At 38.2% G+C, this 72089-nt stretch overlaps 1 protein-coding gene across 1 annotated transcript; it reads right to left on the reverse strand.

Moving 5' to 3' along the window:
• Nucleotides 1–39708: 39708 nt before the first annotated feature.
• LOC149235166 (RING-H2 finger protein ATL78-like) lies at nt 39709–40596 on the reverse strand. Its single transcript, XM_089461303.1, has one exon. The coding sequence runs from the start codon at nt 40454–40456 to the stop codon at nt 39914–39916; it is 543 nt and encodes a 180-aa protein (XP_089317429.1). The 5' UTR covers nt 40457–40596; the 3' UTR covers nt 39709–39913.
• Nucleotides 40597–72089: the final 31493 nt, after the last annotated feature.

The following is a 72089-nucleotide window of genomic DNA, read 5'->3' on the forward strand; positions in this document are numbered from 1 at the left end:
CGTCGAGATGTAGGATTCAGAGTAACAAAGGAAAAAGGTCCCCAGGATGGGAGCCTAAAGGCCTTAGCGCCTGATTATAGCCCCCGGTCATATGATAATAGAAGTAGAAAGTAATTAAACCAAAGGGGGTTGAGGAGGATGATAGCCCGCATATTCGTAATATTTTAAATGAAAAAGAACCAATTACAGTGAGGCCCCGATAGTACAATACAGGGCATTGAAGGCATATGGGTCGAGAGTTGAAGTAGTGAATGAAGTATGTTGTGATAGTAGATTAGTATGGGGGGAACTTAGGAAGTGTTAATGGTTCAGAATGGAGACTCAATCCTCTACACAGAAAAGGACCGTTGAGACAGGCACTTGCAGCGACCCACCCCCTATTCCATAGAACTAGTCGTCCACATAGTAAAGGCAGAAATGATAGAAAACACCTCCGTAGTAGAGGAACACATCACAACATAGAAGTGGCTTGACTAGAGGCCATTCATAGGGAAAGAAGAAGGGACACCTACTCCTTCATCTTTCCATTTTATTTCCATATTCTTTAATTTTTGTTTATTTCCAAGAAGGGATCGAATCCCAATTGTAATCATTTTCAGAAACAATTCCTTACATGGGCTGAGACAGCTAGTCTAGCAGACAGCGGGAGCTCTAGCTCAAATATTTTGTAAACTTTAATTCTAGCTCTCCCTCTTCTTATAAAAAGGGGGAAGAAACACTTGAAATGGGATTGGCTGGTTCAAAAATTTCTCTCCTGCAGGGTCTGATTCTGAGAAGCAATTTTGGTTCAATTTGTTTTTAATGGGGGCTTCAATGATATCGCGCTAAATGTATGGACTAGTTTTTTGGACCCTTTTAGATAAATAGAATTTCCCTATGGATTCCAAGCATGATCTATGTGCGGAATGTTCCTCGCGGTAATATCATTTCAGTTATGTTTTTCCTCATTTGAAACAATATAATGAACATAGTTGATTCGTCTCTAATCAATGGATTTATCTTATCTCCTCAATAAAAGACAGTACTTGCGTATCACACATCTACATGTGTTATTTACTAGCATTGTAGTACCTATAAAATTACAGACTTACTTGTGTATTTTATTAATAGGTAGGACCTCACTTAGCCTATATCTATGTTAGCTTTTGGCAAAGAAAGAGGCGCATGCCATGTTTGGTCTGAAACCTTCATTTGCATCATGTTGTTTCTATCACCCCACCTCCTCCCTCTTCCATATTTCTATTGGAAAATATTTTCTTAGGATTTTTTGTTGTTTACAACCCTATACATCGAGTTCCATATTTTCACTGGAACATTGCGTCTTAGGATTCTATTTGTTACAACGCTATGCATCTATTTCCCTACTTGATTTCCTCCTCTCCACCATTTCTACAACTTCAATTTAAGTTGTCTCATTGTTGTGTGCCAGCCACCACAAGAAGAGGCCATTTCTCTTTGAGATTGCCCCAATATACCCCCAATATTTGGATCTATGTGTTGGCTTGAAACTACCTTAGTGAAGGATTATTGAACCAAGGCTATCATATTACATTTTTTATGTGACAATTGGAGTGCTAGAAACCCCTCAACAATTATCTCTTAAGAAATCCTCTCTTTAAGATCTGTCCTAGGCACTGGTCTACAATCAACTCAGAGGCTTTCTCTAGGAGACCTTTTATCTCCCTTGCAACCCTTCTGCTACTTGTGTGATTTGAGGTGACGAAATATTTTTGGCGACATTGTCAGGGAACAGATTAGAATATTTTTCCCTGGGTACGAATATTTTTTACATTTCCTCTGCTAGGTGAGCAAGGGAAGTGTGGGTTGAAGATCTCTCACATTATCAACTGAACTGTTTCATTCTATCATAAACTTCCTCGCGACTCCATTGTCCATTTTTATAGTTGATCATCTTCGCTTTTGAGTAATCCAATAATTATTCTGATGCTACAACAACCAAAAATTTCCCTACTTTTGAAAGTAAAATCACTCACATAGGGAGGTTTTCGAGATGGCCCTTCCTACATTCCTGGCCAACCAATTTTCCCGACCTGATTTCTCTTCTATTGTTGGTTATCCCAGTCATGCCCCTGTGTTTCATGAGTGGAATACCTATTTTCCTAGATTCAATGGCAACAAAAAGAGAAGGCCTTACAAGCACCTCAAAAATTTCATGAATTCCTTGAACAATAAGACATTTCTCTTGAGACATACAAATGAAGTTGCTCAAATTGTCTTTAGATGAGGATGCTAGAGTTGGTTTAAAATGATACCTCATGGCAACATATATTCCTTGAAATGTTTTCATATAACATTCTCTCAACATTTCAAAAGATTTTATCCATCGAATGCTATATTGGAAGATTGTTGCACACATTCCTAGGGTTAATGACCCTATTGAAGATGCGTGTAAGACACCATTCCTAGAAGATATCTACTCACATCAAGAACAATTCCCTAATGAGCGAGAAAGAGAAGAAGGAAACATCATCGGGCTGCAAATAAATTCTAAGGGAGGTTATTCAATTCAGTTTGATGTTTCTCCTTCCTATGATGTACATGAATCTAATGGAGAGTCAAGTGAGGTAGAGCCACCACAACCTTAGTCATAGGAAGTTGCACAAGGAAAGGAGGCTGACTAGGAGGTTAATAAAGAAGCTCCAGTTAACAATGCACATTCTTCACATGGAGAGAAAGATAAAAAACCTCCTCCCATTTATGATGCATGCTATCCAGAGGAAGATGAGATGGTTTTGGAGGCCTAGAAGGATCTGTTTAGCAGCAAGTGGGGAGAAGTCTCCCAACATCAGGTTTTTCAAGGAGAACCCAAAGCTAAAAGGCCACACTGATTCTAGTACTCTTTGTCACAAAAAGATTACTACTAGGAATTTTCACCAGACCCTGCAGTTTATGACTCTTATAGTTTAGTAGCTAAAGATTCCATTGTAGATTTCCAAGATGTTGGCCCTTTGAATAATGGGTAGTAAAATATACACAACAAGCTTTTCTTGAAAGACCTAAGGTTAAGGAGCTGGTACATATCTGTGACTGCCCTGACCAAGAGGATATTGGTCAGCAGAGTGCTCAAGAAAAAAAGGAAGCTGCAAAATTTCCTTGTTCATTACATGACCCTGTGGCTGAATACATGAGCATATTCTTAAGTGACCGACAGAGGTTATGACTAGAGCATGCATCAAGATTTTCATTTGTAGATTTGTCATGGTCCCTTTTTCTTTTAAATTTTCTTTTTCAGTAGTGTGAAGTCATAAGGTCTAGTACTCAAATGTTTTCCTGGCTCCATTGGAGGGTTGAAGTCAATTTGGTGAATTGAGCACTATGCATAAGTAGGAATGTACATAAATAATCTCACTAGCTAAGTATTTAATTTCTACTTGTTAGAATTTTTATTTCTGCATTTTAGTTTGAGGTGGAAGAAACTCCCAGCATTAAAAGTTTCATGGAGATTTTATGTAAGTTCATATATTTCTAACTACATGACTAAGAGTGAAGGATATTGGCTTGATCATTCTCAGTACCTTGCCAGCAAGGCACTGTCCCCAGTTGGAGCCAATGTTGTCACTCACTGCTTCATAAGGTTATCAGTTGCGTAAACTGCAGAAAATCAGTCAAGTTTTAAGCCATTTCCCAAGCCACTGAAGCTCTCAACATCGAATCAGACACACTCCACTGCACAGTTCTCATGATAAGATTTCCATCAATATATAGAAGTCCAAAAATAGACTTGTAGATCAAAAGTTAGAGTAGTATGAAAATGGGGGTTATGTTTCCTTGAAATGAAAGAGGAGCACATACGGGGGCTATTGGCACAACAAATCTAGCATGACCATGATATGAAAATCTTGCATCTCACAGTCCTGAAGGTCTGATAGTACTGCAATCCCGTAGACCCATAGTGCCATAGTCTCAGAGTCTCGTAGTCCTGTAGTCTCGTGATCCAGCAGTCCCGCAATCCTATAGCCCCACAATCCCATGATCCTGTAGTCCCGCGATCCTATAGTCCTACAGTCCCGCAGTCTCGTGATGGGCCATACTTAAGGAATTGCAGGGGGTGAAACATGCTGAAGTTCCGTGGTCTTGCAATGGGCCATTCTTAAGGAGTTGCGGGGGGTGACATGCGTCGATAGCGCAAATCGCTGATAATTCAAGCCCTTAGTGTTAAATCACTGTGGAGGGCCGAAATCATTTAAAAAAAGAAATTCATGCAAAAAAAGCAATAGGCGGCCCCCTTTCTTTCTATTCCAAGGGGCGACATGGCGCAATCCCATTGGACCATATATATGACATGAAAGATGACATCATTATGACGTGGCAGTACAGTAGGGACGTGGCAATATGGGTGACACATTGCAAGAAGATTCAACATTTTCAGGGGTGATATAGGGCATTTATAGGTGACACATGTCACCACACATGGGTTGACACATGGCAGTGATGATTTCACCCCCCCGCAGATTGCCAATCTGCGATTGCACACAACAAAATTCATTCTCTCGTTGAAGTTCTTTTCCGGTCCATGATTGTGTTATGCGGGAACTCCCCATATGTGATATTTTATACACTGGATTTATAGTGGTGTCGGGTCCATCCCTTTCAAAAGCCACACACTCATTCATCACTCTATCCTGCAAATTGACAATCGCAAGTGTCAAGGGGGAAAGGATAAGGGTAAAGTGCTATCAAGCGTTGGGATGTGAGGTTCCAAATAATAAAGGAAAAAGGCCCTTGGGATGGTTGCTTGAAGGCCTTAGCACCTAAGGGCTAAGCCCCTGGTCATAGCACCTAGTCATATGATATGAAAAGTGGAAAGGGGCTAAATCAAAGGAGGGCTGAGGGGGATCATAGCTCAAGATTCATAATATTTCAAAGGAGAAAGCCATGATTACAGTGACGCACCAATAGTACAATACAGGGCATTAAAGGAATATGGGTCAGAAGCTGAAGTAATGGATGCAGTATGGCCCGACAGTAGATTAGTATGGGGGGAACTTAGGAAGACTTAATGGCTCAGCATGTAGCCTCACTCCTCTACAACGGAAACGACCACCAAGACAGGCACTTGTAATGACCCACTCCCTATTCCACATAATTGGTTGTCCATGCATTAAAGGCATAAATGTTAGGAAACGGCTCTGCCGTAGAGGAATGCATCACAACATGGAAGTGGTTTGACTAGATGCCATTCAAAGGGACATCAGAAGAGATGCCTACTCCTTCCTCCTTCCATTTTCATTGTCTATTAATTAGTTTATGTTTATTTCCAAGAAGGGATCGAATCCCAATTGTAATCGTTTTGGGCAACAATGCCTTACATGGGCTGGGACAACTAGTCTAGTAGAGAGATGGAGTTCTCACTCAGAAATTTTGTAAATTGTAATTCCAGCTCCCCCTCTTCTTATAAAAAATGGGAAGCAACACTTTAAAGGGGGATGGTTTGTTCAATAATTTCTCACCCATAGGGTATGATTCTGAGAAGCCATTTTGGTTCAATTTGTTTTTAATGGGAGCTTCATTGATATCGTGTTGAATGTATGCACTGGTTATTTGCACCCTTTAAGATAAATGGAATTTCCCTATTGAGTCCAAGAATTATTAGTGTATAATTTTCCTCTCGATAATCTCATTCCATTTATGTTTTTCCTGATTTGAAACAGTATAATGAATGTAGTTGGTTCCTCTCTAATCTATGGATTTATCTTAGCTGCTCAATAAAAGATAGTAGCTCTGTTATCACAAACCTACATGTGTTATTCACTTCCATTTTAGTACCTGTAAAATTTCAGATTTAATTGTGTATTTGATTAACCGATAGGACCTCCATTAGCCTAGATCTACGTTAGATTTTTGAAAAGAACAATACCCATGTCATGTTTGGTCTGAAACCTTCTTTTACACCCCGCTGTCTGTATCACTCCATCTCCTCCCTCTTCCATATTTCTATTGGAAAATATTTTCTTAGGATTTTGTTTTTCTTACATATCTATCCATCAAATTCCATATTTCTGCTAGAACATTGCTTCTTAGGATTCTGCTTGTTACAACCCTATGCATCTATTTCCATCCTTCCTTTCCTCTTCTCCACCATTTCTACAACTTCATTTTAAGTTGTCTCGTTGTTGTGTGTCAGCCATCAAAATAAGAGGCCGTTTCTCTTTTAGATTTCCCCAATATACCCTCAAGACTTGGATCCATGCGTTGGCTTCAAACTACCTCAATGAGGGCTTATTGAAGCAAGCCTATCCTACTACCTTTTTTACGTGATAATCAGAGTGTTGAAGACCCCTCACATATTATCTCTTATGCACTCCTCTCTTTAAGATGTCATAGGCATTGGTCTACAATCAACCCAGAGGTCATCTCTAAGAGGCTTTTTATCTCCCTTGCAGCACTTGTGTTTCTAGTGCAATTTGATGTGACAACAAATCATCTAAGTCTTTTTGGAGATTTGGAGAAATAGATTATTTCATTATGGGATCTTCCAGTGAACATAATTCTACCATTATGCCCCATTCTTATTTATTTAGAAGCTTTGTCATGTTGTTAGAGTTTATTATCTTTCTTGGTTTCCCTACGATACCCCTTAATTCAACTTCCTTTCCTTCCAAACAAAAGTTGATAAAAATTTCTTGAAAATTAAAAGCTATCGTACCCAAAGATTGTAGCCATTGGAATCCTAGTACAACATTAGCACCACCCATTGGAATAGAAAGCATAGGACTATTCAATACATATTCCCCCATGGATAGTTTGATATTATAGCACATTCCAAAGCAATTTATGGTTCCTCCATTTGCAACCATCACTTGACACTCTGGTGCTGGATATAGGAAGAAATTCAATTCCTTGGCTATCTTACAATAAATAAAATTATGGGTACTACATGAATCAATTAACACTATTATCATTTTCTTCTTGATATATCGTTCTATCTTGAGAGTTTGAGGAGTAGTAATTCCTCCCAATGCATTAAAATATACAGCTGGATTCATTTCTTCTTTACCTAGGGTTGATTCCTAATGTATATCCTCTTCTTTTGATGTTTCTTGTTCCTTTTCTTCCTCCTATTCAGAATATATGTAAAATAATTTCTTCTCAGCACACTGATGACCTTTAGTGTATTTTCTATCACAACTGTAACAAAGCTCTTTTGCTCTTTTTTCTTCCAATTGCTGTGGTGTCAACCTTGTAGGTTTTGGAAGGCTAGGGGCAACAACGCTTCCATCTTTATAGTTGTGAGTGGTAGGCTTCCTTGTTCCCATAATTTTGCTTTCAATTTTTCTTTCCAACCTGAATGCCTTCTCTAATGAATCAAGTTCCCAAAGGAAAACCTCATGTTCGATGTTGTCCTTTAAAGTTCATATGAACACACCAATCCTATGCTTCTATGGAACATCATTTACCCTTATATTCAATTTTTGGAAGTCCTCAATGTCCTCCACCATTGAACCCTTTTGTTTGAGATTTATTAATTGGCCAAAGAAGGTGTTTCTCTTTGTATCCTCGTAATTGCTATCATTTCATCCATAAAAATTTACCAAGTGAAAAGTTTTTTACGAGAGAAAAGCCATCAATACCATACAAACTGATTGGGTTCCAAATATAAAGTTTCAATGTGTACCATTTTTGTGTTTTGCACATTAAGGAGATTGAAATATTGTTCCATTTGTAGTATCCCTATTGTGGGATCCTTACCATCAAAATTCCTCACATTGATCATTCAAATGTGGTGGGTCATTCGAAATCATGGTTAACATTTCTTTTGTTCTCATCATGAATTTCTTCTACTACCTTTTCACGATTAGGAAGCCTTTCTTGTAGAAGTTTTGTCAAACCTTCCTTCAAACCTTCCACATCTTTCTTCAAATTTTCAATGTTTCCATTTTTTCAATCATGATTAACAATTCTTTTGTTCTCATTATTGCTTTTCTTTGCTACCTTTTCGCCATTAGGAAGCCTTTCTTGTCGCAACTTTGTCAAACCATTCTTCAAATCTTTAATGTTGTCTTTCATACCATTGATGACATTCTTCAAACCATACATCTTAGTTCCTGTTACTTTTTGTTATAGAGAAGTTTGTTGCACTTCGTCTTGTAATTTTGACATATCATGTTGCATTTCTTCCTCTTCTTCATGTGTTATAGTAGAGCTTTTGGGTTGCTTACTCTGTGTTGATATTTTTTTTCTTCGAGGCATCAACTAATGATTATTCTCTTCACTATTCCCTTTTAATGACTTCAAACTAATGTTTCAAAGAAAACTTATGCAATTTTTTAAAAAGGATACACACCTTTTTTTTGTAGGAGCTTGATATCGAATATCAGGTATCTCTAAAATTGTGAATCTGCAAGGTCTGAAATTGTGAACTATCGTAGCCCTCTCAGTCCTCTCTCCAACACCACCAGTCTAATCGAAATTGGATTCTCCAAGAAAGTGTTATGCCCAATCTCCCAACATGACGTGATTATATACTTTTTCAGTAGAGCAAACTTTTACAAAGTGCCACATGTCACTGTTTCAACCTTTGGACCTCAAAACGATGCACATAAAACTACAGTTCATACACTTTATATAACTTCTGATGAAATTTCAATCTGATACACAGTGAGAAGTTTATGACGATCTTCCCAAGGTCACATGTTTGGGATGTAATTCGGGATCCTACAAAAACCCTAAATTCCTTAGATCATATCTCCAAAAATATAGCAGGAAAACCTCTGAAATTCAAACCCAACGGTCAGAAAGATTTTGGCTCAAATATGTTTTTTTATTTATCTTCTAAAATGTCTTATAAGAAAATTTATAGAGAAAATTCCATGATGACTTTTTTGGAGCAGAAAAACCATAGAATTCAAAGCTCTGATACCAAAATGTTATGAAACTAGATCACAAAATAGAAGAAAAGATAGATAAACAACTTCATAATAAGCCTCTTTGAGGGGGGAACCTATTTTGCATTACAAAATTGAGCAAGTTTTGGAGGATTCAAATGAAAAAACCTCGTTTCTATATATAGGAGTCTAAGGGGCACAATATAATCAAAGATGACATAAGGATAATTATATATGAGCACAACAATAACAATAATGTTATTTTATGGTGTACAATAATAACAACGTGGGACAACTAGGGTAACAATAAAAATAATAGGACACCATGACAATAGTAATGGGGGAATCAAAAGTATTATATGGACCTAACAAAATATTCAACCTCTATCAGGAAATCTTCATTTTATGTTAAGGACTTACTGTAGCGACTGCAACAACCTACAAAATTTTGGTCTGCATCCAATTTTGGAGCCTCCTTTCATATTTTTACGTGATATTTGCACGCACTCAGGTTAACTCTGTGGGTTCGTGTTGATTCTTTGTACCCACCTTTCTTGACGTCAAATGAACAACCTTTTCATGCTGGTAACAATGTCTCGCTTGCGACCATGTGTTGGTCATGCACAAAGTCTTCACTTCATGTGTACATGTCATGTTTGATATGTAAACATCCGCCATGCTCACACATGAAGTTTTATCCATTTTCACATAAGCATCATCGTTTTTGTTAAAAACTCTACCAGAAGTGTCGTGCTTGTCGTTCTCACTGCCAGTCAGTCATGTTGAGCATGTGTGCCTTAATGGGTTGAGGTGTTTTGTCATGTGAGTGTGTGTTTGCAAGGTCACATACGTACATATTCACTTGCTCACACTCTTAGTCATTTTTGTTGAAGTTCTGACGACTAGATCACCCTCTAACACCCGAACCTTCACCTCGGCATCTACTCCACTGACTCTCACTGAGAAAAATGCAGAAGCATCTAGCAAGCCATTGCAAGATGCATTGCCTGCTAATGGCAGAAGTGTCCTCAGACACGTAATTTTATTAATCAGAAAAAAAACAATTACATAATTGATTTTGCAAGAGTTTACACCCAAACAACACAAACACTCTTGCAGTGAGCTATTTATAAGCTCCATGTTCTAACTACCTCTAATTATGGATCACTTATTAAATAACAAGTGTCCATTTACAATAAATGCTATTCAAACCAACTAGCTAACTAATCTCCTAAAATAGAGCCTAAGATACGACACATTTGGAGAGTCATATCTTGTTACAACAATATACTAAGTCTAATTATCTCCATTAAATAATTAATCATTCTAGAATAATAATTATTAATTTAATTTCTTAAATTAATAATTATTTTATTTCAATTTTATAACCTATGATAATAAATGATTTTTGGGTCATCTAACATTCCCCCCTATGATCCAAAGATACATTACAACAGATACCAAGTTCATCCCTGAACTTAGTAAATTTTATTCTGCCAAGCGGTTTCGTGAAAATGTCGGAGATCTAATCTTCGGAAGGACAATAAACTGGCTTGAGGACATCTTTGGCAATGAGAGATCTGATATGATGATACTTGGTGTCCACATGCTTTGTCTTTGAATGAAAAACTGGGTTCTTGGCAAGTTTGACGGCTGACTGGCTGTCAATGAATAATGATGTAGCTTCTGCCTAAGAAATGCCCAAGTCCTGCAAAATTCGGCGCAACCAAACAATTTCACATGTTGCTTCCCATGCTGAAATGTACTTTGCTTCTGCTGAAGAAGTGGCCACTGTAGCTTGTTTCTTACAACTCCAAGATACTGCTGCTGACCCCATATTCATTAAATAACCTGATGTTGATGCTCGATCATCAATACTCCCAGCAAAGTCGGCATCGGAATATCCACCAAGTACAAAATTTTTAGTCTTTGTGTAAAGAAGACCAAAATCTTTTGTTCCTTGGATATATCGAAGAACTCTTTTGGCTGCATTCCAGTGGTTGTCTCGTGGTTCTTGCATAAAACGTGAAAGAATACTGACTACATAAGATAGATCAGGACGAGTATTTGTCAAATAAATCAAGCTGCCAATCAACTGTCTGTAAGTTGTACTGTCCACCTTTTACCCCCCTTCAAATTTTGAAAGTTTCAAGTTTTGCTCCATGGGGGTGAGAACGGGCTTGCAATCTTGCATGCCAAATCGCTGAAGAACCTCTGCGGCATACTTACTCTGAGAAATGAAAATATGATGTGGACGTTGGAAGACTTCAACTCCAAGATAGTATTGAAGTAATCCCAAATCTGTGATCTTAAAACCTGCATGTAACTCCTTTTTCACCTGTGCAATATGATCATCATGATTGCCAGTGATGATCAAATCATCTACATACATAACAAGAACGACCAGATATTTTCCCTGTTGTCGCACATACAAAGTATCATCAGATTCAGTTCGTTGAAAACCAACTTTCTTAAGGTATTCATCCATCTTTGCATACCAAGCTCGGGGAGCTTGTTTTAATCCATATAAAGCCTTGATCAATTTGCAGACTTTATGTTCTTGTCCTTCAACTTCAAAACCTGGTGGTTGGGTCATATACACTTCCTCCTGTAAATCCCCGTTGAGAAAAGCACTTTTCACATCCATTTGATGAACTTTCCATCCTTTTTGAGCGGCCAATGCAAGTGTTAATCGGATGGTGTTCCATTTAGCTGTTGGAGCAAAAGTTTCTTCATAATCAATGCCTTCCTGCTGCGCAAAACCCTTTGCGACAAGTCGTGCTTTATACTTTTCAAGTTCACCCTTCTGATTATACTTAATTCTGTAAACCCATTTACATCCTATGGGTTTAACATTTGCTGGACAATCAACAAGTTTCCAAGTGTTGTTATCAATTACTGCTTGATATTCTTCAACCATAGCCTGTTTCCATTCTTTATGTTTTACTGCTTCTTTGTATGTGGAAGGTTCAGTAACATCATTTGCTATCAAGGAAAAATTGCCTTCACTTCTATGTGCCCTTCTGGTGCCTGTTTTATTCTGTTCATCAGGCTTTACATCTTTCAAAAGTTGAATTGCCCATTTCGGAAGTTGGTGCTCACTTGTTTGCGCTTCTGTAAAGTCTCCATCATTGTAAAGAGGATTAATATAAACTGATGTTCGTCGTTCAGGTGAGGAATGTGGAGAATCACTGTCAGAAGAACTGCTGCTGCTTGGAGATGCGGATGAACTGCTAGAAGACCCAGATGATGTTGTTGATGTAGATGGACTGGATGACTCATCTTCAGAGGAAGGAAAATCAAGTTCATACCAATTTGGTGAAGTTGCTTGACTTTGCTTTTTACCATTTCTTTTACTTCCTTTAGTTTCTAACTTGTGAAGAAGATTTTCAATTTCTTCATCACTCTTACTCTTTGTTTCATCAAAAATGACATCCCTGCTCGCAATGAATTTTCCATTGGTCAAAAGACGATACCCTTTCTTCTCATCAGAATAGCCAATCATTATGAATTTTAAACTTCTTGAGTCAAGCTTAGTTCGTTTTTCTTTCGGAACTAAGGCATAACACACTGAACCAAAAACTCTAAGATGTTTAACTCGAGGTTTGAAACCAAACCAAGCTTCATAAGGTGTGATTCCATCTAAAGAAGCAGTTGGAGATCTGTTTCTTAAGTAGACAGCTGTATGTATTGCTTCTGCCCAATATGTTGGACTTAACCTCTTGAATGTTAACATGGATCTCGCCATTCCTAACAAAGTGCGATTCATTCTTTCGACTACTCCATTTTTCTGTGGAGTGTAAACATTAGTGAGATGTCGTCTTATGCCATTTTCACTGCAATAAGTTTTGAATTCATTTGAAGTGAATTCTCCCCCATTATCCGTCCTGAGAGTACCTATCTTTTCTTTGACTTCATTTTCAACAAGTTGGCGAAAAATTTTAAACTTATCAAATGCTTTTGACTTGTTCTTCAAGAAGTAAACCCAATTCATTCTGCTGAAATCATCAATGAATAGTAAGAAATATTTTCAACCACCAAATGAAGTTTGTAGTGGACCACAAACATCACTGTGAACTAGTTGTAGCCGCCTGTTTGCACGCCATGAACTTGTTGGAAAACTTTCTCGATTTTGTTTTCCATAAATGCAAGCTTCACATTTTGCGTTTTCCCTTTTGAATGTGGGAAGTCCTTTAACCATTCCTTGTTTCTGCAATTGAGAAAGACTCTTAAAATTCAAATGTCCATATCTTACGTGCCATAGTCTTATAGGTGAAATACCTATAGTCACTGCCCCTGCAAAATCAGAATGCCTTGGAATAACTGTCCCTTTCATTCGTAACAGTTTTCCATCTTCATAACCTGTCATGACTGTTTTCAAGTTCTGTTTCACTGAATTAATCTTCACTAAACCATCTTCCATAATCACCTGATGTCCTGCTTGTCGAATCGTGACTAAAGAGAGAAAATTTTTCTTAAAACTGGGTACATACCATACATTGGAAATCATTTTTTCTCCAATGCCAGGGAGAAAAACTTTTACTGCTCCTTTGCCATAAGGAGTATGTTTTGTATCATCAGCAAGAAAAATGGAATTAAGTTGCCAATCTTGAAAATTCCAAAAAAAATCATGTCGACAAGTCATGTGCTGAGTTGCCCTGGAATCCAAGATCCAGGCATCTTCATAGTCACTTCTAAGATAGGATGAAATTTGTGATGCTGGTGAGGAAGTAAAAACATATTCAGAGTTATCTTCATCTTGATCATTTGCAAATTGTGCTGAATGCTGTTGAAACTTGGGGATTTTATTAAGTGATGTTCGACAATCTTCAGCATAATGGCCAACTTTGTTACATCTTCGACACACAATTTGACTTAAGTCTCTTCCTCTTCTTGAAGATTGTCCTCTGCCTCTGCTTTGACTTCTATTTTGAGATTGTCCTCTACCTTGATTATTATATCCTTGTTCTTGAAAATTGCCTCTTCCTTTACTGTTTCCTCTACCTTGAAAATTATTTCTTCCTCCTCTATTAAAATTGTTTCCTCTGCTTTGGCTTCGACCTCGATTATGTGCTGCTTGATTCTGATTCCATCTGTCTCTTCCTCAAGAACTATCTGCTGATGACTTACTAGTGCTGGCCTCTGTGAGAAAAACATCTTCACCAACATTCTTCTTCTTCCCAAAAGTTTTATCATGTTGACTCAACATTTCACAAAGCTCATCAAAATTTAGTTTCTCTAATTTCCCAGTTACTTGTAGAGTCTCTAAAAAATGCGTATAGGAAGAAGGAAGCCCAGCAATTACAATTGTGACCATAAAGCTATCATCAATTGCGGGAAAACCAGCATTAATAATTTCTTGCCTGATATTCTTAAGTCTTGAGAGATATTCAAGAACATCACCGCCTTCAGTTAATTTTTGTTGCAACAATTTTAATTGTAGATCGACTTTCTTTGATTCAGGCTGAGTATCAAAGAGGTCTTTAAAGTTTTCAAAGCAGTCCATGCATCTATAGCATTTTCTATATGGACATACATTTCATCATTCACAGACGATTTAATAAGAGCTAAGGCTTTAGCATTCTTGATTTCCCATTTTGCTAGTGCACCTGCATCTGTGGGTTTATTTGGCTTAACATCTCGATCACATATTCCCTGCCATAATTCATTGTAAATGAGTGTGCTTTCGATGAGACGATGCCATGTTTTATAAGATTTGGTGCCTTCTAGTTTATCAGAATCAGAAAACAAATTAATCAACTTAGAAATTTTTGCGTTGAAGCGTCGCACCAAGAATCGGAACATAAATGACAAGATAGTCAACACAACACACCACACAAAAAACACGATCTATCGGGGCTTGGCCTTGACCCTCGAATAGTCGTCAAAACAAGAGACAATTGACTAAGCTTTGTACTTGGCTCTAGTCAATTTCTCAAATTTTTACAAGGCAACTTTCAAAATTTGAGATTTTACAATGGTGCTTTTGCACAATATGGTAAAAAAGAAATTACCCCCCCTCAAAGTAAAATTACATTGAGTTACAATCTCTCCGAAAACAAATTACAACTAAAGTCTCCTTATTACTCCAAAATTTACAATCCGTAACATTTACAAATATCCCTTATTACTCCACAAAACATAAACTCCAAAATTAAAAAATCATGAGATTTCTCCAAAATACAATATGCATTATATTACAAAAAAAAAACTTTATGATCCAAGCTGACAGGCTTCACTCTGGCTTCTTCTGGCTTTACATTGACAGGCTAACAGGCTTCACTCTGGCTTCTTGGTGGCTGGCTGGCTCACGCTAGCTTCTTGCTCTTTCCATAACCTCTGCACGCATTGCATAATTCGGTCTATTCTTCTTGACTGGAATTAATGTATGTTTGGCATGTTCTGCATCTCTTCTTCATTAGCTTGTGGAGGATTTATTGTTCCTTGCAGTAGATCCATTATATGGCATTGAAAGAGGCCCGCCCAGAGGAAATATGCCAAGCATTTTTGATTTTCAGGTCATTAACATGTGAGAAAATTCAAGCTTCATCATATATAGGAGAAACATCTAAGAATGTCGAACCTTGTATTCATATCGAAGGTGAAGACGAGAAGAAAGAGGCGGAGGTAGTAGAAGGACCTTTGATTTCCTGGTCGGGTGATAAAAATCATAATTTTGAGCTTGCATCTAGCAAAGTAGTGGTTCAGTCAGGATCAAATGGGGTTGCTATTTACGTGTCTTCCAATTCAAAATCCATTAGTAAGCTTTCCAGTATTATCAGGAACCAAAAGCATGAAGCAGACACTCAAGCAAGGGAACGGAAAAAAAGAAAAAAATGATACTCAGGCAGACAGTTCTTCAAAAACAGCAAAGAAATTTGAGCCATTCAGTTTTCCGGATAAGTTTGACTCAAAACAAACTACAAATAGATTTTCTGGCATGTCTGCAGGTGATTCCAGAGAATCAGTTCAACAAAGAAAGAAGACTAGCCGGTCATCTGATTCTCATAAAACTCTTGAGGAGCCGATGGCCCTCTGTATGAAATTTCCACAGGGATTTGCCTTGCCATCGGAAGCACAGTTGAAGGCACGTTTTGTACGTTTTGGGCAATTAGATGTTTCAGGAACCAGAATTTACTGTCATACAGGCTGTGCTCGAGTGGTTTTTAAGTGCACTTCGGATGCAGGAGCAGCTTATAAATATGCAACTCAAAATAGCTTGTTTGGTCAAGCTAATGTGAAGGTTAGGCTCAAGAAAGTCCCTCAACCGAAAGAAGAAGAACATAAAGTGCAAATTTTTACAATAATAAATATGATTTTTAGATTTAAAAATCTAAAATCAATAATAAAATTCCCTTTCCATTTAAACAAAAACCCAGACAATTTCCATACCAATAATCTGTTGATCAATTCAATGGAGTTTTCCAAGAACTTGTAGAGCTGGAATCTCCTCTTCACATCAGCTGCATTATTGGAGCTCTGATACCACAATAATGGCAGAAGTGTCCTTAGACACGTAATTTTATTAATCAGAAAAAAAACAATTATATAATTGATTTTGCAAGAGTTTACACCCGAACAACACAAACACTCTTGCAGTGAGCTATTTATAAGCTCCATGTCCTAACTACCTCTAATTATGGATCACTTATTAAATAACAAGTGTCCATTTACAATAAATGCTATTCAAACCAACTAGCTAGCTAATCTCCTAAAATAGAGCCTAAGATATGACACATTTGGAGAGTCATATCTTGCTACAACAATATACTAAGTCTAATTGTCTCCATTAAATAATTAATCATTCTAGAATAATAATTATTAATTTAATTTATTAAATTAATAATTATTTTATTTCAATTTTATAACCTATGATAATAAATTATTTTTGGATCATCTAACACCTGCAAGCTAATCAATTAACCCTCCTGCTGGTGAAATGGATTGAATCCCGTCAAAAATTGCATAGAGGCTACAGACCATGACTGCTTTGCTGACTGAGAAAATTGTGTAGAAATGATGGATTAACACCTAGTGCCCGTCCTTGTCTCCATCTAAAGATTGCACATTTTTCCTAGTGAGTCACCAGTTAGCCCACCGATGGCTCACCCAAAAAACTTCACAGGTTTCATGAGCAAGCCTTCTACAACCCAACAGTTTTCTTAGCTCAGAAACTACGTAGAGATGGTTAGCAGGTTAGCCTCCTAGCAACTATGAAGTTTTTTCTGCCATGTTCCCACAACCCACACACTCCAGAAATTATGCAGATCCTACTTGCTCAGTCCTCCTACAACCTGCACTTATTCTCCCAAAATAAAAGCAAATTTGTCTTCCATCCAAGCCAGATCCCACAAATAGTCACTGTTGATCCAGAATTCCCATCTCCATCTTCTAATGACTTCTACGCAGTTTTCATCAGTAGTTCCCATAGCCTGCATTCTAGCTCGAAACTTTCCTGACGCGGTTTCGTAACCTTGTAATCTCTCCCAGTCACCTCCATCTGAAAACAATCATGAATCATGGTAAACTAGGAGGTTTATGGATTTGATTTCATGTTGTCATGAGTGATTGCAGATACAAGTACACGAATAGACATGACACGACGACAGATGGGATGAACAAGGAGAGTACATGCAAAAGGACGTGTTCATGAATGGATGAACAAATGATCCATGCAAGTAGATTTGTTCGCAAACAGATGAACATGCGAACATGTGCTCACAGACGGAGGAACGAACGAATATGAAACTTTCACACACAGATGAACATGTCAAGCGTGCTAAAGTACAAGCAACCAACAACGTGCGAACGTAGCATCAACTGAACCGAATGACCATCGAAGACTCCACAGACCTTACCATGCGGTGGTCAAGCTTTAATACACCATGAGGACATCCATTACTCAATAGCACTATAGCTCGACATGCACACCGACAATAGCACGAACGTACCAACACTGTCATGTTGAGTCTTCTCATGAGTCATGTTGACCACATCACTACGATGGACCATAATATGTCAATAAATGTAATGTAACATGGAAGTCCAAGAGACCCACTTGTAATGTGAAGAGTCATGAAATTCAAATAGTCATGAGGGAAGTTGAATAGTCACAATAGTCAATTTTACCCTTGGCTATAAATAGCCCTCATTTATAGATGCAAAGGAATGTTTTTCACCTTGGCTCTTCCCATATAGACTTGAGAGTCTGAAATATTTTCTTTGAGGAGCAAAAAGTGGCTCCAACACCCCACCCACAGCGTTAGTCATGTAATGGTGTACCAATGTGTCCTAGAAATATTTCTTAAAATAGAAGCCTACTAATAGGCCAAAATGTTTTCACACACGTGTTATAATTGTTTGTAAGATTTATCTTGAACACTTGTAATACATGTTGCTTTAACCTCTGTTAAACAATTGAACTCATTCAGTTGTTCTAATACATATATTTATAAAAATGTGCTATATAAGTTGTTAATGATATCGTTCCCATTTTGGTTACCTCCATGGACATCAGACAAAATCTTTCACGTAAACCTGTTATAATGAACATCGCACTCGTGTAGATGATCCCGCACGGTGTTGTACGTGCTACTTTCCATTGTGTGTTGTGAGTGCCACATTCGTGTAGATTCATCCTCTAGAAGATGTGCATGCCTTGTTGTGTTGTGTGTCTCTGACAAAGTTGGGACTTCCTCCCTTCCGACTTGAGACTCACTCCCACCCTCTCTCTCTATGGTGAAAGAGCATGGACACAAGTAACAGTAGCACTCACCAAGCACGTGAATCTTGCCGTTCAAAGATAAAGAAGACCACTCTCACATGATGACAAGAAAGAGCTAAGGTATATATTGAAGATAATGCTAATCGAGCCATCGTACAAGATGGGAATCCTATGCCAAATGGTGTGAGGTCTAGTTAGGACTTCATACCAGGAGGATCCCCTGATGTTGGCAGGTCCAACACCATCAACATTTTGGCAGTAGGAGGGCCAGATGACAAGTTGAGCCCACATATCCAGGTTCAATCTCTTACCCAATGAATCATACACAATTCGTGCTCCCATGCTGTTTCTCCCATTCCTCCCTTAATTAGCTAAGAATCCTCAATGAGCTTCTCGATCACTTATCCCTATTAATGTTCGAAAATGAGCACAAAACATCAGTAACTGAGCACATTTATGATTTTCTTCATTTCTACGAATCTCATGAAATCGATAGTGATGAGCTTGTTTTCTTACTCTTCTTCCTCACCCTTGAAGGTTGTGCTAAGCAATGGTGTCATAAACTACCACCTGCTTCCATCCATTCCCTTTTCACTTTCCTTAAGGAGCTCCATCAAGCCTTTGATGAGTGTGACCACAAATATGTATATGAAATAATCCCTCATTTAAGAATGAAGCCTCACGAATTAGTTGTTGAATTTAATAGCCCCTTCCTTCACCTTTGTCACGAAATTCCTGAACAGCTTGTGGACCTTGACTTCATGAGCCAAGAGCTGAAATGCTTGGTTCATGTCTCCTGAAATGGTGAACGTCCTGATTTCCCTTCTTCCTCAACTCTTGTAGATCACAAGACACCTCATGTCCCAAAGAGGGTGCCCCCTCGCAACGACCGCAAACCTAATAAATCTCTGCAATAGGTGCCCCCTCGCAGTGGTTAGAAAGATGAGAAATCTACGTTGCATGTTCCCAAGGCATCAGCTCAGTTGTCTCCTGCCCCAACAAAGGATATTCCAGAATGGTTAAGAAATCCTATGGCAAAAAATCATCCCTACATTCTGTAAGAGGACATCGCCATTCATAACCCAAGTCTTGAGTCTAATCTACATCTATGCCATCCTCCATCATCTAGAAACATGACTCCTTGCACCATCACTCACTTGAGTGATCTACTTCACAAGCTAGCTGTGCGAACCCTCATGATTCTTGAGCTGCTGGCTCATGTTGCTGTCTTGTGCAAGGAAGTCTCATCATACAAGTGGAGGAGTAGGATAGTGAAGACACAATAAATTCCTCTCAAAGCATTGACCTTCCATTCTTGATCGATTCTCGATCTGTGAATCTTCGTGAAATGTCATGCACAATCAATTCTTTCGATCAACCTCTAGTCTTGGTATGTCATCACTCTAACACATCCGTATGTTGTGATCAATGCCCATGCATATCATATGATTTACTTTCATCTCATGTACACTCTAACTCAGATTTGGAATGCACACTAGTAAAAGAAAACATCCATATCGAAGCTTCCTCTGCACCTCACTTGCATGTCTGTCCTACCATTCACAGCACACCAACATGCGTCAGAGATACTCTGCGTTCTCTTGCTTCTTCACATTATGAGTTATCTCCTTGATTGACAAAATGAAATGAGGTTATCCATTATGAAAATTGTCTCAACACATAGGACTCTTCCCACTCATCATCATCTTCTGTGTTGCATGAAGACAACTCATCAAGTAAGCTTGCTGAAGGTTTTGATGAAGCTTGTGACAGAGATGGTTGTCATCCTCAGAGAATTTTTGAAATCAGTAACAACATCCATCGTCAAGACATTCATGATTTGGTTCACATATCAAAATGTAATTTTTCAATTCTGGAAAGTTTTGACACGTGTCAGGTATTCCAGGAACTTGAATGTTCGTTGATGGTTATGTCAGGACCTCATGACTCTTGTAAGCCTATCAAACCAAATCAGATCTCATTTCTCACACACAATCTATCTATCTTCATGGTTGCACTCGACATAGATCCCTGTGTAAAGAATATTTACTACTCTGGGTGTGATATTTCAACATTTCAGATTTTTGCTAATGATCGAATCCATGAGTCCGTTACAGCATGTCCCTCTTCATGCACCTCTCTTACATCTAATTCAGGTGGGGAATGTCTATCCCTCACGAAATCAAAGGACACCGAAGTTGATCATTTGAAATCCTATCTTTATCCATAATCATACTTAACATATGTTCTCTCTCGTAATCATCTCGTTGGTCTTTTTGCAAATTTTACACATCAAATATGCCCACTCATCACACTAGCAATCTTCTTCCGTGATGACAAGTTCACAATCTATCACGCAAATCAAGTTAGTCTCATTTCACCACACTCCAACTGGTTTCACACATTCACAGTGCTGGCATGCTTTCTACATTTTTCTGATGATCATGATGCCTACACAACTTTTAACCAGTTGCAGGTAGGTGTTCTATCATGTCTAACGCACATTGGAATTGGTTCCCTCATTCAGAAAGTTCGCGTTCAAAAATTTTCTTTGTTGATGTCAAACTGGGAATCTGACATCTCGACTGAATGGCATGGTTCTTGTTCTATCTTGGTTGGATGTCATGAAGTTTATCATTTTCCCAAAAATACATCCAATGATATTCTCTTTGCGCACTATGATCTTCACCGTGTAACACCTTTCTTCTTAGACTTTTGTCAAGCAATTGAGGCACTTCGGCCTACACTAATGGCTATGGCAGGCCCTCACTATCTTGACATGACCAACAAGAATGACCAGATCTATCTATGCGTATCAGATTCCCATCATGATCCCCTCTCTTGAATTAGGAATCCATATTGTCAAAGACCACGAATCTTTCAAAATACCCATCATGAATTTTATGATCCGATCGCTGAATGGACAGAAGAATCTCACTTGGTGAGTCGTGTTGTAGGTAACAAGCTCCTATCCTTCCTTGCATTTGCTAAGAAACCTGGTGCAGAACAACACACACCTGCAGAGGCCTCTGAGGTTTTTTGAAAAATGGTAGTCACAGAACAAGTAAGCATGTGTGGTGGGTGGCTGTGACACACTCTTCCACCCATGGGCGAGACAACTTCTGTCATGTGCATGTTTATAAAGTAATTTCATTTTCTGTTGTACACTATTTTTTATTTGTTTTAATAGCCCGTATCTTTATGAATATAGGTAGGGTACACCTACAGTGGATTCATTAGATATTTTATTTCACGTAACCCCGACCTTTTAACGTAGGAGTAGGAGTAGTGTTTTATTTTTTGCTTGTCTTTCCTTTGTGGTTTGCATGTTTGTTTACTTGTCTACTTTGCATTCTTGTTGTTGTGTTGGCTTTTCTTAATATTTTTGTTTCATTTTGTTTTGTTTGATTGATAACCTTGCTATCTTTTGTATTCTAGAAATAAGCGTTGCCATCCACTGAGTTCTAGCTTTTGAATGAGGACTTTAACAAACTCGTGACACTACAGCACTTGGCCAGTGTTGCATACGTCTTCTCTATGCTTGGTTGTAACCTTCAACTGATGAAGTCTTGATGGAAAATGTGAGCCATCTGCAAGGGAACTTTGGTCCAACCTAGAACTTGTGTCCACAATGAGAAACCCCACGCATGTTCTCATCCTTCTGCTCTATGTATTGAAGTTCATCCAACTAGTAGAAATAGAGAAAGGGAATTATCTGAATGAGAAAACCTATGTCAGAGGTCTTATATGCTTCTTTGAAGGAACAACCTCATCTAATCTCAATATGTTGGGATCCCACATTTTCCCAAAAACAAATAAGTTCCAATGCAAATCCTCTTGAAAAAATACAAAGGCGAAAGAAGAGAAAGGATTCCTATGCAGAGAGGTGAAGAATGCAACTCCACCGGTGTATTGACCAGGCTCACTAGTAGTGGAACAATGTGTGTGTTCCTGTGTGACTCCTCCAGGGTACTTTCCAAACCTGCTGGTAGTGGAGCAACACTGGAGATGAAAACTTATACTATGAAAATGTTCAACTCATGAGCCAAACTATCCTCCTCGATTTCGAAACACTATGATCAAGCTGAAATTTTTGTTGTGTTTGACTGAGTTGGAAAATGGTGAACCATGTCTGTCCATGGGGTAAGTGGGGAAACCAAAGCAACTTGCACAACAATTCAATACTCCCCGAAAGAAAAAGGCCCTGTGCTCTCAATGAACCTAAACAGAGAAGATGGAGTTCTACCACTGCGTCGCCAAGTTTTCTAGCGGCTGAAACACCCTCCAAAATTTTTGCCCGCATCCAATTTCAGAGCCTCCTTTGAGACTTTTACTCAATTCTTGCATGCACTTGGGTTCACCTTGTGGCCTTGTGTTGCATCTTTGTACTCACCTTACTTGGTCATCCAATTGAAAATGTCTGCATGTTGGTAACAATATCTCACTTGCGACCATGTTTTGGTCATGCACAAAGTCTTCACTTCATATTTACATGTTATGTTCGCTATGTAAACATCCATCGTTCTCACACATGAAGTTGTATGCACTATCGCACAAGCGTCATCACAACCATTCAATGATATATCATAAGTGTCATTCTTGTCGCTTGCACCATCCGTTAGTCATGTTGAGCATGTACGCATTGATGGTTTGAGGTGTCTTGTCATGTGAGTGTGTGTTTGTGAGGTCGCATACGTATAAATTTAGTCGCTCACACACTTAGTCATTTTCGATGAATTTCTGACAACGAGATCACCCTCTAACAATCGTACCTTCACCCCACCATCGAATCCACTGACTGTCACCCAAGACAGAGAAGAAACATCCAGCAAACCATTTGAATCCATGCTACTGTCAAGCTCATCAATCAACCCTTTTGCTAGTCAACTGAATGTTTGACCGGGCGGTCATCTCAGGACTGACTCCCCTAAAAAATTGCGTAGAGGCTGTAGACCATGCCTGCTCTGCTGACTGAGAAAATTTCCCAGACAGGCCAGATAGATAGTCAATGTTTGTCCCTATCTCCCTCAGAAAATTGCATAGTTTACCTAGCCATTCACTAGTCATCCGACCGGTTGCTCACCCGGAAAGCTACACAGATTTCATGAGAAGGCCCTCTGCAGCCTAGTAGTCCGCTTAGCTCATAAAATTCATAGAGTTGGTCAGTCGGTTAGCTTCCCAACAACTCCGCAGCTTTTCCTTCCAACATCTTCCAGCAGCCTCTTGCTAGCTCCCTCCAGGAACTCCGCAATTTTTGTTGTCAAGCTCCAACAACATGTTGCCAAGTCCCTCTAGGAACTGCACAATTTTTTGTTCCAAGCTCTTACTTCTCTTTCACTCCAGAGATTTTACAGATCCTTCCTACCCATTCCTCCTGCAGCCCACACTACTTCTCCCAAAAATTGCACAGATTTGTCCTCCAGCTGAGGCAAATTTCGCTGAAAGTCAGTGTCGATCCAAAATGCCCTTCTCCATCTGCAACTAACTTTTGTGTAGTTTCCATCAGCAGTGCCCAAAGCCTTCATCCCATCTCGAAACATCCCTCACACAATTTCATAATCTTGTCCTCTCTCCTGATCACCTATATGAGAAAACGATCATGCATCATGGTATACTAGTACGTTTATGGATTTGATTTTGTATCATCATGAGTGATTGTAGATACAGGTACATGAATCAAGCATAATGATCAATGCCATGACCAGTGGTCAATTAAGGAAATCAATGACGTTATTTGTGTTTCCCTTCTTATACATAATGTTCAGATGGAACTGTTGCAGATAAGTGGACCATTTATCATGCCGATCGTTTTGCAACTTCCCTTGAGTTTGTATGAACTCTAGAGGTCACTGGTCTATGTGGATGACCGTTTCCTTCCACATAATGTAATGCTTCCATTGATGACAGGCATACACAATGCAATACATTTCTTTGTCATAATTGGGGTATTTCTGCACTATGTATGAAAGTGTCTCAATGTGGTAAGCCATTGGATGCTCATGATGAGTAAGAACCACACCAATAGCATAGTTAGAGGCATCTCTCTCAATCTCAAATGGTTTTTGCAAGTCTAGTAATGTGAGCACTGGTGCAGCACAGAGGTGAGTCTTCAACTTGAAGAATGTTTTTTGTGGGGTTTCTGACCAAAAAATAATTTCTTTCACTCCTCACTTGGTGACTTGACATAAAGTGCAAGTGATATGAGAGAACCCCAACACGAACCTATGGTAGAAATTGGTAAGACCAAAAAAGTTGCGAAGCTCTGTTAGAGTGGTTGGGGCTAGCTATCCTTGAATGACTTGTATCTTGCATGGGTCTAGATGTAGACCCTTCCCATCAATGGTGTACCCTAGATATTGAACTTGGGTTAGGCCAAAGGTGCATTTCTCCAAGTTAGCACAAATCTTGTGTTGTCGTAGGGTTTGAAGGACCTACCAAATATGGTGGAGGTCCTCTTCCCAATTATGGTTGAATATCAAGATGTCATCAAAATACACCAGAACAAATGCATTGGTCAAGGATCACAAGATGTCATCCATTAGTCTCATGATGGTTGCAAGAGTGTTTGTCAATTCGAATGGCATGACCAACCATTTGAAAAGGCCCTACTTGGATTTCAAGGAAATCTTCCACATATCAGAGGGTTCGATAGAAAATTGGAGATAACTTGAACTCAAGTCAATCTTGATGAAATATTTGGCCACTTTGAGCTAGTCTAGAAGGTCATCAATCTGTGGGATTGGGTACCTATTCTAGACAATGATCTTGTTTACTGCTCGATAGTCAATAGAGAGCCTCCAGGTCGCATCCTTCTTCTATATGAATATAATTGGGCTACCATAAGGTGATGAGCTTAGCCTGATGTGCCCTTTCCGCAATAGTTTCTGCATCTGTCTTTTGATCTCATTGTTCTCTATAATAAGGTTGATGGAGTTCTTGACCTGATAGTGGAGAGGTACACTTCTGGGTGAGGAAAAAATATCCCTATACTCCTCCACGACCTTGTTCATCTATTGTTGTTGTGAAGAAGAGCCCTGCCTGGAAGCCATAGCTACAACCTTCTTCTTTTCATAAGGGCGAATCATTAGGGAAAAAAATTCCTGGTTTAGGAAATGATCTTACTACATTTCTTTGCAGTTATCAAAGAGATGGCAGTAGGCGAGGCTAGCTCCGGTATCCTGTACAACCTATTAGCCAAGGTAATAACCACATAGCGAGGTCTATAATCATATATAACATGTTGCTTCCATAAGTATGGTTGTCCTAACAATACATCACAAACTTCAAGAGGAACAACATAATACAGTATCTCATCCATGAACGGCTTGATGTTGTAGGGAATATGACACTATTGCATGATGCGAAGATCTCATCCTTGGTGAAACAACCCGATGGTGTATGACTGTGGATGTGATTTAGTCTTTAGGCCTAGCCGCTTTACGACCTTTGCTGAAATGAAGTTCTTTTGGCTCTTGCTGTCGATATTGAACTGCAGTGGAGAACCCTTCATGCACATCTATGGCTGGAAGAGGTGTTCCCCCTCCTGTGGATCTTTGGTATCAATCTTCTATATCTTGGTGGTGGTCACGGTGGCACTCATCTCTGCATCAATGATCTTCTTCCCTTTGTCAGTTCCCTTATCAGGTTGTAATTTAGAGTTAGAACTTGCGTCTGATTCAGAAGCATGCATCTTGGAGACCAGTGACTGCCTGGCCCGAAAATAACTTGTATTGCGAGTGGAGCTCTTATGGATCTCACACTATTTCCTTGTGTCCATCTTCGTCTTCGTGGGGTTGTTATTTTCTTGTGGCTTCGGTGGGAAATACTAAGTATCCCCACCTTGGCTTGGTCCTTTGTTCTATGGTTTGGGGGCGCCTTTTCCTTGCTTTGGATTTCCAGATCCAAAGTCCTACTTCTTCTCTTTAAACTTGTGCTCAATATTGATAGCGTACTAATACACCGTGTCGAGCGAGGAAATGTCCAAGAACTCCATCTCATCCTAGATGTATTTTTGTATACCACTACAGTACTTGAGGATGAAATTCTACTCAGTATCCTTGATACCCAACATTGTGCGAAGGGTATGGAAAATATTTGTGAAATTTGGCACATCTTTGTCCCTTCCCTATCGTAGCATGTTCCACTTTGTGTATTTTTCGTCATACCTTCCGACAAGGTAATATTTTTCCTTGATGGCGTCTCAGAAATAATTCCAAGTGGGTGTAACTAATAAAAATGAGGGTTCACCCACATCCTTTTATTCATGGTAGGTTTCCCACAAGTGCTTAACATGTGGGATGTCTTTGAGAAGTGCAAAAGTAATATTTTCCCTATTTGAAAAGTCATGAATTGAAAAATATCCTTCCAACAAATTTAACCATTTATCTACAATGTATGCATCTATCAAGCCTTCTAATATGGGAATATCAAAGTTAAATTGTACCTTATAAGGAGTGGTGCCTCTACAGTGGCTGCTGGATGAATATGCATTACCTGTGGATAGCCGTCGAAGGATCTGAGCAAAGTTATCTATCATCACATCCCTCTGTCACTCTAGGGATTCCTTGAGAAACATTTTGAAAGGATCTCCTACCCACTAATCTTTATTTTCTTCTACCATGGGTGGTCGTCCGGTTTTGCAAGGTTGATCTTGCAATGGTTCAACCAGATCAAACCCTCACTCCTTATACCCTGACCTCGTTGGGGATATGTAAAGGAAAATAGAGAAAAAGTAGACCACTATGACACCATTGATATGAACATAAACAAGAATACAACAACTTACAGATTTAATCATAAACAAAAAGATGCAACATAAAAACACTACATTTCATTAATAGAAAAATATTGAACTATGCTTACAAACAAAATGAAAATAATATATCTCAGGTGATGGTAGCTTATCTCTATGAAGAGATGTGATGGCTACATGCCTCTGAACTATGTTACAATGTGGCTCAAGGGACTATTTATTATTTCAAAACATCAGAAGACCCTAAACAACCAATATCGTAACCCCAAGAGATGTAACACCAAGAGTTCGTGGGCCCCGTTTGGGTTAGTTGGGCAACCAAATTCCTCGGATTATAACTTGGTCATATTATCTCCGTTTGGCGTGTACAATACCTTGCTGGAAAGGTCACTCTGAATACTACAGGTTTTGCTGTAGGTTGTGGAGCGGAATAAAATGTTGTTTAGGCAGCCAAAATTGCTTTGGAAGTTCAGGACCCGAAAAAATGATAAAAATAGTAAATGCTGAAATGAACAAGGAAACATATGAAACTGATTGGGGGGTCTAGGTGGAATAGGTAGGTGGCCACCAATAACCACCCTAACACCTTCAAGCTCAAGTGGAAGGATAAGCAACTAAAATCCAAGTCAATACCCAAGATGAAATAAAGCACAAGGTTAGAGGTATGATAAATCACAAGTTGAATGTAATTATTGTAAGAAGCATGGTCATTATTCAAATGAATGTAGAAAGAAGCAACATGACATTAGTAACAAACCAAGTGCAAATTTCACAAAAGAAAGTAAGAACCAAGATAGCATGTTTTTATCTTGTAATGTAGCATAAGAAAAACAAAGGGACATGTATGGTTTCTATATTCATGGTGCAACAACCACATGATAGGGAACATAGAAATGTTTTCCCATTTAGATGAAAGGGTGAAATCTGAAGCGACATTAGGGACTAATAGAAAAGTCTTTGTCATGGGAAAAGGAAAGGTCAATATTATAACAAAGAAGGGGGAGAAGAATTACATTTCGGATGTCTATTTGGTCCCTGGTTTGAAGCATAACCTCATAAGCATTGGGCAACTCATGCAAAAGGGCTATAACGTATTTTTCAAAAACGTTGAATGCACAATTTTGGATAAGTTTCCAAGCAGACAACTAATTGCAAAAGTTCATATGAGAAGCAATAGAATTTTTCCCCTAAAGATAAAATAATTTCAAGGAAGAAGGTGTACAACCACCACTGTCAATGAATTCACAAGAGGATGAAAGTAAAGTTGCAGCTGTCATGCAAGTAAACTTTCAACTAGAGGTCAAAGATGAAAGCTGGTTATGGAATTTGAGATTTGGTCACCATAATTTTGTTGGATTGAATTTGTTGCATAGGAAAGGCATGGTTAAGGGATTCCCACTCATAGAAAAACCAAAAAACCTATTGGAAGGATGCATCTTCGGTAGATAGCATAGAAAGACATTTCCAATAGGAAAGTCAATAAGGGAAAATGCACCTTTGGAGAATGTCTATTCAGACTTATGTGGACCAATGCAGACATCATCAATTGGTGGAAGCTACTATTTCTTGACCTTCATAGATGACTACACAAGGAATACATGGACCTACTTCCTAAAACATAAAAGTGAAGTGTTTGAATGCTTTCGTCAATACAAAGATCTTGTTGAGAAGTAAAGTGGACACTACGCCAATGTTTTGAGGACTGCCATATGTCGTGAGTACATCTTAAATGACTTCCTTCGATTTTTCAAGGAGCGTAGAATTCACAAGCAATTTACAACAAGGTATACACCTCAACAAAATGGTTTCGTGGAAATGAAAAATAGGAGGGCTATGTAAATGGCAAGGAGTATGTTGAAGGAAAAGTATTTTCCAAATGACTATTGGGTTGAAGCTATCACTTGCACAACATATATCATTAATAGGTTCCCAACCAAAAGTGTCAAGAATATGGTTTGTGAGGAGTCATAGAGTGGAAGAAATCATAGTGTCACTCACATGAGAGTGTTTAGATGTGTGTCATATACACGTCCCAGATGAGTTAAGGAAGAATTTGGATAAGAAGGGGGTGAAATGTATATTTGCTGGATATAGTGATGAATCCAATGCATACATGCTCTAAAATCAGATATTTAGGTGAAATTTATGAGCAAAATGAAGATGATACTAGTGCTGGTCTGAATTCCGCATTTGCATTGTTTCGTCATGTAGATGACCCAATGCGTTTTGAAGACGCAGTGGAAGAAGAAAAATGAGATGCGGCAATGGATGAAGAAATAGGAGTAATAGAAAGAATGACACATGGGAGTCAGGAGACCTTCCACAAGGAAAATAATTTATTATAGTGAAGTGGGTCTATAAGAGATAGAGAAATTCAGAAGGAAATATCGAAAGGCATAAAGCAAGGCTAGTTGTCAAAGGATACAAGTAACAAAATGGAAGAGATTATTCAAGGACATTTGCACCAATCACGAGGATGGAGACAATGCATACAATGTTGTTGATTTCTGTGAAACATTAATGGAAACCGTATCAAATGGACGTAAAATCAATGTTCTTGAATGAAGTTATGAAAGAGGAAGTATATGTCGCGCAACCCCCTGGTTATGAAATAGATGGCCAGGAAGACAAGGTGTATAGGTTGAGGAAAGCTCTTTATGGGTTGAAGAAAGCACTATGTGCATGGTATCAAAGGATAGATGCTTACTTGTTGGACAATGGCTTTGACAAATGTGATGGTGAACCTACTCTATACATCAAAGAGAGTGATGGTAAGCTACTTATTGTTGGATTATATGTAGATGAATTGATTTTTAGAGGTAGTGATGATTTCCTCATTGATGATTTCGAAGAAGTCATGAAAAATGAGTTTGAATTGACTCACTTGGGGTTTTAAGGTAATTTTTGGGCATAGAAGTTAATCAAACAAAAAATGATATTTTTATTTCACAAGAAAAGTATGTAGTAGACATCTTGGAGAGGTTTAATATGAAAAAGAACAACCCCACACCAAATCCAATTGTCATGGGGTTGAAGTTGAGCAAAGAAGATTGCATCAACAATGTCAATTCAACATTATACAAAAGTATGGTGGGGAACTTGATGTATTTGACAACAACTAGCTTTGTTATAATTTATGTAGTAAGCTTGTTGTCAAGGTTCATGGTGACAACCAAGGAGATGCATTCGCAAGTGGTCAAAAGGATTTTTAGGTATGTCAATGGGATAAAGGAGTATGGCATTTTGAACAGTGCTACAAATTATTTTAGGCTAGTTTGTTACACTAACAGTTATTGGGTAGGAAGTTTTGATGATAGAAAGAGCACGTCATCACATGTTTTTCATTTAGGTTCAGGAGCCATTTCATGGGCCTCAAAGAAGTAGCCAATAGTGTCATTGTCAACAATAAAAGGTGAATATGTGACCACAATATCAACAAGATGTCAAGAATTTTGGATGAGAAAAATGTTGAGGGATTTATGCGATGAACAAGAGGGAACAACAACTATTTTCTATGACAACAATTCCATAATTGCACTATCAAAGAACTCTGATTTCACAAGAGAACCAGGCACATTGACCCTAAATTTAATTTTATTAGAGAATTGATTAACAATGTTTAAATTGTGTTGTATCACTGCAAGTCACAGGAACAATTTAAAAACATCTTCACAAAGTCATTGGCACGTGAAAATTTTGTCTATGTAAGAAACTGTTTGAGAATAGTAAATGGTTGTAGTTGTGATTAAGGGGGAGTGATGGAAAATTAATCCCAAAGATGGTGTTAAATACAATGACAACAACCATACATGTTGTACACATGTAGATCAACCAAGTAGATTTTGTTTACAGGTCGCGGATTTTTGTTTGCACATTGAACGACATAGATTAAATGAAGTTCTGAGCAGGAGTACAAATTCCCCATTCTGCAACACATCAGACCATTCCGCTACACATCATATAATTAAGAATTGAATGTGAATTTAATGGACGTTTGGTAAATACATACGGTCAAACATAATTGAATGTGAATTTAATGGAGGTCTGGTAAATACATATGGTCAAACATTTATTCGCAACTGTACTATGCAACATATGCAAGTTTAGAAAATCTATATTTTGTACAAGCACCCGTACAATGTCTTAATACTTTAACTTTGTCATGAATTAATGTGTTGAAATGTATGTTTTTAATATACATGTATGTAGAAGTCATTTTTTATATAGGGGAGGTAAGTGAAGTTTTGGAGAGAAAATGCTGAAATTTGTGGTGGGTGCATAAAAACAGTTTGTACAATGTTTTACAAATAGTTACTCCGCAGCCCCTCATGAAGTAGCCATAGTCTCCGTATGAATGTATTTTATGTATTAAAATTATAAGCCAAATTTTTATCATGTTACTCCATTTTTACTCTATTCTGTTGTGCTTTAAATTTATGAAGTTTTACCTTCGTTTTTTTGTGGAAATCAATTGTGTGATTTAATGTCCACCGCTGAAGTCTTCATCCTCTGCTTTAATCTTTCACATTTCTAGGTCAAGATAACCATTAGACTTTAGTTCATTTTCTTCTGTGTAGATAGTTTATTTTGTATTATCTCTATGGTGAAAGAAATTTCAATGGACGGAGGCGAGGAGTCTCCCTCAACAAATGAGGAGATAAAATATTCAATTGTGGCGAACAAATCCCAACTTGACGGAGCCTTTGAAAACACAAAAGATCAACCCAAAGAAAAATAGAGTAAAATGGAGCAACACAATAAAATATTGGATTATATCTTAACGTGTGAAATACATTTATATGGAGGATGCGACTCCTTCAGCAAGTAAATAAAATATCTCATTGTGATTTATGCTTCACTACGGGTTGAGGAGTAACTTTTTGTAAAACTTCGTAAGAACTTGGGACTCCTTCAGTAAGTAAATAAAATATCTCGCTGTGATTTATACTTTACTAGGGGTTGAGGAGTAACTCTTTGTAAAACTCTGTAAGAACTTGTTTTCACTTGCCTACCAATATATGCTCCATGACTTCTCATACTTACACCTCTAGACTATGCTAAAGACCTTTCCACATGTATATTAAAACATATAATTGTAGGAATTTACAGGGTAAGTTCCTCAGAAAGAACACCAAAAGGACACCGCTCACAACCAGATCACAGATCAATACACCAGTATTTTTGACGTGGTTAAAACCCTCAAAGAGGGAAACAGTCCATGGCCTGCGCCAACGTGGCTACTACAGGCAATTTATTAATCAAAGAATGAAAATTTACATAAGCTTCTCTCATGCACAGATTACCTGAACAATCACCCTCCATGCGCTTTAAATAGAACTCATGGACCAATCGGGTGTCAAGCCACGGATCAAGTGTTGGTAATACCGAGGAGAGAATGAACCGTCGGATCACTACATATCATGACCGTCGGATTATAAGTTACAAAATGTACAACGGTAGAGAAACACACTTTACCTAACTCTATACCTAACTCTATACTAGACCAAGTTGAACTTAACTATTTCCTATGTGTCGGAATATCCTAACATCCCCCCTTAAGAACAACTTGGGATAGGATTGAAGGATTTACAAATATGACACAATAGGAGAAGGAAGGAGGCACTAGAGCCTATCCCCCCTTAGTGACAACTTCCTGAACTCCAAGCATATATCGAAGTTTAGTGAACTTCGCCTCTGTGAGAGCCTTTGTGAAGATGTCTGCAACCTGATCATCTGTTGAACAATATTGCACTTCAAGAACATGGTCATGAATGAGCTTTCTGATGAAGTGCATGTGTAGTTCAATGTGTTTGTTGCGCTGATGCTGGACTGGATCTTTGCATAGCTGAATGGCACTTTGATTATCACACCAAAGTGTGGTTGGATGCTGCTGCTCAAAGCCAAACTCTGATAGGATCTGACGAAGCCACAAGGCTTCCTTACTAGCTTCCACGGCACCACGATACTCTGCTTCTGCTGACGAAAGAGAAATGGCAGCCTGTTTCTTACAAGCCCATGTAATAGGTCCTGAACCAAGAGTGAAGACATAACCGGCAGTAGACTTCCGATCATCAGGGTCACCAGCCCAATCAGAATCAGTGAAACCAACTAATAGAGGAGCTGCTTTGGCACTGTAATGAATCCCAAACTGTACTGTACCTCGAACATAACGAAGTATTCTTTTAGCTGCTTTCCAATGACTTTCACGGGGGTTTTGCATAAAACAAGCAACAAGGCCAACAGCAAAGGAAGGTCAGGACGAGTATGGGTTAAATACAAGAGTTTTCCTACAAGTTGACGGTATAAGGTAGCATCAACTTCAGGAGAAGTACAAGAGACTGAAAGTTTGACTCCAGACTGAAAGGGAGAAGGGGCTGGCTTACAGTCTTCCATGTGAAAATGACGAAGAATATCACAAGCATACTTGGACTGGGAAAGGGAAATACCCTCCTTGGATTGCAAGACTTGAAGACCGAGAAAATAGTGTAAGTGTCCTAAGTCTGTCATTTCAAATTTCTTTTTAAGGCTGGACTTCACATGGTTTATAAGGTTGGGATCACTACCAGTAAGAATAAGATCATCAACATAAAGAACAAGGATGATAAGAGAGTTGCCCACTTTCTTGGTGTAGACAGTATTGTCAGAATAACACCTAGAAAAGCCAGATTCTAAAAGAAAGCTATCCATTTTGGCATACCAAGCCCGAGGAGCTTGCTTGAGACCATAAAGGGATTTCTTAAGTCGACATACAAGGCTGGAGTCTGTTTGATGAAGCCAATGGGTTGTTCCATATAGATTTCTTCATGCAAGTCCCCATGCAAGAAGGCAGATTTAACATCCATCTGATGGACTTCCCATTTTAAAGAGGCAGCAAGGGAAAGAACAAGGCGGATAGAGTTCATTTTGGCAACAGGGGAGAAGGTTTCAGTGTAGTCAATGCCTTCAACCTGTGAAAAGCCCTTAGCAACAAGACGAGCTTTATGTTTATCAACTTTCCCATCTGGTCCATACTTGGTTCTGTAAACCCATTTACATCTAACAAGTTTGCGTCCCTTTGGTAGAGGAACAAGATCCCATGTATCATTTGCCAACAATGAATGATATTCTTCATTCATAGCTGCTTCCCAATGTGGATGGCCTGAAGCTTCTGCAAAAGTGTCAGGATCATGATTTACTGGAGCTTGAGCCAGTAAAGAAGAGGCTCTTTCAAACTGAGAACGTGTACGTCGCTGATCTGTAGGATCACCGGCAAGATCACCTGCTGCATCCCGAGTAGCACGGACCCATCTTGGAAGTTGAGGATCCTGAGAAGGTGGGGGAGGATTATCATCCTCACTTTCATCATCTGAAGAAGAAATGTTTTCAAAAGTAGAAGAGATAGGAAGAGGTGGCACATCCGCCGGACTAGGCTCGCAGGCCGATTTATTTTCATCAAATTTTACATCTCTTCTAATGATAACATTTTTGGACTTAAATGGAATAAGTCTATAACCTTTTACATCTTCAGAATATCCAACAAAAGTACATTTCTCACTCTTAGGTTCTAAAGCTTTATGCTTTTCATCTGGAATATGGGCCCATGCTTCACTTCCAAAAACACGAAAGTGACTTACATCTGGTTTAATGGAACTCCAAGCTTCTTCTGGAGTGATATTCTTTAGAACCTTAGTAGGAGTGCGATTGATTATATAATTTGCACAATTAATTGCTTCGGCCCAAAAACTAAGACTGAGTCCTTTAGATTGCAGCATACAATTAGCCATTTCCTTTAAGGTGCGATTTTTCCTTTCAGCTACACCATTTTGTTGTGGAGTGTATGGAACAGTATGTTGCATTTGAATTCCATTTTCGGTGCAAAAGTTGATGAATGTGTTTTTAACATATTCTCCACCATTATCAGTTCTTAGCTTAAGAATTTGATGTCCAGATTGTTTTTCAACAAAGGCTTTGAAGGCCAAAAATGTGTTAAATACTTCGCTCTTGAGTTTTAAGAAGTATACCCAAGTGCGTCTGGAGAAATCATCAATGAAAGTTAAGAAATACTTGCAGCCAGAGAATGAAGCAACAGGAAGTGGACCACATAAATCACTGTGCACAAGCTGTAAAGGGGCTGAGGCGTGCCAAGAGGCACGTTTTTCAAAACTGTCCCGATGATGTTTTCCGAGTACACATCCGGAACAAACACCATCTCTGCAAGATACCATAGGAAGACCTGTCACCATATTTTCTTTACATAGATGCTGAAGGGAGCGATAGTTTAAGTGACCAAATCGCTCATGCCAAAGTTTGCTCACTTCATCATTATGAGCAACAAATACTGAGGGAAGATTTGATGACCCAAAGTTGTGAAACTTATACAACCTTGTGGAATCATCAGCAATACCAGTAGCTAGAATCTGTTTAGGATCTCTTAGATCCTTGATTACAACATCATGAGGTGAAAATTCAACAATTTTACCTTCACCTGAATGAGTTATCTGATATACAGATAGAAGGTTGCAGGATAAGGTTGGAACACATAATACATCATTAAACTGACCATTGTCTAGATGAACAGTTCCAGTCCCTACAACATTAAGAGATCTATCATCACCAACATATATATTTTTGGTGTTACAATCATTTAAAGAAGAAAACATGGCTTGGTTTTTGGCCATGTGATAAGAGGCTCCAGAATCAATGAGCCACTCATGAGAATGAGAAGAAGAAGATACATTTAATGCATAACCAGACTGAGATGATTGACAACGACATGCAGAAAGTGCCATTCCTGAAGTTGAAGTTGAAGTATGCTCCACATGGATGTTATGTTTCTTCATTGCGGCTTCCAAGGCTTCCATCTTCTTAAAGCATTTAGATTCTAAGTGGCCATCTCGATTACAAAAGTTACAATGTCTATCAGTCTTCTTCCATTTGTTTTTATTGGTCTTATCATTTTGCTGAAATGATCTTTCATTTTGAGGCTGAGTTTGCTTAGGACCCTTGTTTGGTTTAGGACCATTCTTTTTAGGATATGACTTCTTAGGATTCTTTGAATTTGGTTGCTGCTGGGCGGCTAACGCTTTCTTGGAAGAGTTTCCAAGATTAAGAAGACCAAGGTGTAAGAGTTTTTCTTGTTCTCTTATTAAAGAATCACAAAAAGAGTCAAAGGAAGGGGCCTTGTAGTCTTTTCCTTGACAAATGAAAGCTTCCCTTGTAGAATGGAAGGTGGAAACAAATACAGAGTAGGCTGGTCCCAACTTAGTAAGAATGGAATAAATAAGGTTACTATCTTCTTTCTTAACCTTAACACCTTCCAAGAGATATCTAAGGGTCTTGAATTTGGACAAAAATCTTCAATGCAAGAAAAATTATTAGGATCCAATGTAAGCAACTCATTTTCAAGTTGATGGGCTCTAATTTCATTTTTAATCCCAAAAACTTTAGTGATTTGTTCCAATGCTTCATGAGGAGTATCAAGTTCTGCAATATGGAATCTAAGATCAGGAGAAATAGACATCCCTATCAAACCACGTGCTTGATCTTGTCTATTTTCCCATTTTGCAGCCTTGTCTTCATCTTTTGGTTTCTTCTCTTGGTCTGTGGCTATTCTGTAGAGACCTTTACTTCTAAGTAAATCTTCCATGTAGGATATCCATTGGAAGTAGTTAGTGCTGTAAAAAATGACTTGGCATGGACTTTCCATTTTAAAAAAAACTGAAGCTGAAGATGCTGAAAGTAAGTGTTCCAATGGATAGATCTCGAAAAATTAGGCGGTTTTAAAAAAAACAGCTCTGAAAAAAGCTTCCGGATGAAGAAGTTATGGCTTTTTGAAAAAAATTTGTTGAAGTTGCCGGCAAAGTGCGCGAATGTGCGGGAATGAAAAATCCGCCCCCACAAAATGGAGACTTGAACCCAAGACCTCTACTCTCTTAAAATAGCTTTGAACCAATTGATCTATACAAAAAATTTGAGAGAGAGAGAGAGAGAGAGAGAGAGGGGGGGGGGGGCCTTGGTTTGCGTGCTTGCCTTGAGAAAGCTCTTTTTCCCTACAAAACACAAAACACAAAACCCAACACGGACATGCAAAGAAAACGAACCTTATGGCTCGAAGTTAGCTTTAGCCAAAAAACTAGATATTTTCAAAAATGAACCTTGTGGCTCAAAGTTAGCTTTGGCCGGAAACTAAATATTTTTCTCAATGTTTCTGATTTTCCGAGATCACCCTAAGGTCAGGGAAAAGAGCATACGCATGAGAAAAATCCTTCCTTTCTGTTTCTGATTTGCCCAGATCGCACAGAGTCGCAGGGCAAAGAGCATACGCAGAAATGAAAGGTATAGATCTGGTTAAAAAAAAAACTAAATAAACTGAAACCGAAATAAGCAGAGAGAAAATAACAGTAAACTGCAAATAAAGACTGTATACCTCCAGATCTTAAAAATGACGCAGCTAGGGCTACCGGAAACCTTTTCGCGTGAAACGAAAGGGGTTCCTCACTGGAACAGATGCTCCGAACACAACAGAGCAGTCCTCTCGGCCCGAAAGCAGTCAGAAACAGTAGATCTAGGAAACGGAAGTCGGATGCAGTTCTACCGGCTTCAGATTTTGATCACCAATGGACGCGGCCCTCAAATAGCTCCGATACCATGTAGGAATTTACAGGGTAAGTTCCTCAGAAAGAACACCAAAAGGACACTGCTCACAACCAGATCACAGATCAATACACCAGTATTTTTGACGTGGTTAAAACCCTCAAAGAGGGAAACAGTCCACGGCCTGCGCCAACGTGGCTACTACAGGCAATTTATTAATCAAAGAATGAAAATTTACATAAGCTTCTCTCATGCACGGATTACCCGAACAATGACCCTCCATGCGCTTTAAATAGAACTCATGGACCAATCGGGTGTCAAGCCACAGATCAAGTGTCGGTAATACCGAGGAGAGAATGAACCGTCAGATGACTACATATCGTGACCGTCAGATTATAAGTTACAAAATGTACAACGGTAAAGAAACACACTTTACCTAACTCTATACCTAACTCTATACTAGACCAAGTTGAACTTAACTATTTCCTATGTGTCGGAATATCCTAACAATAACTTTGACTTATTAATACATGAGGGGCTGAGGAGTAACTTTCTGTAAAACTCCGTAAGAACCTGTTGTCACCCACCCACCAATATATGTTCCACGATTTTCTCCTCTTGACCTCTTAGAATTCTCATACTTACCCTTTCAACTATGCTAATATTAAAACACATAACTTTGACTCCCATGACAGAGCAAATCATTAAGATACAAGATACAAAATGAAGTAAATATTTCACCATACATTTACCAATCCTTCATTAAATTTCCATTTTCTATTAAATACTTGATGTGTGTGGCGGAATGACCATGTTGAGGAATAGGGAAGTTGTACTCCTCCTTAGAACTTTTGTCTTTCAGGCTGAAGACGAAATCCAAAACCTACAGTTAAGATGTACCAGACGTATGGTTGTTGTCGTCTAATTAACTAGGTGGTATGGTTGTTGTCGTCTAATTAACTAGGTGGTTGAGATTAATTTTCCAACATATAGTTGGTTTCATTATTTACTAATCTTTATAATTTGTTTCATTATTCACAATTATTTCTTGCCCGGAGCGGTGAGATCAATCACTAAAGGGTAGAGATTCACATTGTAACTCTCCATGGTTGCATCACCAGTTTAGCTTCGATTGACACCGCAATGATCACCATATCTCATTGCTTTTTCCTTTTGATGAGCATCTCTTCCTTGCCTCCATGAACACTTGCAAGGCCATGGATAAAGATTATATTTATAAAATCATGTTGTTAGTTCTATTAAATTCATATATATATATATGTTAATTGATGTGGCATGCATTAATATTTTCCTACTAACAAGCCTTGAGCCATCCAATTCAGTACATTATCGTGATATAATACGAGAGGTTTCTATGGTAAACTGAGTTTTACCATCATAGTTTCCACAAACGTGACTTCTATCGATCTGCATAGGATGTTGAGGAATCCTTTCCATTGTAGGAATAGGTTGCGTCCCATGCCATTTGTTATATCAAATTAATGATTGAGTTATTTAAGCTTTGTCAACATGCCTTCACAAATTTTGCCTATTATTCACCTCTTTGAACAGAGACCAGGGAACACTCAGTTCAAATCATGGATCCTAACCGATTATATGTAACAACGATTTCCCTCAAATGAGACGTTACAATCTACTATGCCATTTAAACCTTCGGTATTAATTCATACCTGATTTTCTTAATTCCTCCGAATACATGTAAGTTATTTAACCAAAGGTTAAAATATTTTGATCGTGCAGAGTCGTTTTAAGCAAATGGTCTGAAATAAATTTAAGATAGTTAGAGATAGAGCTAAACATCAACAAATTCATCGTGTTTATGTATTCATCCATCTGTACAAAGATACTCTTCCTGATCATAGCATACTGATACAGAAGGTTAGGTGTGGTCACAGAAAGAAACATATCGCAGCTTTACTCTGGATAAAATGCCGTCTCCAAAAAATTTAATTAATGCTCCATTCCCTTCCATATAATTCATCTGTGTAAAAGACATTTCTATCGCTTAACACCACACTCTAAGTCGATTATTTCGCTAGTCTCCTGAGATTGTCCGGGTTGATGAATCTGCACTTCACGAGCGTTGTGTTTGGCGGGCTGAATGCGGCCTGCCACATTTATAGAGCCAGGAAGAAGACAGTGCCTACAAACAGGGCAGGAAGAGTGAGAACGAAGCCATTTGTCGACACATTCCATGTGGAAGCCATGGTTGCAGCTCGGCAACACTCTTACACCTTCACCTTCAACGAAGTCTGCCAAGCAAATAGCGCACTCTGTTGCAAGTTGTGGCATTGATTTGCCATAGATGATAGAGGGAAGAGCTTCTATGGATTTGTCCTTCATTCCAGTATTAGCCCGTCTGGTGGCCATATGATCGTGGCATGACCTCCAAATCTTGTCCCATGGAATGATTGAAGCCAACCCCATGAGAGATATGACAGTGCAGAGCAACGCAAGAAGAATGAGTACCGTGCTTTCACTCATATGAGTAGTAATGGCCGATTGAGGAGGTAGCGTATCGGTGGAAACCTCTAAAGCCATTCTTCCCTAACTAATCCTAAAATGCCCAAATCGCGCAGAGTCTCTTGTGGAATGTAGCATAAAAGACTTGCCAGACAAAAATTTCAGACAAGGCTTAATTCTTTCGCTCTGACAGAAAACCAATCTCACAATTACTCGGCGATTGCCTGTTTCTGCGTGAAGGAAGCTCTTTAAAGATGCTGGTTCTAGTCTCCTAGATTGAATAGTGAAAAAGCATAATAGAATAAACAATGAATTTTCAGGAATCCGATTAGATACGCCAGCCTAGCTGATCGATATCACTTTGTCAGTGGGACAATAAAGAATTATGTATCTAATCTGTGTACCCGTCCAAGACGAGGAAAGCCAGGTATACCTAATTTCTTATGGTTTTCCAAGTTGCTCCGTATGAAAAACTCCAAAAAAAAACAAAACGAGTTTGATGGCGGCCGCCCCTTTGAACATAGTAAAGTGAAAATAAAAAATACGGATACCAAAATTATAAATTAGTAGGAAAGGGGCCGACAGTAAGCTAGGTCATCTTTGGCATGATCGGCCGCTCTGTGGATATGATTTTCGTCATGTATAATACATTATGCAATCAATATCGATCCTATCTGCTGTCTGGCCATCCTGGAGATCTCGGATTTTGTTCGGCTTATAAAATTGTAAAGGAGTTCCACCATTTGGATACACTCATTTTCATTTAAACAGTTGAAAATGGTACGCAATGGTACGCATTCCTACCAAACCATGTGTTGAAAACGATTTCAAATTGCGAAATCGACTCTTCTCAAATATCATTATCGGATCAAAGATGCATCGAAAACTCGTTAAATAAATAAATATCGGAATCCATGGGCGTAATCGGTATCGAAAACCATGGCATACATCAAATAAATAGTAGTTTCTTCTATAAGTGAATGAAGATTTTCTTGTTGAAAACTTTTTAAGCAAAATGTGTAAAAAAGTTAGTTGTTGGGGGTGAACATTCCATTCAAACAAGTGCTAAGGAGCATTTAGATACTGAAGAATACAAATAGCTCGTTACATGAAATTTAATAGCTAGTTTAAGTAAATAGGGATATAAATGTCTCAATTTTTTTTTGAATTTTATGATTACTATATATATGTGACTTATAATTTGGTTTTTAATGTAAATGATAAATTGATTTGTGAATAAATTTATGCACAACATATGTTCCTCCAATTTTTTTTGCTGGCTTGGAATTAAAATATTACTCAGTTATCACATACTTTGATAATCCGTGGTGGTTTGTATCAACATTCTGTTCAAGAAGAGTTTTGAAGGGTCTACATATTTGACCAATGTAGTACTTTTCCCAAGAACAAGCAATCTCACGGACTGTGAACCTAAGATAGGATCATATTTGCTTTTCTTTTAGTTGCACTAAATATTTATTAAGAGATTTGAGAGGTTTGACTACAATTTTAATATTTCTTTTGGGTAGAACCTTAAAAATGAAATCATTGTTTTTTTTTTTATAAGGGAGCACCACTTGCAGTTTGAAACCACCAGAAGGTTTTTTTTAATAAGAGTGTGGATTTTTGAATAAGATTTTTTGAATATATTCACAAATTAAAGGTTCATATTTATTTGCCAAATAGTTATGCTAATTTTTAAATTAAATCGATTAATTAGAAAAATATCATATGGCATATGAAACAAATTATACTCTTTCTGAGATTTTGATATTGATAAGTTTTTATATTAGGATATGAAATTCTAATAAAAGCTATTTACTCCATAGTATAATGGGAGTGAATCCCATAGTTAAGAATGAATATCTATCTATCTCTCTTTCTCTATATATATATATATATATATTAATTCTTTTTATAACTAGCTCAACTATATAAATTAAATGGATGGTAAATGACCTCAATCTACTAAGCATCAAAACACTTCATTATATATCTCAAGTTGCCAAAATGATAAAAATCATAAAAAATAACTAAGTTATAGATTTATTTAAAATTATTATTATTATTAATGATAAAAATGTTAATAAATAGTTTAAATATTTATATGTCTTGGAAAAGCATGTAGTAAGATTCTTAATTGTAAATATTCACCCAACTTTATCATGGAGATTCATCTATAAATAAGTTTTGTTACAACACAATGGGTCAATATCATGGACTATCAATACCACATGCCAAAAAAAAAAAAAACAATTTATTCATATGAAACTCATTTATATGTTTTTTTGTTTCATTAATAAATTTAATTAAAAGGCAAAAGAGACATAACTACTTTGGAAATAAATATAAGCCTTTGATTTGTATAAACTGCTAAGAATATTCTATGTAGGTTAAATCCCTTCTATCCACCTAAAAGTTATTGATATGTTGGAATATGTAATTCCTACATGTCTGAGTTGTGATTCTTTCTATCTAGAGGTGTTTGTTCCTATTTTGTTTCCTACATTTATGTGTGGTTGAGATATTCTCTCAACCAACAGATTGTGTGTCCAAGATAGTTTTCCTATCTTGAGACAACACTTCATATATTTATTTGTAACATGATTAATGGAATATATATTTTCTTTATGGAAATTTAACATGGTATCAGAGCCCCTGAGGGCTTGACCCCTCCTAGGCTGAGGGAAATAAATGGTGTTATCAATGTTTGTTTGTCTGTCTATCATTCTATCAGTGTTGAATTTGATGGAGACTTAGTCCATGTAGGGAAAATTTGAGGGAAATAAATGGTTTTATGAATGTTTGATTGTCTGTCTATCATTCTATCAGTGTTGAATCTAATGGAGACTGAGTCCATGTAGCGAAAAAATGGCGTTGATGCGATTAGACAGAACCATCAGCATTGCAAGGCAGGTGCACCACCAACAAGCAACGTACTTGCTCAAATAGTGAGTAATCAGAGCAGTTAAAGGGTTATCAGATCGAGACACATACATGATTTCTTTAGAAGAGGAGTTTGATTCAGATGGATTTTCCCCTTCTTTTCGTGTCTCTATGACACTGACTCGTAGCAGAAGAGCACCATGAGGAAAGAATGCGTGAAGCTATTTGCCACGATGGCCGATTCCTAGAGTGAGTAGTTGTCACCCTACCTATCAAGAATGGTGGGAAATGTTGTCTGTCACCTAAAGGACTCCAATTCCAATGTTCACGATACCTGCGTCGGTGCAATTGGCGTCAAGGATCACAAACTCAAATTAGTCAATTTCTCCACTTGTGAAGCCTTTTGAGGCAGCCTAAGTCAGTCGGAATTGGGTATTTTAGTAGTTTCAAGTCGGTGTCAGGTGTCGGCTTACCCCTGCGTCTAGGAGCGTCGTTGACATGATGTCGACAATGAATATTGCAGACTCAAATCACATCTTGGTTGCTTAATTCAGCTGTGGTTTTGATCTGAAAACAAATTGGGATGTCAAATTTGTGATACGCCATTATTCAGTAGTGTCAAATTAACAAAGAACAGTGATTTGTGTTGTGTATTTTTGTTGACTCATCACATGAGGGGCTCGTTGTTTAGAGCCACTGTCAGCCACTGTCCTGAGGTGGAGGTGTTGCTCTAGTTTCTGTCGCATTGGATCTGAGGGTTTCCATAATTGCAAGGCTTTTGGATACATTTTATTAGATCCAATATTCTTGTGTCTCTTCATCTGCACTTTGGATATGCTGTAGGATATCTAATATCAATCCTTTCAACAAGACATTTATCTCTCTATGTTGTTGGTTTTGCATCGGACAACGAAGAAAATGGATCTTAGGATTCATTTCTCGTTTGAGATCGAATTTCGATCTCAACCACATGAATTTCGAAACCTGAAGAGGCGATCCCCTGGACGTGTGTAGTTTCGAAAGCACAAACACTTCTCTTGGTGGTGATAAATGTGATAGAGAACCTGTGGTTGGCTACTAAAATTCTTGTGAGATTTTGAATTTGATACACTTTTGTCTATTTGCAAGCATGTTCCCATAGCTAGGGGTATTTTGCTGGAGAAATTTACAGAAAATGCGAAGATGGCAATTTCTTTTTCTGTGTTCATGCTGATGCCTAACTATGCACGTGGAAGACAAAAGAAGAACATAAGCATATTTAAGCATTTCATTAGCTAATGTATCTCAATGCTCCCCCAGCATAATGGCATGCAAAATAGAATTATTTTCCCATTGTTTAAATTTTATTTTTTAGAAAGTGTTGTGTCGATGATGTAATATTGGTTAAAAGAATATAGTGGCATTTAGTTTGGACAATTATTGTCACACTTTTGTGTATGTGTTGGACAATTATTGTCACACACATTTATTAGTCAAGAAGTCCAGGTTTTTTTGTAGTGGTCCTTGTAAAATATTTACTTGGTAACTCCATGAGATGGAGTGTGAAATGTAAGCCTCATGAGGCATGTGTATCCCCATAAATTTTGTGGTAATCTTAAAACCACTTTGTAATTGCAGGTTTGTGCTCAGTTGGAAACCATTGTGTTGCGTTGGGTTGTGGCAAGATAGAAACCACATGTAAGAGTGAAGTGGATAGGGATTCCTATAGACATGGTTTAGGGTCAACCACCAAAACCCTTATCATGGTTCAGGGTGAGCGAAGAAAGCCCTCAGCCTAGTTGAGTTCAGTCTTTAGTGAGCCTTAGTGGCTGGAGTGCCCTAGTGGCATGTTTGTATCCGAGAGTGGCTAGAGTGCCCGAATGGAAAGTTTGTGATCTAGAGTGGCTCAACTGACTTACTGGAAGATTTGTGGCCGAGAGTGGCTGGAGAGCCTTAGTGGCTGTTTTGAGCCTTCGTGGCTAAGTAGAGCCTTCATGGATGAGTTGAGCTATGGTGGCTGAGAGCCTTTGGTGGCATGGTTGAGGGTGATCCGATAAAACCTAGAGCATGGTTACTGGTAATTCGATAAAACCCATGATGATGATATTGGAGGGGGATTTATAGGTACACGTACATTTATGTAGTTATAATGGTTGAAAAAACCATGTATGCAAAGGGCATCCTAGTATACTAGCGGTTGCAGTGGTTGTCACCATGCATTTTGGTGGATGGTTTCTCCTTTATATGGACATCAACATATTCTTTTGTTATGTTTGACCACAACTAGAATTTGAAGATAGATATCGAGACATGTACTTATTAAGGGGGTGTGTTCAAATATGTAATTCCTACTTGTCTCAGTTGTGATTCTTTCTATCTAGAGGAGTTTGTTCCTATTTTGTTTCATAGATTTGTGTGTGGTTGAGATATTCTCTCAACAAACAAATTATGCGTCCAAGATATTTTATCTATCTTGAGACAACACTTCACATATTTATTTGTAACATTATTTTATTAATGCAAATATTGATTTCCTTATGGAAATTTAACACAATAATCAAATTAAAATTCCAAATAATCTATTCCAAAATAGACTTGCCTATATGTATAATTAAGAGTAACAATAATAACTTAAAATAAAATTTTTTTATGATTATTACGTTGTAAGGCATTCCCTATGAGAAGGACAGCCCTCTCCGCTACCTGTCATCACTTTGTGCCATTAGATTATATGTTAGACGATTGGGAGATTATCAATACTTCGATGAGAAGAAGGGAGTTTGAAAGAAGGGTTTTGAAACCCTCACCACAACAATTTTTGTTTTTCTTTTTAGCTCATCTTTGGTCTCACTTGAGCTCTGTCACTGTGGTTTGAATCCTCTCGGCAGGTAAGAATCAAGATTTCTTTTTGAATTTTGTATTGTATCTTAGGCATTTGTTGCAGAGTGATATTAATTATTTGCTTTAGGTTTCCCACATAACATTTTAGAGGGTTCCAACTGCCTTTGATTCCAATGCACATGTAACGATTTTGGGAGACTCATATTGTAAGTTCTATATATAATTTATTCTTCATTAGGATGCTTGATAACCCTATACTTTCATAAATTTTCAGGTCCATTATTTAATTGGTGGCCACATTGCGAACTTGAAAAATCTCCCAACAAAGAGCACGGAATTTTGTAATACGTAGAACTCGGAGTTGAAGGAAATGGCTTATGCATTTTTCCATGATTTCCAGATGATTTAGGGTTACAATGTCTAGCAAGGGTTCCTCATTTCTATCACTCTAGTCATCATGATGTATGTAGAGCATGATGCGATTAAATTGATAGTTTAGTGTTCTTGGAGCAACAAAAGCTACTTGGCTACTCTAAGGACTGGCTTCATTTTAATATTGGAACGTGACCACACTTGGATGAGAGGAGCCAATTTAAAAGAAAAATATGGCAACTTACAAAAACTTATTGGTGGTTACAACAAGTGGCACGCACTCAATCCACATAAATATAGGTGCTACCCACTTCCTCCAATACCCTATGATTGAGCTTTGACTGGAGGGAAAGTAATTTTGGGTGTCACATTAGTAGTATTATATGTTGAAGTTTACCCATCACTATTAAGCTTTATTTTTCCTTTTTGAAAATAGTCCACACATTGAAGATCTTACCGAGAGGATGGATTATATGATATGTTTTTTCATAAGCATCTTTGATAGTGTATCTTAAACATGAATTTTAATGGAAGAAACAAGTTTAATGGATAAACCCTTAGAAAAGGGCTAATCTAAGTATACCATGCCTAACATAAGCATTCACAAAATATGTTTAATTATACTCCTGAATATCAATACGAAACCTTAATTTTAAATCGAAAGAAAATCCTCGTATAAACTATTCTTAGGTGTGCTTATATCATTAGGGAACTTGAGAAAATGTTTAATATGGAATGAAGTTCTCACAAAGGTGTCAAATTCTATCAATTACGTCCACTAGCACTTTCCAGAATAGGAAAAGTGTACCACAAAGAATTAGACGTTGGATGAATGCGGGCATGTACAATCTCGTGATGATAGCTGTGAGTTCTTAGAGAGGATTGGCTTTATTTAAATATTGGAACGTCGTTGCACTTTGAGATGAGTCTGACAGATAGAAAAAGATGGAAATTTATTGGTAGTTATAGCCAATGGTATGAACTAAATCTACATAAATATAAGTAGTAGGCACTTCTTCTAATACCCTATGTTTCAGCTCTAACTAGAGGCAAAGTTATTTTGGGTGCTGCATAAACAGTCTTGCAAGGAAAGCTTTATGTCATTGGTTGTGCCCCATTTTGTAAAGTAGAAATAAGGCACTTCCTAGACCTTATTGTAATTTTATTAAAACATTTATGAAAGCTCCTCATTTTGGTTGCCTTATAGGAGTAATTGACAACAAAATATATGTTTGAAAACAATCGCATGTTGTGTTGCAATATATGGGAGTGTTGTAGCAACTACAACCAGCCTCCAAAATTTTTCCTTAGCTTCGTTTTGCAGCCTCCCTTCCAACCTTTCATAGCAGCATGTCTTTCTTCGTCAAGTACACAAGCTCCAATGATTTTCTTGTAGAAAGGTAGCTTGTCTATCAGAGTTTGATGCATTCCCCTCACAGGTTGTTTCTCTGGATTTAGTCCAACTGCAGGCTGAGCAGCTCCCTCAAGAAATTGCCCAATTTTGGAGGGTAACCAACCTTCCCTCCAGAAATTGTGCAATTCAGTCTGGAAACCTGTTAGGCTATAGAATTGCACAATTATGCCAATCAAACATCATCTAGAAAATTGGGCAATCCCTCCGAGCAGGGTTGCTCAACCCAGGAATTGCGCAATCTTGGGAAGCAATCAGCTTCTCTACCAAAAAATTGTGCAAATATCCTGGGCAATCAGCCTAGCTCCCTTCCATAAATGCACATTTTCTCCCAGTAATTCACTAGGCTCTTGCACATACATTTGGTTTGACCAGTTCCACCTGGGACCAAGGAAACTTAACTTGCATGCATGGGCTGATTTTTCCCACAATAGAGAAAGGAACATGAAAAAAGGCATCCCATGATTTTAGGGAGCAATTTTTAGAAGCTGGAGGTTACCTACAAAGATTGTTTTAGAATATTTCCTCCAAGTGTCACTATTTACTAGATCTATGGCATGCATGTTGTGAGCCTAAACTTATTTATTCAATGTATCAGAGCTCATTATTTCACATCAATCTTGGAGCCCTAACACCTCACATCACATATAGGACTCTTTGACACATCTAGCTCAACAATTCATGGGTAAGTGGTCTCAATTTGTCTTCTTCAACATTTTTGTCACTTTTTATGTTTTTGTGTGAGTGTTGTTTGCTTGATTTCCTTGAATGCTTGTTGTTGTTTACATGCCTACTATCTTGTACCAGCAACGTTTTAGTTTTCATTACCATATCACTGCTATCTCATGCATGAAACTGTTTTATACAAACAGTCATCAATTCGGTGACTCGCTTCACCCACATGCATGTTTTTCTCTTTTCTGAATTTTTCATTCAATTTTCGCATGCACAATAAATCACTACTTCTTACACTCAGTATCGCCATGCATTCACTTTCACATTTTCTTTCATTTTCCCATCAACGGGTCTGGGTAGCCTTGGCCTGAACTCTGCCTCACCAAGCCAGCATTGCGCAATCCTGAGAGAAGAGGCTCTGCCTTCCTCTTCATAAATGTGCATTTCTACCCAATAGCTGTTTCCTAGGCCTGATTTGCACAATACTAAGGGACAGTGACTGTTGGCCCAAAAAATTGCGCACTGCATTCACTTAACCTTCAACCATTGCTAGCCTAAGTTATCCATTACTCAATTCGAACAGTCAGCAGTCAACCTGGATTGTACATTGTGCATATCCAATAGGTAGTGTGGCCTCCAAGATAGCCTAGACTGTCTTTTGTGCAGTTGTGGAAGCCAATCACTTAGCCTCCCAAAAGAAATTGTGCAATATTCACCTATCAATCCCTAGGTATGTGTTATGTCATTCCTCCAATTTGCTTTGGTTTTTGCTGATATATTTCTTGCCATGCATGTCACTTTGTCTCTAGATCTAGTGGGTGTTCATCCGCCTCTTATCAGTACAAGATCAATGGCCTCAAGGAGAGCAGGATCAAAGGAAACTGATGGAAGTGCAACTAGAGAAGCAGTTGAGTGAGTGTCCACAAGTTTATAGATCTATGAAGATACCAACCTGATTCTATACAACGACATCAAGTTGAAATGGCAAGAGGTCAATGATAGATTTGCAAGAACGTTTCTGGAAAACCTCAAAGATTTCCAGGTATATGTGAACATTCACAAGTCTCGCTTGTATCAGATTGCATGGAGGTACCCTGTGTTCCAATCCGAGGACATGATACACTGGATTGTCTCGCAAACTGATCCCAAGATGATAACCTTGAGAAATGTTAGTGGGACGAGGATTTCAACCTTCTAGGCATCAGATTATGATGATATGTATCAGATGTTAGAGCCCATGACTATCATGCAGACTCCCTTTAGCTTACCTAGCAGCAGTGCCAACTCCAGAAAAATCTTGAAGAACTGGGTACAGGAGTCAGCAAGATTTAGGATGACAACGAACTAGATCTACAAGACGAAGATACTGTTGAAGGCATATCAATACTTGGTGATCTTTTCATGTCGAATGTATGGCCAAGAAAGCACAGAAACCTTCCAACAAAGTTGGGTGATCGTGTTGGACTAACTAGCTAGAGAAGGAAATCCATGTAACTGGTCTAGCATGTTGGGTCATTAGCTGAAGGAATGGGTAGGAAGGGCTCGACAATCACCAGAGGGTATGCAAGAAGAAATCTACATGTCCATCTAAATCTTGGATGGAATCTGTGTGTAACATGAGTTCCTGGGCTTGAAATGGGCATGGTCATTGGTGGAGACTGTTGTGAACACTTATTCTAAGTTGTTGTTTGAATGCAGCTTCATAGGAGTTATCACACGAATGTCTAATCATTTTGTCACCCCAGTTTGCAAGATGATATTTGAACATGATCCACCGTGGATGTCGAAGGCAAGGAAAATTTTAGAGGCTAATATTCGCAGGTGGGTGAATTTTCTATACTCTTTCTTAAAAAAAATTCAGTAATTTCCATTTTTTTTCTAAAAATGATTTTCCTAGATTTTATAGTATGAAATTCTTTTACCCAAAAAATCACCAAAAAATTGTATAGAAACTATATAAAATTATTAAAAATTTGAATATATTTACAAAAATATTTCCAAACATTTTACAAATTGCATATTATGGACTGGTGGGATTCGTCAAGGTTTCTAAACTTTAAGATAAATTTCCATCCTTCAAATTTTTCCTGGTCAAAGGCAGCAATGGAGGCAATGAAAGAAATATCTAATTGGTATGCCTCATTGTCTAGCACCTTCATACAAATGTATAGTGTGGAGAAGCCTATGCATGTTCTATCGAAGTTTTCCTTGGACTTGCTTATCATGCAGGAAGTAGCATATTACATCTCGACAGGATTGATAGCTAGGTTGCATGAAAAGAAGAAGGCACCTTGGCCTGCCCTTCTACTGTGCATTGGTTATATGAGATCTAAAGTTTCAAGCATGTGGATATCGAAGCAGAGTAGATGAGGAAGTATCCATTCGACCTCTGAAGTTAAAATCCGTATGACCCACATTGTCTTGTGAAAAGTCACTGCGTGAGAGTACAATTCAACTTGATCCATGGGGCATTTCATTGGGCGATGGAGGACCCATGGAGATATTGCTACAGTTTCTCTAGACCCAATGAACAGGTCAGCTTCCCTGTGTTGTGGTTAGCAAAGCAACATGAAACAACATTGGAGAGCACTAGAAGCAGCAACAACACTAGAGGTGAAGATACCAGTATGCGACAAGGGCAAGAGGAATATTGTCAATCACATGGATGAAGTGAAAAGATTCAAGTTCTGAGTAGATCTAGTTGTAGAGAAGGAAGCTATGGCTATAGAGGCGAAGAGGAGACATCACGATAAGTGAATCGTGCAAAGGTAGAGGGAGAAGTGGAGAATGGAGGAAACAGAGGAGTTGCATGAGTTGAAGAAGAAAAATTGTAAGGAACAAGATCTATGCAAACACGAGAGGGAAGCACAGCAACAACAGGTATAGCAGCATGGAGCAAAACATGTGCAGACGAATAAAACAACGTCCGTACAAGTAGTGGATTCGTCAGAACAGTTGGCATCATGCTAGTAGGGTGAACCATTACAGCAGTAGGACTTCACTTAGGAGATAGAGAAAGTGCTTAAACAGATGGATATGGATGTGGAGCAATAGGACTTAGAGCAAGATATCGACCTCATGCCTCACCACCAAGAGGTCGATCCACCAACTTCAGTGCATCCAGAAGAAGAGAAAGTCCCAAGTGACCAAGGAGACACTGAGATCCTTGGAGATCATCCTGAAGGAGAGATGGACAACATCTCATTCGACAAATGTCAACATAGAGTTGTGAAATCTCGCAGTGTGTCAACTCTAGAAGATCATATATCTCCTGCACAATTTGAGGAACGAGTGATCATGTCTGACATGTGCAAACATCCAGAAGCCTTGGTCGATGCTACCAGAGTGTATGCCGAAGCCACTAGCTCAAGTGTTCACGTTCTGATAGATGAGAATGAGTGAATGGCTAAGGAACTACATATGGCCAAGTAGGGAGGAGAGTTGGTTGCAACATCCGCCCAAGCAGAACTAAAGAAGGAAATACTAGATGAAGTGTTGTCCCTTGGCATAGTCATGTGGGCATTGTATTCCATGTTTGGTACCATGCACAAGGAAGTCGTCCATCTCAACATATGGAAGCAACTATGTGTTAGAAGAGCACATATCTTAGCAAACATGCATGCTATTGTTGATAACATGAAAACATGGAAGATGAGATACAAGGGAGCCCCACTTCACTTACGTAAGATGATGAAGCCCAAAGAATTTGAGCCTATGGCATGTACCCAGAGTTAGATCTGGAACTATGAAGAGCTCCCATAGCTCATCACTACTATACAAGCTTCACATGCACGTGTATTCAAGAGTATGGCTGTTGTGGTGTGCATCGATGCGATCGTATCTATTGTGACTCTCACCCAGGTGAAGACAAAGGTACAGGTTTGACTAGAGCTTGACTCATACTTTGAGCAGTTGATGTGCATTGCCACCAACCCAGAATTTCCTATCAGTGTAAACAACATACACATGTATTTTGTTGGTCCGTCTACATTGAAGACAATGATGCACATGCTTTCAAATGAGTTGGATAGAGGATCCTGAGTAGTGTACTTGGACTTTATGGAGGCAAGAGTCAGGTTCCAAAAATATGTCACCTTAGAGCACACGGACACCATCGCAGACTATCAATCTTGGCATCAGTACACTAGTATCAACCACCACGAAGATGTTGAAGAGTTGGTCTTCCAAGAGTTGTCTGAGTCATAGTGATGTATAACATCATTTGCTCAAGCAATTTTGTCTCACATGGGTACATGTGCATTGTATTGTAACGTATTTGCAAGTGTAAGTTTAAGTTTCAATAGTTGGATGTAACCTTCATATTGTAGATGAAGAGTCATGGGGGTAGATGAACTATCACAAAGGAGAATGTCCAAGGTCACCCCACCCTTTGCTATAAATAGTCCCTCTTAATTCATTGTAGAGGCTTTTGGTTAGCCAAGCTTTCGATAGGACTATCTTAGAGAAAGCTTGGATAGTATTGTAATGAGCATTGGCTTATCCACTCCACAGAGCTAGTACATCTCTTTGGAGGAGCAAGTGGTTGTGCCCATAACATTCTGCTGTCAGAACTAGTGGTTGGACATAAATGCATTGTATGACTGAAACTTACGCTTATTAATATAACAAGAGCCAACACATTTCATGCATATGTTGTATTCTATTCTATGCTATCTAGTTGACTTAAATGATATATGTATATGTTTTCTTATGCATGCATGTATAGATTTCTGTGTATGTATGTATGAATCCTTCTGACATGTGTTGTTGGTTTAACCATGAATTTGGATTGCTAGATAACATGCCTTCCATGTTGTGATGCATCTTTGCTCGTGTGTTCCCTTCTTAACTCCATGCTATCAGAAGTTTCCAAGGGGCGCACTTATCTCAACCCTCGTGTGTACCTCTTATACACCTTCCTTGGCTCACTGCATATGTCACACCCTTGCTACCAACAATGTTATTTTACTTGCCTCTATGTGAAATCGCGGTCAAGGCATTAATGTATGACCCACCGCTGGGACTCCTACACCAAATGGTCTGAGATCTAATTGGGAATTCTTACCCAGGAGATCCCCTCACATGTTGGCGGTTCCAACACCGTCCACATGGAACTGACTGATGTTTTGATTACATTGCAATGCCATAGCCATACGTATTGGTGCCATCTCACAAGAAACATGGATAAAGAAAAATGAAACCCCATAGCTAAGGGGAGTTCAATCCATTAAATTAACCTATCATGTCTTCCACGGTAATTTTAAAATATAAGACACCCTAGTCCAACAAGTTATGTGGCTAATGGTTACAGGTTGTTTGGTTTCAAATGCATATACAAATTCCATATTATGAAGGTTCAAATATTGGATGAGGGGAGAGGTTGGAGTAGATAAACTTGTATTCTCAAGTTTACCCATCACTATGAAGCTCAATTATTTGATATTTGAAGGAGAGAGGATGTATGTAGTCTAGGAGCCTTGGGATATTTGGTGCTGAGGCATACAATGACAAAAATCTTCAACTTACTATGTTGGAACATCAGGAAAGCTCACATGGTTTCAATAAGCATAAAATTTTCGAGACCTTTATGAAAATCATATATGTGGTTGAACATCTACATACAATGGTTGTGCAACATGTTCCAGGTAAAAGAACAAGTCATGGTAGATAGCCATGTGGTGTGTATGGTGTCGTCACTTCCTCATAAAGACCTAGTACGGTTCATGTTATTAGACAATGTAGAGATGGTTGATTTAGACAAAAGGCCTGTTCTAGAGAAAAGTGTATGTGACTTTACTCATCCCTATTAGTGGATTAGATTAGAAGTATCTTGGTCTCAGATTGAGAAGAAAATTTAGACAAAGAAGTTGGTATGGGTGTAGTGCACAAAGAAAGCAAGAATTGATCATTCTAAGCCAATAAGGGTAGTTGTTTAGAGGTATATTAAAGGTCTCAAGACTGTATCTCTGTTTAATATGGGTTTTCAGACACTACATTCATGTAAAACTCTACTGATTTTTGTCTATATTCCAGAACTTTTTATTTCAATAGGTAAGAACTTGATCTAATAACTTCATTATCCATTGTATATATATATATAGATATATATATATACATTGTTTCTTTTGAAGCACCAGTGGTTGCATGTTGTTTTATTGTGGGTCTTTTAAATTTGAAGGGTTCCTGCATCCATTAAGGCCCAAAATTGGGATAATGTGTGTTATGGTTGTATGTTGTTTGGTGTTGCAGATTGTAGGGGAAAATGAATGGGACGCATCACCACAAACACACCCTAGAATTGGTGAAAAATATGGAACGAAACAAAATCATTTTCTATCACTAGAGTAGGTAGCTAAGATACTTGGAAAGACCATTGTTAATAGAATCAAGATCTACAACTCATACTAATCTCAGAGGATCTAGGAATACAAATGGCCTTAAGAATAACTCAAAAATTAAATTCATTAGATGGCAGTGAAACCAATACCACAACGTAGTTCTCATCACCTTGATTCCGACGATGTGAACGACACTCAAATTCAAGTTCGTATGCTCAAGTTATAGCTGGTCAAAGTTCCAGTCAAACTTGGCCAAGACGCAGTCTTAACAAGGAAACAAATTGAAAGAATCCCGATGCACGAAATCTGATAGTCAAAATAGGTGAATTTCTCACCTACTTAATTTTCCTAATAACCCTTATTTTCTGGTAGATAAACATTAGCCATTGGTTTTATGAAAAATAAAATAATATATATATATATGTGTGTGTGTTTGTGTGTGTGCATTTGGTGGGGGGGGAGTAGGTTGCCACTGCCGCCACCCCCCAGTGGTCTGTTACATATTGTATTCAAAATGGCGTGGGCAGGCCACCCTCGACAGACCTACCTAACCCCCAAAACTAATACACATATATTGTAGATAATGTATAACGAGTTGGTGCCACATGCAACGGAGTCCCCACCCACACCTTCATTGACTACCAATGGTACTCTGACAGTGTTAAATTCCCTAGGATTTTAATCAACCATAGAATTGATGTTTAAATATATAATGTAACTATGTATAAAATTGGAGTGGGCAGGTTTTGAACCCATCTCACCCCCACATTATCGATTGAAACTTGCTAATGGGCCAAAGACTGACATTAAAATTAATGCAACCACAATATTACTTAAACCTTGTCCGTTTCCATTCGACCACACTGGTGAAGGGTGCGGACCCTTAGAGGGCCATAGGTGCCATTGTCAGAATTGGGAAAGTGTATAGTCACTTTTGCATGTTTTTGTGCCAGGAATCGATCCATGTGGTATGTTTCTCTAGATGAACTCTCTATTTTCAGGCCATCATACAGATTGGAGGTATAAGGGTCATTTCTATAAATTTTGATGTAACTAGTTTCTTTGATTCCACTTAATGAATGAATGCCTCCCGACTTTTGAACAAGGTTCAAATACATAGCCCATATTGGTTGAACTCTGTAATCATATCGTTGTGTCTTTCATCTCATATTGCTTATAATTTTCGCTTATTTTCATGTGGTTTAAGTTTCTTGGTCATTATGACCTTTTACATGCAATTTTGAATGCATCCTTGAAGTTAAAAATATATGGATCAAGTTTGGTATCAGAGTAGATCATCTTGATGCGAGTTGCCTAGGAGAATTCTAACCAGGAACAAGCTCCGAAGAGGTGAATTAAAGATTAAGCCTTTTGATCCTAAAGTGGGTTGTGCACCACGAAGACAGAATATAATAAATGAGAAAGATCGAATGGAGGAAGAGTGAAATTATCGCAAGGCTTTCTTTATAATGATAGAGAAAGTTGACAAACTATTTGTAGAGTATGAGAAGACAATCAAGCCTAAGAAGAAAGAGACATATGACTTACATCATTAAATCATGGAGGTATAGGTGAAGAACCTCCTCCCTCTCCATCTTCTAGTGATAGTCCTTCTTCTAATCACTCTAACATGTTAATACAAATACATCTATGAAGCCGTTTTTTAAGCTATATGTAAAATTTTATTTTCCCACATAATGGAGAATGTAATACAGAGAAGCTAAACAATTGGATTAGATAGGTCAAGTTTATTTCCACCTTCAACAGATTGAGGAAGATGAGGAAAATATCTAATTAGCATCTCTTCGACTGAGTGGGAATGCTCTCATCTGGTGCGAGAGAAAGCTGGAGAAAGGCACCAAAAACTTGGTTAATCTCCTCTCTTCTTCGTCCAATTTTGTTTTTGCATTGGAAAACTAGTCATATCCTTTGGGTTACGGCAAAAGAATTTAATCGAATGGAAATATTTAAGGCAAGAAAAGGGTCAAAATGTACAAAGCTTCAGAGAACAGTTTAGAAAACAAAAATTGAATTCATGCTTTGCATAGTTACATCAGACATTCTTTGTTATTACTTGAGCCTACTTCTATTGATGTGGCCCGTTTGAAGGCCATTAACCTTGAAATCAAGGGTAAGAATGATAAATAAGAGAAACCAAAGAAATCATCTTTCAACATCATAATGGCATGTTCAAAGGAAAAGGCAAGGGAAAGGACAAGAAGGAAGCTACAACCAAGAAGAAGGAAGTAGCGAGGCCATCTTTTACATGTTGCAAGAAGGAAGGCCATGTTGGGTCCCTATAATACTAGTGATTACCCCATTACTATTGTAGTTGTATCCATTATTAATATTTTTTCACCCCTATTGTCCCCATATTGTTATTACTGTGCCCCATAGAATCCCTCTATTGTTATTTTTGTGGCTTTATATTATTACTGTTAGGTCAGCTGAGTTATATTGTGACTCCTTAGACTCCTATATATAGAAAGGAGGTTTTGTAATTTCAATCATCCAAGAATTGTTCATTTATGTAATGTAAAGGAGGTTTCCCCCTCGAAGAGGCTGAATTATAAGGCGTTGATCTATCTCTTCTATCTTTTCATGAAATGGTTTCATAACATTTGGTATTAGAGCTTTGGATTCTAGGGTTACGCTGCTTCAAACAGGTCATCGTGGAATTTTCGCTATAACGTTTCTGCTGCAACGTTTCAGAAGCTAAAAAAAAAACCCATTTGAGAATAAATCGTTCCAAATCTCGGGTCCAAATTTCAGAGTTTTTTGCGCTATATTTGTAGAGATATGATCTAAGTAAGTTGGTCTTTTGCAGACTCCTGAATTACATTCCAAACAGGTGACCTGGGGAAAATTGTCATAACTTTCTCTCTGAGCATCAGATTGAAATTTCGTTAGAAGGTACAGAAAGAGGATGGATTTTCATTTCTTTTGTATATTTTTTAGAGCCAAAGGTCAAAATACTGACTCGTGGCACATCATACAAGTTCTCTCTACTGAACTAGTCTATAATCAGGTCATCTTGGGAGATTGTGCATAACTCTTCCTTGGAGAATCCAATTTGGATAAGACTGGTAGAATTGGAAAGAGGACACAAAGGGTTACTACAAATCACAATTTTAGAATTGGATGATCTGATATTATAGAGATACATCAGATTCGATATCAAGCTTCTACAATGTGAAAAAAGGTGTGTAGTTTTTTGTTAAATTTTTGCATAAGTTTGGTTTTAAAAATTAGTTTGAATCAGTAATTGATGCCCCGAGGAAAGAAAATGCAAACAATTAGTAGGCAACTTGAGATCTCTAGCATGACTCATGAAGAAGAGGAAGAACTGCAACATGATCTATCAAAATTACGAGACCAAGTGCAACAAATGTCACTTGCACAAAAAGCATCAGAATCTAATATGGATGGTTTAAGAAAAGATGTAGAAGCTGAGATGGATGGTTTAAAGAAAGGTGTAGAAGCTAAGATGGATATCATGGAAGCTAAGATGAATGGCATGGAGGCTAAAATTGATGGCATGGATTGTAAGATGGAAGAACTAAAGATAAATACGAATAAGTTGCTACAAGAAATGGTCACTAATGGTGAAAGGGTACTAAAGGAAACTCATGATGAGAACAAAAGAAATGTTAATCATAATTCCATAGATTCTAATGTTGGATCAAAGACCCACTATATTCCAAAAATCGATATGACGAAGTTTGATGGCAAGGATCACGCAACATGGATATTACAGATGGAGCAATTTTTCGATATTAATAATGTGCAAAACACACAAAAGGTACGTATTGCAACTTTATATTTGGAACCAAACTAGTTTGTATGGTATCAATGGCTTTGCTCTCATAAACAAATTATCAATTCGGCAATTTTTACAGAAGAATTGACAACAGATTATGAGGATACAAAAAGCAACACTTTTTTTAGCCAATTGATAAGTCTCAAACAAAAGGGTTCAATAATGGAGCACATTGAGGAGTTCCAAAAATTGAACATAGGGGTAAAAAATATTTTAGAGGAGCATAGGATTGATGTGTTCATAGGGACTTTAAAGGATAATATCCAACATGATGTTCGCCTTTGGGAACCTGATTCATTAGAGAAGGCATTCAGGTTAGCAAGAAAATGGAAAGCAAAATTATGGCAACCAGGAAGCATACCACTCACAACTATAAAGATGGAAGTGTTGTTGCCCCTAGTCTTCCACAACCTATAAGGTTGACACCACAAAAATTGGAAGAAAAGAGAGCAAAATGGCTTTGTTACAGTTGTGATAGCAAATACACTAAAGGTCATAAGTGTGCTGAGAAGAAATTATTCTACATAGATTGTGAAGAGGAAGAAGAAAAGGAGCAAGAAAGGTCAAAAGAAGAGGATATAATCTAGGAACAAAGCCTAGATAAGGAAGAAATGAATCTGACCATATCTTGTAATGCATTGGCGGGAATTACCACTCCTCAAACCATCAAGATAGAAGGACAAAACAAGAAGAAAAAGGTAATAGTGTTGATTGATTCAGGAAGTACCCACAATTTTATTCATTGTAAGGTAGCAAAAGAATTGAATTGCTTCTTATATCCAGCACTAGAGTGTCAAGTGATGGTTGCAAATGGAGGAACAATAAATTGCTCTGGAAAGTGCCATAATATCAAGCTATCCATGGGAGAATATGTATTGACTAGACCAATGCTTTCCATTCCAATGGGAGGTGTTGATGTTGTACTAGGAGTCCAATGGCTACAATCCTTGGGTAAAATAGATTTTTATTTTCAAGAACTTTTCATGAAATTTTTTGTGGAAGGAAAGGAAGTTGAATTAAGGGGTATTGTAGGGAAATCGGGAAAGATAATCAGCTCTAATGGTATTACAAAACTTCTAAAAAGGAACAAAGAGGTGTAATTTCACAATTATGTTCGCTAGATGTTTCCACAATGGAATCATCTATTTCTCCTGATCTCCAAAATGTCTTGGACTATCATTCCAAGGTATTTGAGACTCCAAAAGGTCTCCCACCTATTTGTAATCATGAAAGTGTTCCTCCAAACATCAGGTCGTACAGATATCCCTATGCCCAAAAGAATGAAATTGAACGTATGGTTCGCGAAATACTAGAGGCTGGTATAATTCAACTGAGTCAAAGTTCTTTCTCTGCTCCAGTAGTATTGGTGCACAAGAAGGATGGATCATGGCGCATGTGTCCGGATTATAGGGAGCTCAACAAGCTCACTATTAAGGATAAGTTTCCCATTCGTGTCATTGATGAATCGCATGGATCAATTTACTTCACCAAGTTGGATCTTCATTGAGGATATCATCAAATTAGAATGAAGACTGGAGACATTCCGAAAATAGCATTTAGAACTCATGAGGGTCATTATGAATTTTTGGTCATGCCTTTTGGCCTTACCAATGCACCTTCAACATTTCAAGGTTTGATGAATTCCATTTTCAAACCATTCCTTATAAAATTTGTGTTAGCATTTTTTGATGATATACTAATCTACAGCAAGTCTTGGAAGGATCATGTTGAACATGTTGATAGGGTGCTACAACTATTGGAGGAGAAACATTTATATGCAAAAAGATCCAAATGTTTCTTTGGAGTACAAGAGGAGGAATATCTCAGTCATATTGTATCTCATGAAGGAGTTAAGGTAGACCCTAGCAAAATTAAGGCCATTAAGGAATGAAAAATCCCCACATCCATAAAGCATCTGTGAGGATTTCTTGGGTTGACAGGGTATTATTGCAAGTTTGTTAAGAATTATGGAACAATCGCAGCACGTCTAACAACATTATTGAAGAAAGATGCATTTTCGTGGACTACAAAAGCAACAAAGGCCTTAGAGCATCCTAAAGAGGCAATGTGCCAAGCATCGGTCTTAGCTACACCAGACTTCACAAAACCCTTGATTGTGGAATGTGATGCTTCAGGAAATGGAATTGGTGCTGTTTTAATGCAAGATGAAAGACCCATTGCTTTTGAAAGTCGTCCAATAAAGGGAAAGTTTTTACACAAAGCTTTTTATGAGAAGGAAATGTTGGCAATACTCCATGCACTTAAGAAATGGCGACCCTACCTAATGGGAAGACACTTCAAGTTAAAAATGGATCATGATAGCCTTAAATACATTTTAGAACAAAGATTATCCTCTGAAGGGCAACAAAATTGGGTCACAAAGATGTTGGGTTATGACTTTGAAATCATCTACAAAAAAGGGAAACAAAATGTGGTGGCAGATGCGCTCTCAAGAAAGGATGAGGATGTGGAAGCATTGTTGTGTGCCATTTCTATTATCCAACCAGATTTGATAAACGAAGGAAGGGAGGAGTGGAAGAATGATGAAAAAGTGTGGGCACTTATTCAAAATTTACAACAAGACTCCAATACGTCTGATACATTTATCTAGAAAAATGATTTGTTATGGTACAAAGATCGCTTATACCTTTGTAAGAATTCCCAACTAAAACAAAAGATTCTTATGGAATTGTGCACTTCTCCCTTAGGAGGGCACTCAGGATTTTTAAAAAGTTACCACAGGGTTAAGAAGGAATTTTTTTGGAGGGCCTTAAATGAGATATTCAAAAGTTTGTGGCAGAATGTTTGGTTTGCCAACAAAATAAAGTTGAAACAATTAAGACACTGGGTCTATTACAACCTTTATCCATTCCAAGCCAGCGTTGGGAGGAGGTTTCAATGGATTTTATCATAGGTTTAACCAAGTTTGAGGGAAAGAGTGTCATCATGGTGGTAGTTGACAGACTTACCAAGTATGCACACTTTTGTGCATTATCACATCCATTTAAAGCCAGTACAGTTTCTACTGCATTTATGGAAACAATTCAAAAGCTACATGGAAACCCAAAGATTATTGTAAGTGACAGAGATCCCATTTTCACTGGAAATTTTTGGACATAATTATTTTCTTGTCTTGGTACTCAGTTAGATCATAGCTCATCTTATCATCCTCAATCTGATGGGCAAACTAAGATAGTAAACAAATTTTTTGAAGGATATCTTCGTTTCTTTGTATCTGATAAATAGACACAATGGGTAAAATGGTTTCCTCTGGCTGAATGGTGGTATAACACTTCCTTCAATACAGAAACAAAAATGACCCCATTTATGGAACTTTATGGATATCAGCCACCATCCATCACATCATATTTAAGAGAAAATTCTAAGGTTCAAGAAGTGGAACATCACATCGAACATCAACAACAAGTCCTCCAACTCTTAAAGGATAACCTCGTGTTGGCACATAATAGAATGAAACAATAGGCAGATCAACATCGCAGTGAAAGAAGTTTTGATGTAGGTGATTGGGTATTCCTACGGCTACAACCATATAAGCAAATGTCCCTAAAGAAAGCTAAGAAGGATAATAAATTATCACCAAAGTATTATGGTCCGTACAAGGTGTTGCAAAAGATTGTTACTATGGCATACAAATTGGAGCTGCCTGCAGCTTCTCGATTGCACCCAGTGTTCCATGTTTCATTTTTAAAGAAGGTTATAGGTGACAATCTCCCCGTTCAAACAATATTTCCATAACTTGACGAGGAAGGAAAAATTATATTGGAACCAGAAGTAGTCACAGAAGCAAGAACTCAATAATTACGAAATCGATCAATTTCAGAGTATCTTACCAAGTGGAAGAACTTATCTGCTGAAGATTCCACATGGGAGGATGAGAATTTTATACAGAAGCATCCAGAACTACTCAAGCATTGAGGACAACACTTTTTTGAAGGAGAGGGGCATGTTGGGTCCCTATAATACTAGTGATTAGCCCATTACTATTGTAGTTGTATCCCTTATAAATATTGTTGCACCCCTATGGTCCCCATATTGTTATTACTATGCCCCATAGAATCCCTCTATTGTTATTTTTGTGGCTTTATATTATTATTGTTAGGTTGGCTGGGTTATATTGTGACTTCTTAGACTCCTCTATATAGAAAGGAGGTTTTGTCATTTGAATCATCCAAGAATTGTTCATTTATGTAATGTAAAGGAGGTTTCCCCCTCGAAGAGGCTGAATTGTAAGGCGTTGATCTATCTTTTCTATATTTTCTTGACATGGTTTCATAACAGGCCATGATGATGAACATGATTGGAAATTGCATCCAAAGTTGAAACCAAAGGAATTTGGTAGAAAGGGAAAGAAAAAGACACTAGAAATAATATAGCTGGACCTTGGATCCAATTTTGGTGATAAGACATTGATCAAAATAGTGGGCATGTAGGGTATGCATTATCTTCATTCTAGTAAAATTATGAACCACATGCAAGTAAAACTTCTTTAAATGAGTATATTGTTAATTGAAGAAAGGGAATTCAATTGTTCCATATTAGAGTCAGAATGAAACAAACTAAAGTGGAAACCTTTTTTGATCCAGGCTCACAAGTAAATTTTATTTCCAAATACTTGGTTAACAAGTTAGGATTAGAGACCAAGTGTCATCTAAAGCCATACTTGCTTGGTTGGGTGTGTGATAAAGAATAGCTACATGTAACCAAGTAGTGTAGAGCTATATTTGTGATTGCATCCAAACTAGTTGATGAGGTTGATCTTGATGTTGTACCCTTGGATATTTGTGGTATTGTATTGGGGATTCTATATTCGTATGACAAGAAGGAAATTTTCTTTTGGCATGAAAACAAGTATGATATCATGAAAGATGAGGTGGAATACATTGTTAGAGCACATCGCGCCAAAATCAGTGCTAGTCTTGTAAGTGCAGGTCAGATGAAGAGATCAATTAATTCTAGAAAAGGATACATGCTCATGGTTGTGAGAGGAAAATATGCCAAGACATTTGAAGATTTCCAACGTTGTGATCTAACTCTTAAAATGGAGTTATGTGAAATCTTTTCTAATTATGATGGGATTTTTCAGGAACCAAGTTGGCTACCTGTAAAGCATGAGCTCCAACATGAGATTCACTTGTGGTAGGATGGTCCTCTACTGAAAATTGTTATGTACAAGTTGTCAACTATAGAGATGGAGGAGATAAAGAAGCAGGTGTAGGAAATGCTAAACCAAGGGGTCATAATAATGAGTTCTTCTTTATGCAACTCACCATTCATGTTGGTGCCCAAAAAGAATGTAACATCTAGCATGTTCGTAGACTATAGAGCACTAAAAAAAGTAACATGAAGAATCGATATACTCTCCCTCACATTAATGATTTGTTATATCAATTGAAAATTGTTTTCTATTTCAAAAAACTGGACTTGTGGAGTGGTTATCATCAGGTCAGGATTGCAGAATAAGGTGTATCAAAGGCTATGTTCAAGACAAAACACAGGTTGTTTGAGCGGTTGGTGATGCCATTCTAATTATTCAATGTTCCAACCACATTCATGAGCATGATGAATGATATTTCCAGGCCTTTCCTTGAGTATTTTGTACTTGTCTATCTTTATGACATTCTTGTTTACAGTAGGACATGTAATGATCATGTGTTTCATGTTGAAAGAGTGCTTTATGCTTTGAAAAAATAGGAATTGTATGCCAAAATATCTAAATATTAGCTCGGGAAGACGTCTTTGGTTTACTTAGGCCACATTTTCAATGTTGGACAATTGAAAATAGATCTTTATAAAATTGATGTGTTTGTAAAGTGGCATAAATCCACCAATGTTACAGAGGTTCGTCTCTTTTCTGGTGCATTGCAATACTGGAGAAGGTTCATTTCAAACTTCTCCCTCATTTCATCCCCCTTACATTCGTTGATGAGTGTGAAGTAAACCTTTCAGTGGGGAGGAAAGCAACATACAACCTTTAATGCACTGAAGGAGAAGATCGACATTGCATTAGTTTTGGCCTTACCTGACCTCCAGAAGCCTTTCGAGATCAATATCGATGCCAACAGATACACCATGGGATAAATTTTGATGCAAAAAAGGAAACATGTATGTTTTCATTTAAAAACATTATCCCAGGGTATTGTGAACTATCACACATACGAAAAGGATTTGTATGCCTTTGTTCAAAGTGTGAAGAAGTGGAAGAACTATTTGAGTGGTAAGGAGACCATCATTCACACATATCATCAGCCCTTATAGTACCTTAAGTCACAGACCAAGCTTCAACAGGCACATCATTTCATATGGATGGGTTTCCTTCAACAATTTCACTTATTAATAAAATACAAGAAGGGCATCAACAACAAAGTGGAAGATATGCATTCTCACCCTCCTCTTTCTTCATCTATAGTTTTACAAAATACCCCTTTCTCTTTTGAAAGGTATGTTGAACAATATGTTAATGATTATCATTTTAAGGATATTTATGCAAAGACGACTCATGGATCATAGGTGGATAGTTACCATTTGCTGGGGAATTTGTTGTATCACCTTGGAAATTTTTTTATCCCCACCAATGAATGGATACATTTAATTAGAGAGGCACATACCTCTCTTGTGTCAGGTCATTTTGGTGTAGGGAAAAATTTGTGTCATTTGCAGAGGTTGTGTTATTGGCCTCACATGAAAAATGTTATGACATGATATGTAAAGTAATGTGTGTTGTTTTCAATTAGCAAGCCCACTAATAGAAAATTGGGGCTCTACACACTACTCCCTCTTCTAAGTCCTTCATGGGAAGGTGTGTCGATGGATTTTATAGGTGGTTTACCTTTGTCTAGTCGAGGTCATGACTATTTGTATGTTTTTGTGGATTAATTCAAAAAAATGTGTGTATTAATGCCTTGTAAAAAGTATGTCACCACAGAGAAGACTTCTCATATCTTCTTTGAATTTTAATGGGTTCACTTTGCACTAAACACATCCATTGTGTCTGATAAAGACTTTCTTTCTTGGAGAGTTTTAGAAGAGTTTATGGAGAATGATGGACATGAAGTTGAAGGGCAGCAAAACGTTTCATCGGCAGATTGATGGACAAAAGAAGGTTGTCAACTGCACAATGATACACTTACTTCGAGGGTATTGTGACAAGCATTCCAATTTGTTGGAAAAAAAGCTTCCTTATGTATAACATTCATACAACCGAGAAATGCATTCATCTATGCAAAGCTCACCGTTCGAGACATGATTTGGTTATTTACCAAAGGATCACTAAGACATGGTATTTTGGAGAGGTGAAGATTCTAGTCGGGAAGATGATAGGGACAAAGCACAAAGGCTCATTTAGTGAATTTAATTAATTCACTGAGTAGTGTAGGAGAAGTTGGAGAAGAATTGAGCTCAATACAAAGCTCGACATGATAAGCACAGAGTTGATCACCACTTCTAGGTTGGACACAAAGTGTGGCTCCACATCAGCAAAGACAGAATGAAATGGGAAGGAAATAAGTTGTGACTGATCCGATATGGTCCATTCACTATATTGGAGAAGAGTAGAGTCAATTCTGTTCATCTCGATTTTCCATCATACATGAAAATGTACTTTGTGGCGAACATTGAAAACATGAAGCTTTATGAGCCTTCGTTGATCGTGGACATCAGAGCGATTGGATAGGTTCCTACAGTGTATGATTTTGTACCTGAATACTTGGACAAGCTACTAGAGGACATCATTCTCGACAGGAAGGCCAGGACTTCATGACGGGGATACCTGGAGTACCTTCATATTGGATTCAAAGGAATGCATCCAAGTAAGGCTTGATGGATGGAGAATTATAAAGTGAGGGATAAATTCCCTTAGTTTCGAATTGACTAATAAATATTTTGGCAGTCAAAAAGCTCATTAGTGGGGATGAATGATGTGGGAGGATTTAGGAATACAAGTGGCCTTGAAAATAGCTCAAAAATAAAAGTTATCATATGGATGTCAAACTAGGACCTTATTGTAGTACTCATCACCCTTATTCCAATGGTTGTTACAGCACTCAAATCCACATTATAATGCTCAAGTTATAGTTGTTCAAAGTTCAAGACAAACTTGGCCAATTCGCAGTCTTAATGAGACAACAAATTGGCAAAATCCTAGCGCACAGAATCTCATGGCTAGAACAAGAGAATTTGTCACCTACTTAATTTTTCTAATATCCCTTTTGTTGGGTTGTGTTATATTCTTTCCACGTAGTTAATAGGGGGTTTGAGGTGCATCCGTAACCCCACTTTATGGGGTCCAGAGCAGCGCCCCAGAAAATTTTGGTTTTGGACCCTATATTAGGTTGGGAGGACCCACCTATGGTTTTGTGCGTGATTTTCGCACATGTTTTTTGGATGTGACGGTTTTTGGTCCATGGTATTGGACGCGATGGTTTTCGGTCCATGGTATTGGATGCTTAGACATGTATAAATATGTATTATATCATTGAAAGGAACATAATGAAAAATCAAGCTGATAGTCCCAGTTTTGGGATCTAGGGGAAAACATCTGTGTATGTGTTTTATGTTTTTTGCTCTCGCATTATTTATTTTCTGTGTTTTAGAATTTGTATGCAGGTAATTTCTGTACTGGGTTAAAACCTACATTTGGTATTGGAGTTTTTTTTGGCTTCAAGGGGATGGCTTTGTCGCTGAGGGGTTTTGCTCGGGCCTGTGGTAGACCTTGCTCAGTGGGAGATCTGTGAGATCGATTCTGGTGATGAAAGAATATGGCGAGTGGTGGAAAGATAGAGATCGAGAAATTTAATGGTCAGAGTTTTGAGTTGTGGAAACTCAAGATGGAGGATCTCTTGGTGGATAAGGATCAGTGAATCAGGGTAGATCCAGGTACTAGACCAACAGGAGTGTCTGATGAAGAATGGACAAAGTTGGATGAGAAGGAAAAGAGCACAATACGATTATGTGTCTCAGATTCAGTACTGTTAAATGTATCAGGGGAAGCTACAGCAAAGGCTTTGTGGGACAAGTTAGGGACTTTGTAGCAATCTAAGTCACTAGTGAATAAACTGTTCCTACGAGAAAAGTTGTATAACCTGAGGATGAAAGATGGAGACTCGGTGACAGAGCATCTGAACGCATTTAATACTGTGGCAAGTCAGTTAGCATTTGTTGATATTAAAATTTTAGATGAACATAAGTGCATCAGTTTGTTGTGTTCTCTATCAGATTCGTGGGATAGTCTGGTTATTGCAATAGGTAGAAATGTAATTGCCTTGCAATTTGATGGAACAATCTCAGCCTTGTTGACGAGAGGAGATGAGACAAAAAAATATGGAGAGCCAAAATGGTGATGCCTTGTCTGTACGAGGACGGTCCTAGAACATAAACAAAAATAAGTCATCGAGTGGGAGATCTAAATCTAGAGGGAGATCTAAATCTCTAAGAAAACTTGTAAAGGTGGTGTGCTGGAAATGCAGAAAGGAAGGCCACTTCAAAAGGGATTGTAAATCTAAAGCTCCTGACAAAGGAAGGGATTTGATGAGGCTCCTTCTACAGATGCGAAAATCACCTCAGATGAAGGTGGGGATGTGTACTTGGCTTCTTCAAGTACACATGTAGATCACGAGTCATGGTTGATTGACTCAGGTGCATCCTTTCACTTCACTCCCCATAGAGAGTGGTTCTGTGAGTATGAGAAAGATTATGGTGGTGATGTCTTCTTGGGGGATGACAGGAAGGCTAGAATCATTGGTCATGGAAAAGTAAAGTTGAAGCTGCAAGGTGGAAGGGTTATGACACTTCCGGGTGTTCTGCATATTCCTGCATTAGCCAGAAATCTGATTTCTGTTAGTAAGCTAGATGATGCAGGTGTAAAAACAGTGTTTGAGAAGGATACCTGCAAGATGGTTCAGGGAGCACCAGTATTGATGCGGGGAGTTCGGATTGGAACTCTATACAAGCTGCAAGGTAGCACAGTTGTTGATGGCTGCAATAGTTCTGTGGTTCTTGAAAGTGGAGCAGAAAACCTAGTAGTCTCTGGAGAAAAGACCAGGTTGTGACATCAAAGGCTTGGACATATTGGAGAGAAGGGCCTTTGAATACTTCATGGTAAAGGTATGGTAGAAGGTATGAGTAATATCTCTCTAGATTTTGATTTCTATGAAAACTGTGTATACAGGAAGTAGAATTGGGTGAGTTTCCCCTCTAGTGGTAAGAGGGCGAAACATATATTAGAGCTTGTGCATAGTGATGTGTTTGGACCTGTGAAGGTTCCATCACTGGGTAAGTCTGTGTACTATGTATTATTTATAGATGATTTCTCAAGGAATACATGGATATATTTCCTTAAGAAGAAATTTGAAGTCTTTGATAGGTTTAAAGAATTTAAGGCTCTAGTGGAAATCCAGACAGAGAAGAAGATAAAGGTGTTGAGGACAGATAACGGTGGAGAGTTTTGCAATAAGGAATTTGAAGAGTTCTACAAGAAGTGTGGTATAGCATGGCAGAAGACTACTCCATATACACCTCAGAAAAATGGAGTTGCAGAAAGAATGAACAAGACGTTGATGGAAAGGGCAAGAAGCATGCTCAGCGGTGTTGGGCTAGGACAGGAATCCTGGGTAGAGGCAGTGGATACTGCATGTTACCTAGTCAACAGGTCACCTTCATTAGTGTTGGAGGATAAGACTCCACAAGAGGTATGGACTGGTAAGAACCCTCTCTTTCACATCTGAAGGTATTTGGATGTGCTACATATGTACATGTTCCAAAGGAGAAAAGAACAAAGTTGGATAGTAAATCTGAAAAGTGCATCTTTATTGGGTATAAGGATGGTTTAAAGGGTTATAAGCTTTGGAACCCAGTGAGAAGGAAGGTTACGTAAAGCCAAGATGTGGTGTTCAGAGAGGTGAAAGATGTTATTAAACATGAAGTCCAACCAAAGGAACCTAAGAAGATAGAGTTTGAGCTAAAGGACGAAGAATCAGACTCTACAACAGACGAGGAATCAGAAGATGAAGAGCCACAAACTCTGGCTATGAGAAGATCAGTTCGAGAAAGGAGGTAGCCAGAAAGGTATAGTCCATCTGCTTTCTTTTCAAATTTTTCTTTGTCGATTACTGATGATGATCCCAGAACTGTGAAGGAAGCAGTGGTTTCAGAGGATGGAAAACTCTGGAAAGAGGCCATGGTTGATGAAATGGCATCCTTGCACAAAAATGAGGCTTGGGATCTGGTGGAGTTGCCAGCTGGAAAGAAACCCATTGGCAGCAAATGGGTGTTCAAAAAGAAGACAAATGCAAAAGGAAAAGTGGAGAAATACAAAGCTTGGTTGGTAGAAAAAGGTTATTCGTAGGTGCCGGGAATTGATTTTAGTGATATATTTTCTCCTGTTTCCAAGGTAACTTCTATTAGATTACTATTATATGTCACTACTCCTTTTGATTTTGAGGTAGAATATATGGATGTGAAGACAACATTTCTTCATAGGGATCTGGAAGAGGAGATCTACATGAAGCAACCTGAAGGCTTTGCAGTGAAGGGTAAGAAAGAACTGGTATGTAAGTTAAAGAAGTCTCTATATGGCTTAAAACGGTCACCAAGGATGTGGTATCAGAAATTTGATACACTTATACGAGGACTTGGCTTCACCAGAAGCAAAGTAGATCACTGTGTGTATTTTAAATTAATTGATGACCGTGTTATTTATCTGGTCTTGTGTGTGGATGATATGTTGTTGGTTGGAAGTGAGAAAGAAGTTATCCAGGATTTGAAGACCCAATTTTCCTCGAAATTCGACATGAAATATCTTGGTGCTGCAAACTATATTTTGGGCATGGAAATTAAAAGAGATTAGGCAAAGAGGAAGCTCCGGTTAAACTAGAGGAAGTATGTTGAGACAATATTGTAGAGGTTTAATATGCAGGATAGTAAACCAGTGAAGGTTCCTATTCCTATAGGTGTGAGGTTATCTGCTGAACAGTGTCCCAAGACACAAGAAGAGGAAGAGGAGATGTCCCGTGTTCCATATGCAAGTGTAGTCGGTAGCCTGATGTATGCAATGGTCTGTACTAGACCAAACATTGCACATGTAGTGGAAGTATTGAGTAGGTTTATGTCAAAACCAGGGAAGGAGCACTGGACAGTAGTAAAGCGGGTTTTCAGGTATTTGCGTGGCACTAGTGATTATGGTTTATGGTACCAAGGAAGACTAGGATTGGACAGAGTGTTGGATATTCATGGCTTTGTTGATGCAGACAGTGCTGGAGATCTGGATTAGAGAAGATCTACAAGTGGGTATTTGTTTAACCTATTTTGAGGTGCAGTCAGTTGGATGAGTAAGAAACAATCTGTAGTGGAACTGTCAACTATAGAGGCAGAATACATGGCAGCCACTCATGTGAGCAGGGAAGCAACTTGGTTGTAGAGATTGTGTTCAAGTATGGGGTTAGTACAGGAAGCTATAAAGATAGATTGTGACATCCAAAGTGGAATTTTCTTTGCAAAGAACCTTGCATATCATTCAAAGACAAAGCACATTGATGTTCAGTATCACTTTGTGAGGGATATGATAGAATAAAAAAAGGTGTTGCTCGTAAAGGTGGACACTTTGAAGAATACTGCAGATGCATTGACACAATCTATGAGCTCTGAGAAGTTCTCTTGGTGTAGAGAGAAAATGGGCATTTCAGGGCTGGAAAAATGAATAAGCTCTCTTGTGGCCCCCTATGGAAAGAAAACAACAAGTGGGAGAATGTTGGGTTGTGTTATATTCTTTCCATGTATTTGATAGGGCGTTTGAGGGGCACCCATAACCCCACTTTATGTTAGGTTGGGCAGACCCACCTATGGTTTTGTGGATGATTTTCGCACATTTTTTTTGGAAGCGACGGTTTTCGGTCCATGGTATTGGATTCTTTGGGATGTATAAATATGTATTATAACATTGAAAGGAACATAATGAAAAATCAAGCTGGTAGTCCCGGTTCTGGGATCCAGGGGAAAGTATTTGTGTATATGTGTTTTATGTGTTCTTCTCTCACATTATTTATCTTCTGTGTTTTAGAATTCGTATGCAGGTAATTTCTGTACGGGGTTAAAACCTACACCTTTTTTCCAGCGGATAAAAATCAGCCATTGGTTTTATGAAAAATAAATAAAATATATGTTTGGGGGAGTGGCGGCGGGATGCCACCCCTGCCACTCCCCAATAGTCTGATATATATTGTTTTCAAAATGGGGTGGGCGGGCCACCCGAAGTGGACCCACTTAACCCCCGGATCCAATACACATATATTTCATATAACTTATAATAGGTCGGGGCCACATGCATCATGGACCTGTTGACACCTCCCTTGACTGCAAAAGATACACTGTCGGTTTTAA

This window comes from Pinus tabuliformis, chromosome 8 (assembly GCF_031772625.1).
Source record: "Pinus tabuliformis cultivar Carrire ecotype Pingquan chromosome 8, CPIR1, whole genome shotgun sequence".
Lineage (NCBI taxonomy): Eukaryota > Viridiplantae > Streptophyta > Pinopsida > Pinales > Pinaceae > Pinus > Pinus tabuliformis.

Excerpts from the sequence above, each read along its gene's own strand:
- LOC149235166 (XM_089461303.1), bottom strand. The coding sequence starts at position 40,456 with ATGGCTTTAGAGGTTTCCACCGATACGCTACCTCCTCAATCGGCCATT.